General features: G+C 39.3%; 1 protein-coding gene and 1 pseudogene across 1 annotated transcript; both read right to left on the bottom strand.

Annotated features, from left to right (window-relative positions):
* Positions 1-19,044: 19,044 nt before the first annotated feature.
* On the bottom strand, positions 19,045-22,434 carry LOC130458101 (lupus La protein homolog; annotated as a pseudogene).
* Positions 22,435-29,218: 6,784 nt separating this feature from the next.
* TTR (transthyretin) lies at positions 29,219-35,455 on the bottom strand (the record flags this gene model as incomplete). The annotated part of the gene is given in 4 exon segments (NM_001032968.1): positions 29,219-29,490; positions 31,086-31,221; positions 33,652-33,788; positions 35,380-35,455. Coding segments are annotated over 4 exon segments (450 nt in total). The 3' UTR covers positions 29,219-29,382.
* Positions 35,456-72,089: the final 36,634 nt, after the last annotated feature.

Here is a 72,089-nt window from a genome sequence, read left to right as displayed (position 1 = left end):
ACAGAAGGGGAAACAGATTTGTAAACAGCAACCATGGGTCTAGAGCAATAAATCATTGGGTAAGAGTTAGTTCAAGTCATGGAAAACACAGAATCACTGAATGCAATGGTACCTGTCTTGCAAAACAATAACAATCAAGAGCCTTATGTGTGGATAAAAGTTGGGGAACAAAACTATAAAGCTTTAATTGATACTGGGGCAACAAGGTTTATTCTCAAAAATTCCAGAGAACAGCACCATAAATGGCTCTGTGAAAAATAGCTGGAGCTTCTGTGGAAATACAAAAGGTTCCAAAACTTAATCCCAAAATGGTAAAACTATGTTCCTAAACAATTGATCACACCTTCCTATGAGTACCTGGATGCCCAGATAACCTTTTGGGGAGGGATTTTTTGTGTAAAATTGGGGAAACTATTCAGTGTGAGCAATCAGGGAAAGTCAATTTGCATCTACCCAAGCAATCAGTAAAACACTATCCTCTTCTATTCTTGGGGCAATTAGATGAAACACCTGATCAGCTGCACATAGACAAACCAATGTTTGAAATCCCCAAAGATATACAGGAAGGTGTATGCAAATGATGTAGGCAGAATCAAATCTGCTACACCAGTGAAAATTGAGGTGAAAGAAGGAACACCCCGCCAAAACCTCAATATAAACTGAGCAAAGAGGCCACAGAGGGCATTGCTCCAATTATCAAGAGTTTAATAGAACAAGGCTTATTAAGACCCACTATATCAGAATATAATAGCCCAATGTTAGCAATCAAGAAGAACAAAACAACAGCTGATGGCAAAACACAATGGAGATTTGTGCAAGATCTCAGGGTGATCAATAATTTCATAAAAAGAACCTATATAATCACTCCATCCCCAAGTGCTCTAATATCAGAGATTCCTAGTTCGGCTAAATGATACACCATTATCAACTTCTCAAACACCTATTTTACAGTCCCCCTCAAAAAGGAAAGCCAAAACATCTTTTGAGTTCACATGAGGGGGCTATTAGATCTGCTAGACTCGATTGGTCCAGGGCTGTGCCAAAAGTGTATCAAGATTTTGCCAGTTATTGAAAAGGGACCTAGAATCAATAAAATTCAAACATAGCAAAATAATGCACTATGTGGACACTCTTGTGCTTGCATCTCCATCAGTAAGAATATGTATATAAGATTCAAAAGCACTGCTAATTGAACTTTACAAGAGAGGGCACAAAGTATCAAAGAAAAAACTGCAGTGGGGCTTACCAAAAGTAGAATAGCTTGGCCTCATCCTGGAGAATGGCAGTAGAAAGATCTCAAGCAAAAGGATAGCTGACATCCAAAAGCTAGGAGTGCCAAAAACAAAAAAGCAGTAAAGAGCGTTTCTTGGGGCTTGTGGGTTTTCAAGAAACTGGATGATTGGATACTCTAACATCTCTAAATGCCTGACTGACTTAAAGAATGAAGTGAAAGAACCTTTGAAACTCACAAAGGAACACTTAAATGCTCTAACACAATTGAAGCAAGCAATTTTAACTGCCCCAGCCCTTGGAATTCCAGATTACACCAAAGTATTTCATTTGTATGTCCATGAAGCAAAGAGAATAGCTTTTGGAGTCCTAGCCCAGACTCTTGCTCTACAGATGAGGCCTATTGCATACTATAGTACTATACTAGACATTGTAGCTCAAGGTGTGGTTCATTGTCTGAGGTGCATAGCAGCAGCAGCTCTAATGGTGAAAAAAAGCAAATGACCTAGTCCTGGGATATAAACTACGTGTATACTCTGCACACCAAATAGAGAAAATACTGAAAAAAGAGTAACATGCAGGCTTTTACATCTGCAGATTATCCCAGTATGAAGTCATCTTTTTAGGCAATGAAAACCTGTCCCTAAACTGCTGGGCACCATTAAATCCAGCCACTCTTATCCCTGGGTTGCCCTAGCAGGAGAACCACTGCACGAATGCATATCCTGAACTGGAGATCTTTTTATGCACATCATGGTACAAGATACACCGGAGCATCAGTAGTCACCCAAATGGACACACTCTGGCATGCCTCCCTGCATAGCCATGTCAGCACTCAGGGAGCAGAACCAAAAGTTCTTATCATGGCTCTCACCTTAGGAAAGGACAAAATAATTAACATTTTTGTGACTTGCAGTATGCATTTTCAGTTCTGCAAGGGATGGAGGATATATGGAAGAACAGAGGTTTCATAACATCTGCAGGAAAAAACATAGCATATGGAAAACTCATATCACAACTCTTACAAGCAGTTCAGTTGCCAAAATAAGTGGTCATAGACCACTGCAAGGTTCACTCCTTTGGCTAGGACAAGATATCCCAGGGGAATAACAGGGCTGATATAACAGCAAAATTTACAGCTAGGTTTGGACCCATACATGTGCTGAACTTCTCTCTAGTGGAAAAGTAAGATATTACACAAGCTTACAATGAAGGAGAGGTTCAGTCATGGAAACAACAGTTGGGAGCAAAACTAGTACCCAGGATCTAGATAGCAGAAGGAGGGAAACCCATTTTGCCTAAAACATTGTATTACCATCTCTGTAACGTCATACATTCCAAAGGACATTATGGCACTCTCACCCTGTTAGATGAGATCAGGAGATTTTGGGTGGCTCCAGGGATATCTACATATGCAATAAGAGTATGCCAGTTTAAGAGAGATAATCTTTGGCAGGATTCAGCTTCCAAGAGAAAGCACAGGGGAAGGGCAAAGGAAAAAATCCCTCAAGATTCCAGGGAGAGAACAGAAGCTGAGAGAACTCAAAACTTTGAGCTCACCATACTCCTCCAGTTGAGAACCTGAGAAGAGGACCTCTGAGGCTGAGGGGTCCCTCTGGATAACAACTGCTTCCCAGTGAACCCCTGAAATCTCTTACTCAACTCAAGACATCATAGACTGGGACTTTGAAGAAAGTTGTCTACTGAGAAACTTCTCTCCAAATATTATTTCCACTTCATTCCCCAACTTATCCTGTACTCTCTCCCTTCCCTGAGTGACCCCAAATAAAGTGTTACTACTTAGATCAGGTCTACCTAGTTCCTGTCTCTAAGAAAGGGGGCTGAAGATTTAGGGAGAACCATATGTCTCCCCAATGTAACATCTAAATTTGTTTTTCTACTAAAAGTATTATATTTTTAGAGGTTTATTAAAGATTATTAGACTTAAGAATTAAAGAAATACAAAAGAAGAAAAGCACACGTAACCTACTCACTACATTTTGCCTGCCCGGTAGAGAGAGGCGTGAGCCTAAAAGTGGAAGCAGAGAGAGAGAGAGAGAGAGAGAGAGACAGAGAGAGAGACAGAGAGAGAGAGAGAGACAGAGAGAGAGAGAGAGAGAGAGAGAGAGAGAGAGAGAGAGAGAGTGGTACAGTCAGTTTAAATACAATTTTTGTTCTTGGCTCAGGTGGGAATTCAGGTGATATTATAGGGAATTTTGGGAACTGCCAAGGATTTCTGGGGATTGAAATCTAGGATTCAAATCTCCATTTTTACACCAAAAGGGAAGATTATCTCAGGATTCTATGGATCCAAATAACTAGATCCAAAGTAGTAATTCTCTTCTCTGGGAAGAGGAATAACTTCAGATTTTTTTGGGGTGAGGAGAAGTGGCAGTTGAGGTATTTGAAAGACACAGAGACAGGAAGGTCCATCTGGTCTCCCAACCATACCTAAGACCAAGAAGGGAAGCTGCATGCCATTTACTAAAGCTCTTGCCTCTAGTTTTAATTTCTACCTCCCTAACCACTCTCCGAGGAGACATACTCTATCCCTCAAGGAGACAGAGCTAGGTTACCTTCCCCAGGGAGAAGAGAGGGGAAGATCAATCTCTTCCCTCTCTTCATTTCTCTCAACTCAATTCTTCCCCTCTCTCCAGTTCCCTAGTGTATGTGTGTGTGACCCTCTAACTGGCCATATATTACACCAGGCATGTGCTCTTTGCAAGCAATATAACCAAGGGAACTTCAAAAGCAAAACGTTAGGGGGTAGACCTTTAGCTTTCACACCCTTTGAATGCTTGCAAATCGATTATATCAACATGCCTAGTGATAGAGGCCATAAATATGCTTTAGTAATAGTGGATAGACTAACACGGTGGCCAGAAACATACCCAGCCAAGAAAAACAACACTTTGTTTTTCTTTGTAGTCAAAACACTCCTGAAAGAAATCATCCCCAGATATGGCATTCCAGAAGACATAGATTCTGATAGGGGAAACCATTTCACATCTAAAATCCTGCAAGAAGTCTATCAGAATTTGGGAATGAGTTTTGGGCAAGGTGAACATCTGAACAGAGATCTTAAGACTGCATTAGGGAAACTATGTGACCAAATACACCTTAAGTGGACAGATGTTCTCCCACTTGCACTATTCCACCTAACAACAAAGCCTCGGGGAGAAATACACATATCTCCCTATGAGCTATTATATGGACAGCCACTTTGGTAAAGAAGAACTGTAAAGCCATCTTATATTTCCATGCTAGAAAGGGAATACCAGCTACACACTTATCTAACATCCATATGAGACAGGCTGAAAGAACTACACGATTTTGGCTTAATGGTGCAAAGAGTACCATTAGACTTTGCACCATATAACATCAACCACTGAGACATGGTATATGTAAAAAACTTTGCAAAAAGACAGTGACAGATCTAAAATGGAATAGACCATACCACGTTGCACTCACAACACCTACTTCAATCAAAATCATAGAAGAGACCCATGGTATCAGGCCTCACATATTAAATGCCAAATTGCCTTGACTAGCCCAAATGGAACAAGATCAGAGAATATCCCAGACCATATACAAGATGAAATGACCCAGAGTGAAATTGACAGGAATAGGGCAACACAGGCTACTGACAGCCCAGATCAAAGTGATGCTGAGACATAAAACAATGACAGAAGCACTGATTATAATCTTAAAAAGAAAAAAAGAAACCCAACACTCTCACTCTCTCTCTCTAACAAGAAAACTAACACACACAATCAGAATCCCTAGTACAAATGGAAAAACTCTACACACATTCTCACTCGCACTAACATAATCTCAAACACTCTTATACTCCCCCCCCCCCCACTAACTTGATTGGACACAAATCTTACATACATGCATGTTCCAGTGCAAGGAGAAAGAAAGTTACAATCAAGGGGAGATGACAGTCATCCATGTTTCCTGCACAGAGGAAGAGTTCAACATAAGATCAAGAAATGAAAGAATCCTTCCAGGATCAACATAAAAATTCGAATGAACTATAATGGACAGATAAAAAACTTTAACCATGAACTTTCTGGAACACAGATCTTCATTGGACAGGTCATGTAAGATGGTGTGCCTTAAACATATTTACCGTACATTAGGGACATGCATCCAACACTCACACAACTCCAGGAAAGAATGGAGATAAACCACATCAGACAACATGTGAAGAGGACATCTATTAACATAGAATAAGTATGTACAGGTCACACAACATATTTAGCACATAACCATTAAACACACTGACTTAGGGGTCCTGTTGTAAATAAGTAGGACCCATAACAATGAAAAATGGAAAACTTGTACATAAAGTTCTTGCAGGAATCAAAGAGATGGAAAAGGACTGAAAGAACCTTTTTGTCTGATTGACTCCAAAGCAGAATGCTTGTATATATGTAATATATATGTTCCATATGTAATTTCTGTATAGGAAAGTTATATGTGCATAATGTAAATCTCAAAGCAAAAAACTTAATAACACCACATGGACTTAGGAATTAGACTAACACTCTTAACAAAACAGATCAGGGAAAGCATAGTCAGGGCTGATGAGGGAAGTTCAACTTTTAGGGATCCAGCAATAGGGAAAGAATAGGATAACATAAGATAGGAAAATTAAGAAATTAAAGAATTTGTAATAGCTAAAGAAGTTTAGAAAACACCAGATAGTATAAGGAGTTAGGAAAATGTTATCATAGTTTCAAGATCATTAAGATATTGTTATTAAGTAGTTTAAGTTGATATTGTTGTGTATTGTTCTGGGACATTGTTAGTCCAAAACATGTTATTCAATTGTATCAATTCCATATAAAGAAAACACACCTACCCTGAATCTTTTCCCAGAAACCCCGTCTTAGAATTGGCTTAGACAGTTAAGTTAGGTTAAGAGTAAGATATAGTTGAGGGAAATTTTTTTGTTTTGGGTGTGGGATATAGCATAGATAGATAGAAACATAGTGCTAAGAGAAATAACAGTAAGTAAAAAAATGCTGATTGAATTACATAAGAGGGGGCATAAAGTGTCAAAGAAAAAATTACAGTGGGTTATGCCCAAAGTAGAATACTTGGGTTTCATTCTCGAGAATGGCCCAAGAAAGATCTCAAGCAAAAGAATAGCAGATATCCAGAAACTGGGGGTGCCAAAGACAACAAAGCAATTGAGGGCTTTCCTAGGTGTCTGTGGATTTTGTAGACATTGGATTGTTGAATATAGCCATATCTCCAAATGCTTGACTGATCTAACAAAGAATGAAGTAAAAGAACCCCTAAAGTTTAAAAAAGAACACCTAAATTCTTTGGCACAGTTAAAGCAAACTATTCTCATGGCCCCAGCCCTTGGAATCCTTGATTACAAAAAAGAGTTCAACTTATATGTTCATGAAGCAAGGGGGATTGCTTCAGGGGACTTAGCCCAAATCTTGGGATAGCAAATGAGACCCATAGCATATTATAGCACCAAATTAGATCCTATGGCACAAAGAGTGGTACACTGCTTAAGATGTATAGAAGCAGCAGCCCTGATGGTACAGAAAACAAGTGATCTAGTCCTGGGATGTAAACTGAATGTATACTCAGCCCATCAAATAGAAAACATACTAAAAAAGAGTAATTTGCAAGCCTTTACATCAGCCAGATTATCCCAGTATGAAGTCATCTTGCTAAGTAATGAGAACTTGATCTTATACCACTGCTCACCATTAAATTCAGCCACATTAATTCCAGAATTACCCCTGTCAGGAGAACTACTACATGACTGCTTACAAACCATTGAGCTAGTGCAGAAATCCAGACAGGACTTAAAGGACATGCCATTGATAATTCCTGACTTGGAAATGTTTAGAGATGGATCTGCATATGTGCAGGAGGGTACTAGATACACTGGGGTGTCTGTGGTCACACAGACACTTTATGGCATGTATCTCTGCCCAGCCATGTCAGCACACAGGGAGCAGAGCTGAAAGCTCTTGCTATGGCACTCATCATTGGCAGAAACAAAAGAATCAACATTTTCTGTGATTTGTTTTATGCTTTTTCAGTTTTAAATTGTACAGGGGATATATGGAGACACATAGAGTTTATTACATCACCTGGGAAGAAGATTGCATATGGGGACCTCATATCATAGTTGTTAGAGGCAGTCCAGTTACCAAAGGAAGGAACAGTTATCCATTGTAAGGGCCACTCCTTTCATAAAGACAAGATATCCCAAGAGAACAATAGAGCAGATATAACTGCAAAATTTGCTGTGAGGTTTGGCCCCATACATGTACTAAACTTTTCTCTATTTGAAGAGCATGATATCAAATAAGCTTACAATGAAAGAGAGGTTCATTAATAGAAATAACAATTGGGGGCCAGACTTGTGCATGGAATTTGGATATCTGAAGAAGGAAAACCCATCTTGCCCAAAGCATTATACTACTATCCGTGTAATGTCATACATTCAAAAGGGCATTATGACAGTCTTGCTCTGTTAGATTCCATCTGCAGATTTTGGACTGCACCAGGGATATCAATGTATGCAATCAGAGTATGCCAGGCATGTACTAATTCAACAAAGGGAATTTCAGAAGCAAAGCCTTAGGGGGCAGACCTTTAGCTTTCACACTCTCTGAATCATTACAAATTGATTTTATCAACATGCCCAGTGACAAAGGATACAAGTATGCTTTAGTAATAGTACACAGGCTGACCAGGTGACTTGAAGTCTTTCCAGCCAAGAAAAACAACACAGCCTTTGTAGTAAAGACCCTTTTAAAAGAAGTCATCCCCCAATTTGGTATACCTGACAACATAAATTTAGACCATGGAAGCCATTTTTCTTCTAAAATTCTATAAGATATATACCGATATTTGGGAATAAAAGGGAGTTTAAACAGTGTCTATCACCCCAGAAGTGCTGGCCAAGTGGAATGGCTAAATAGAGAGGTCAAAACTGCAGTGGGAAAATTATGGGCACAAACTCATGTCAAGTGGACAGAAGTTCTCCCACTTGCATTATTCCATTTAAGAATAATGCCTTGATGAGATTTGCATATTATCTCCTTATGAAATGCTCTATGGCCAGCCTCTTTGACAAGGAAGAACAATAAAACCAGCTTATGTATTGGTGCTGGGGGGTGAATGCCAACTACACACCTATTTACAAACCCTTCAAAACAAGCTAAAGGAATTACATGAACTTGGCTTAGTTTTACAAAGGGTACCACTGGACTATTCACTTCATAATATAAGGCTTGGGGTTATGGTGTATGTCAAGAACTTTAGCAGAAAAGCAATAACAGACACAAAATGGAATGGACCACATCAAGTAGTATCTATAACCCTGACAGAAATAAAAATCTTAGGAAGAGATCCCTGGTATCATGTGCCAAATGTAAAATTTCACTCTGCCATGACAAACTTACAAATAACAAGCTCAGAAACAAATTGGGACCCAAAATATAATGAATTAGATCAAAGTGATGCTGATATTTAACTTACAAATGAATTTTAACTTAAAAACTGATAAAGAAGACTGAAAAAAGAAAACCTAATACTCTCTTTCTAAAATGCAAACTATCAAATCCACTCAAAATACCAAAAAGCAGAAAAATGCTACCCTCTCACCCACTGTCACACATGTTCACTTGAATGAAAACAAACATCTTTCACAAACATACAAGTTCCTATGCAGGAGAGGAGATTAAGAAGATGATCAGATGTACCTTCAGACAAGATGTAAGACAACAGTCAAGTTGGCATGTAGTACGGAGGAACAAATCAACAAGAAGATCATGAACTGAAGAGAAGAAATCCCTAAACAGAAAAAGAACTGCATAAGTTGACATGAATAGCTAAAACTTTATTCATGAACAATCAGGAAGAAAGATGCATCGTAAGACAAGTCATGTAAGATGGTGGCACCATGAACATATTAACTTCACACTAGGGACATACAAGCAACATGTATACAACTTCAAGAAAGAAAATTGATCACTTCAGACAATATGTAGACATGGATGTCTTGCAACATGGAGTAAGTATGCACATGCACTCACTACATAACTAGACACAAAACACAGTATGAAATGATTTTAGGGATCCTGTCGTAAATAAGCAGGATTCATGAGAAATAAAACTGCAAAATAAGCTATAAATAAAGTTCCTGCAAGGGCTCAGACAGAAAGAAAGGACTACAAAGACTTTTCTGTCTATCTGACACCAAAGGCAGAACTCTTGTATATATATATATATATATGCAATATATATATGTCATATGTCATATGTAATTATTGTACAGTGAAAATTACATGTACATAATGTAAATTACATGTACCATAATCTACTAACACCAAATAGATTTAGGAATAAGGATAGTACTAACAACACAAGATAATGCAAAGATTAGGGACAGAAAGTCAGGGAATTAAGGAAGTTGACAAACAGTGATATAGATGGAGGGAAAGAATCAGAAATAAGGATAAGACATAGAAAGCAAGATAATAAAATGTTGTATTAGCTAAGTAGATAGCAAAAAGACAAAATAGTATAAGGTTTCACAAAGTTATTATTGTTCAAAAGTTAACAGTAGAAAATGGTTGCCAAGTGACATTAGTTAATTGTTACAAATTGTTCTGGGACAATGTTTGTCCAAAAACTTTTGCGTAAATGTTTCAATTCCATATAAAACCTGAATTCATCTTTCCTAAACCCAGCTTTTCCAAGAAAACACATCTTAGACTAGTTAGTGGAGTTAGGGTAGACATGGGTTTAGAAAAGATAGATTTTTTTTTTCTTTTAGGGGTGGGATAAGTTAGAATCAAGAAGTTAAATAGTAAGTTACTTGTTTAATCTTGGCGCATTCTTTGGCTAAGAATTCCTGAAGACTAGAAGTGTGATTTGAGAAGAAGTGAGGTTTGAGAAGAGACCGTAATAGGATCCTGGAGTCTGATGGAGAGACTAGCCTGGGGGCAGGTCAGCTGAGAATTCTGGGAAAGAGAACTGATAGCTGAGAGAATTCTGAGCAATGGACTCACTTCCAGCCTTGGAAGGATACTGTGAGGAGCGATTCCTGAAAATCAGAGAAATATCTGAAACCAGAAGGACAAAGAACTTCATTTCCACCTTGTTATATGCCTGTCTCCAGCTAGAAAACGCTCTACAACTTCCTTTCACTTTTCTCCTGTCACTCAAGACTGAAAAGGAGGCAGCTGGCCTCTTTGGCCAGAGACAAACTGACCTCTCCTTTGGGCTCTCCCCATTTTACCCTCCCTTGGATAGATCACAGTAACTTTAGGTTAAGTTAGGATACTATAAAAGAATAAGAGACAGGGTGTTGGGAAAAAGGCTTGAGGCACAAGCCTCTGTCCAAAGACTGTTGATTCCCAACCACCGCAGGATATACCTACTACGTCTTCCTATCTCTCCATCCTGCTCCCTGATTTTTCTGACCCTTACTTCCCCATGTCTCAAAATAAATTTCAGTTCATGTCAGTTTAAGTTGGTTGGACTTTTTTGGTGAAATTTTAAGTTGAGGGTGTTAGGAACAAGATCAGAGGTGAAGTCTTGTTTTATCTATGACAAGCAAAGATCTAGTGTGTCACTGTGCTCTTGGGGAAGGGGCCAAAAATCAAAACTTTTCCCTTTGAAAGGACTGTCTGGGATTCAGCATCTCTCCCAGCAGTTGAGCCCCCATTTCAAGGTTCAAGGATACAGTTTGTGGTGTATCTTTGGGCAGAGAGGTAAACAGATTTCTTCTGTCTCTCCTTGAATAAGCCAAAGCTCTAAGGTCAAATAAATTTGAGGAAAGGAGAGACATAGCCTTTCCCTCAGATCTTGTTTCCCCCATATCCCTTTTCCTCCACATAGCCCTTCAATCTCTCCCTGTAGAAACACATCTATCCAGTAGGGTAAAACCTTTCACTCCCTTCCATGAGTAAGAGAGGAAAGTGTCTCCATTTTCCTCTTCTTTTACAGTACACAGGCTAGGGCTGCTGCTTACCCTGGAATGCCACGAGTGGATGCAGGCACTCCCCTTAAAGACCCCTCTGAGTCTATGCCCTAGAACTGGGCAATGGGTGAGAAATACTGCCAGATCTCACCTGTGTTAACTGGAGTGCCCTAGCATGGGTCTGAGACCTCCCTTTTCCCTGATGCATAGTCTTTCCCTGGGCTAGAGTGCTCCCCTTGGCTGTACTCCTGGCCAGTCATTGTCTCCAGTGTCTGTAGTCCATTCTTTATTCCTTATGTTGCCCAAATTGGACAAATTATCATGTTTTCTTTGATTTCCCCATCAGAATTTGCACATCAGGGGGTCACCAACTGCACACCTGCATAGCAAGAGGTCTCCTACTGAAAAACATTGATTACTTTTTCCTCTTAAATATAAAAAGTAGAAATTCATTAAAAAACCCTATCTTAACAACCCTAAGGATACTATTGATAAGAAGAGAGTCCCCATATAAACTAAAATTTTTATATTAGCACTTTTTGTGATTGAAAATAATTGGACATAAAGTAGATGGTCATTGGTTAAGGAATGGCTAAATTGTGGTATGTGAATGTAATATAATATTTCTGCACGGTAAGAAATCATATATGTAATGAATATGATATGCTATTAAATTCTGAAACTACCAAGAAAGCCCAAACACAATACCTACATGCACTAAATTCACATTCTAATGAAGGGAGACAGTCAACAAATAGCTATATATAATCTCTATATATAATATAATAAATAAGATATAATCTCAGAGAGAAGGATTAGAAGAGAGGGTGTTGGAAGAACTGGAAAGGCCTCTTACAGAAGAAGGTAAGATTTGAGCTGAGTTTAAAGAAACAGGGAGACTAGGAGGTAGAGGTGAGGACATGGGAGACAGCCACGGAAAAGGCCCAGAGGACGTGAATAGATTCTAACATGGTACCAATGAAAGTTCCTGACTTTTTGTCTTCATCAACTGTGTTAACCTTGACAAGTCACTTGTCCACTGTTTTATGTGAGCCTTGATTTCTTCTTCTGTAAGACCTACATTGAATGTGAATAATAATGTAATGGGGCATCATTAGAGAAATAGACGACCAAGAAAAGGACAAGAGAGGGTCATTTAGCAAGAAAGAGGGATGTTCTTGTAACCACGTAGAAGTCCCAGAGTTCCAATTGATTTTCTTGTTGGTTCTGGTAGGTTCCCTTATGTTCTGGGTGGTCTTTTCCTTCACTAATGCTTGATGTGACAGCTTCAGCCCACCTCACAATTGAAGTTCTCACCACTGTGAATTTTTGCTTCCAAAAGAAAGGCTAAGTGATAGACTAAGCCTTTGGATAGGATTGAATCTATTTATTAAAATGCAAATGCCATTTGTGGATTTGCTGAGTTCCTTCCCAATATACTTCTTAAGACTAGGGTATTCTCAGGGGCAATTGGGCAGCTCAGTGGATTGAGAATTAGTCCTAGAGAGGAGAGGTCCTGGGTTCAAATCTGGCCTCAGACACTTCCTAGCTGTGTGACCCTGGGCAAGTCACTTGACCTCCATTGCCTAGCCCTTACCACTCTTCTGCCTTGGAACCAATACATAGTATTAATTACAAGATGCAAGGTAAGAGTTATTAAAAAAAAAGAATAGGATATTCTCATCTATTGTATTTTTATATTAGAAGTGAACAGTTTTGTTTGAACTGTGATATTCCCTTTATAAATTTTGCAAGAAACTGTGGAAACATCAAATATATCCTCCAAATATCATATTTTACAAAACTTTGCTGTATTTTGGTCCCTGTATCTTTCTGAGAAAACAGACATTTCTTTCAAGGTCATTCTTCTTTTTAAGTAGGTACTTAATTTTTAAAAGTTTATTTTTATTATGTAAAATACATTTCCATATTGGCCCTTGTTGTAAGAGCACACTCATACAAAACCAAAATCCCCAAATAAAACCTTAAATACACTGCTATGAACGATAGTATGCTTTGATCCACATCCATCTGACTCCAATGGTTCTTTCTCTAGAGGTGGACAGCATTCCCAGTCATATGCCTTTCAGGAGAGTCCCAGAACATAGCACTGCTGAGAGTTGCCAAATTTTCACAAATAATCATCAGACAATATTACTGTTGCTCTGTACAATGTTCTCCCAGTTCTGCTTATTTCACTCTGCATCAGTTCATGCAGAACATCTTGCTTATTATTCTTTATACCACAGTAGTATTCTGTCACCAACATACACCACAATTTGTTCAGTCATTCCCCACTCGATTGACAGTCCTTCGATTTCTAATTCTTTGCCACTACAGAAAGAGCTGCTATAAATATTTTTTTACAAGTAGTTCCTTTCCCCTTCTTTATTATCTCTTTGGGATACAGATCCAGTACTGGTAGGTATTATAGGATGAAAGGGTATAGACAGTTTTATAGCCTCAAGACTTTTCTTAAGGCAATTGTTAGTATCTGCATTGGTAAGGATCCCCATCCAAGATTATTGACTATATATCATCCTTAGTGAATTTATGAGGAACTATCAAGTGCAGCCTATCCAGATAATTGTCATTATTGTCTAAGGCCACTGAGGACATATAATGTACCTCAAAGTTGCTCAAAAGACTGTCCAAAATCTTAGGCACTTGTACCCTGGTGAACCAACACTCCCTAAACCTTCAAGGCTAGATTGAATTTGAGAAATAGTAAGTAATGTCTGAAGCAAGGATTTTTTTTTCTCCAGATAAGCAAAAGTAGTAGTAGTAGTAGTCTCCCGGTGATTGAGAATGACTATTGTCTTTGTGCAGTTTCATCTACGGTGTACCCTCATGTGGCTTCGGAGTCCAAAGGCTGAGGCGCACAGTTTGTGGCACACGGGGCCTGGGACGCCAGTTGTTACAGGAGGTGCTGTTGTGGCCTGGTGTCGGCGTTCACGCGCAGCGGCAAGACGTCGACGTCGCTCATCTTCAAAGGTGGCGGCGACATGGTGAATGTGGGTTCTCCAGCTGCTTCTGACAGAGGCAGCGAGTTCTAGCTGCTTTGGTGTCATGCCAGCCCACTTCAAGTTGGACTTTAGCTGATCCTTGGATCTTTTCTTTGGTCGGCCTTGTTTCCTGAGTCCAGCTGACAGTTCACCATAGAATACCTGTCTTGGTATTCGCTGTGGGTCCATGCGGATGACGTGTCCAGACCATCGTAGCTGGGTTTTGAGGACCAGGACTTCGATGCTGGTGGAGTTGGCTCTGTCGAGGACTTCCTGATTGGTGATTCGGTCCTGCCATCGGATCCTCATGATTGACCGGAGAGAGTGTTGGTGGAATTGCTCCAGCTGTTTCATGTGCTTCCGGTACAGTGTCCATGTCTCGCAACCGTACAGGAGCGAGCTGAGGACCACTGCGTTGTACACTTTGAGCTTCGTCGCAGTGCTTACACCGCTGTGTTGGAGGACTTTGGAGCACAGCCGCCTGAGTGCCTGGCTGGCCTTTTGGATCCTGGCATTAATCTCGTGGTCTAGGGACCCGTCGTTGGCGATGGTGCTGCCCAGGTACCTGAAAGTGTTGATGTTAGAAAGCTGCGTGCCTTCGATTGTAATGCATGGCTGGTTCGTTGGCCTCCCTGGTGCAGGTTGGAACAGCACCTCTGTTTTGCTGAGGCTGATAGTCAGGCCAAACAGTTTTGTTATGGTGGAGAACCTGTCCACAATGGTTTGGAGATGATTTTCTTGGTGGGCCATGAGAGCACAGTCATCTGAGAAGAGAGCTTCCAGGATGAGTCTCTCTGTTGTCTTTGTTTTTGCAGTCAGGCGGCGAAGGTCGAATAGTGAGCCATCGAGTCGGTATTTGATGTATGTCTTCCTCTTCCCATATGCTGGTCAGCACTATGTGGAATGCCTGGAGGGCCTTTCCATTTAAGGCCTTCTACACCTCGGTTGGGATACCGCCGTTACAGGGTGCCTTGCCTGCACTCATTTGTTTAATGGCTTTTTGGACTTCATCTATTGAAGGAGGGACATCAAGTTGTTCAATGGTGCGATTTTGGGGGATCTGGTCAAGGGCGCTTTGGTCGACTGAAGAGGGTCGGTTGAGAAGCTGACTGAAGTGTTCTTTCCACCTGTTACTGATGCCTTTTTTATCTTTTATGAGAGTGTCACCATCAGAGGATAGCAAGGGAGTGGTGGTGGGTTTTAATGACCCATAGACAGTCTTGAGGGCACTGAAAAATTGTTTGTAGTTTTTTGTATTAGCAAAGCACTGGATTTCTTCTGCCTTTTTTTCCCACCATCGGTCTTGCATCTTCCCGATCTCACGCTGTGCCATGGCTTGGAGAGACTTGAATCTGTCCTTTTTAGGAGCAGAGTTTGGGTTATTTTGCCACCCCATAAAGGCTTTGTTCTTCTTGCTTAATAGGTCTTCAATATCAGTGTTGTTCTCGTTGAACCAGTCCTGGTGGTTGCGTTGTTTTGGACCTAGGACTGCCTTTGATGTTTCCTTCACTGCGTCTCTGAACTGGTTCCATTTCTCGGTTGAGCTTCCAGTGAGTGGTCCCTTGGCAGACAGCTTGTCATCCAGGCAGGACTGGAATGTTTGCAAATAAGATGGATCTCTAAGAGGACTCACATTGTAAAATGCGCAAACTGTCTGGGCTAGTTTGGGATGGTGAGGTGCAATGCGCATTTGAAAAGTCGCTCTAACCAATTGGTGGTCTGTCCAGCATTCAGCTCCTCTCATGGCTCGGGTGATCTTTACATCCTGGATGTCTCGCAGGCTTACAATGATGTAGTCAATGAGATGCCACTGTTTTGATCGTGGGTGCATCCACGTTGTTTTATATTTGTTCGCCATTCTGAACACAGTGTTCGTGATGGTGAGTTCAAACTCTGAGCATTTGCTGAGTAGCAGTAGACCGTTGTTGTTCATTTTGCCCATTCCGTGTTTGCCGAGCACTCCTTTCCATCTTTCATGGTCCTGGCCAACGCGGGCATTGAAGTCTCCCAGTAGTATCAGCTTGTCATTTGTGGGCACTGAGTGCAGGACGGCACTCAGGTCAGAGTAGAACTGCTCGATGGTCTCCTCTGTGCTGGTCAGTGTTGGGGCATATTCGCTGATGATTATGGCATACTGGTTTTTGCTGAGAGGCAAACGGATCTTCATGAGACTCTCGCTGATGCCCACAGGCAAGTCTGTCAGCTGTTTGAGCAAATTGGTCTTGATGGCCAGGCCAACACCGTGGATTGTATCTTCATTTGTGGCTCTACCTTTCCAGAAGGTGTATCCAGTGGTGGGTTTGCTGAGTGATCCCTCTTCTGGTAAGCGTGTTTCGCTTAAGGCTGCGATGTCGATGTTATATTGTGCCTGTTCTTTACCTATTAGAGCTGTTCTTCTCTCAGGTCTTGGGGTATTCTCTCTATCAAGTAATGTCCTGATGTTCCATGCTCCTAGTAGGAGTTTCTTTGTAATTTTTCTTTGATTTCGACCACTTAAAGGGATGACCTGCCAGCCGCAGTGTGCTGACTGGCAGGCAATGTTTGGGACATCTTTTCTAGTCCCCTCCCTTGATTAGGGTGAGCAGTGCTGTCCTAGAGAGGGCTGCTCAGTCGCCCAGGATGCTGCTGAACGTCCCTGCTGCCCACAGGGCCGAGCGACCACTGCTCCATGGCCCGCCTACGTGCAGGATCATGACTACAACTGCCAGTGGTCACCTCCACCTGTTGGGTCATCACTACCCCATTGCCTCAGGTCTTGAAGAGGGTGGACGGGGTTAGGATAGATGAGTGTGCACAAAGATACTCATGCGTGAAGGAGATTTAAGTGGAAAAGCCGATGCACAGAGACAGTCCCACTCTCTCAGTGTTGGAAGCCTGGGTCCATTGGCATGAAAAATTGTTACGTCTGGAGACTTCCTCAGCTGCATTGGATGGCCTTGTTGTCCTTTGTGCTCCAACACGCCCTAAGCACTCCACAGTGCTTTGCTGCGTCGCCCTCTCAGCCATTGAACCTTCTTATTGGTTTCTTCCGTCTGTTCAGCCAAAGCAGTCTTCACATGCTGGGTGAGCAAAGCCCTGGTTCACCATGGGTTGATGACCTGATGGCCACCTTCACAAGGTTTGGCCAGCCTGTCAAAGCCATTGCCCGGGGTGTGGCCGCTGCCACATGCTAGCAGCTACTGGGAGCCACAAGTGAGAGCTGGGTGTCAGGTGGGGGTCAGAGGCTGGAGAGCTGCCCTAGGAGGGCACGACAAGCCCTCCATACCAGAGATACTACCCCTCCCTGAGCACCCCATACCCCAAGCAAAGTAGGTCACTCTTAAATCATACTTTTTTGAAGATGAACTCTATCCAGAGATCAAGGCTGCTGAAGGTTCACTGCTTGTTTGCCAGATGTAATAAGAAATAAAACTTCCTCATAAGGCCAGGAAAAATAATGTAGGTAGTCATGTACCCTTTACCTTTCTCCCTTTTCTTGGGGTCTAGATGGCTGGGCAATATCCTTTAACAAATACAACTTGAATTGGTAATTGATGCACTGGGGATTCCTTTTATATATATTTTTTTAAGTAGTAGAGTAGAACCACTTTCCCCTAACCATTGATTTAGAGAGCATTAGCTGCTAAATGTTGGGAAACGAGCAGCTTAAGCCTTTGAAATCATCCTCTTAAACTCAGGATGCCCCTGGTTGTTGGGTGGATCAACTATGAAGGATTCATTGGAGCAAATTGAGAAGAATCAATCCAAATGAGTTATATAAGAGGTGTGACCTGCAGCTTCAGAATAAGTACTTCTATTAATGAGATCCATTAAAATGAATTTCAAAGTGTTATTGCATTATACTTTATTTTTTGCCTTTTATAAAGAATACATGTTATTTAGTGGTATTTCCAACCACTGGTGGCATAGTAGATAGAGTGCCTAGACTAGAGTCAGGAAAACATCTGGCCTCAGAAGTATGTTCCCTAGGCAAGTCATTTAAACCTATTTGCCTAGTTTCCTCATCTGTAAAATGAACTGGAAGAGAAACTACTTCAGTATTTTCACCAAGAAAACTCCAAATGGAGGCATGAAGAATTGGATGTAATTGAATGACAACAAATTTCCTCCAGTGCCAAGTTTCACTGAAAGAAATTTTCTTTTGATGTTCCAATTGATGTATGAAATGCCAGCATTTGATATCCTGAAAAAAAAAACTCTATGTTTAAAAAAAACCCATCCAGATTGAGTAAGGATGCCTGGACAATGAAAAAAGTTAAACAAAAATAGTCTTCCCTTTGTAAAAATTAAAATCAATGTCTCAATAATAAAATGTCATATTTTAGGAGATTTATTAATGATTGTTAGAAATCAAGGAATAAAGAGGATACAAAATAAAGACCATGTGCCCATGACTGATTAGCCATTTCAAAATCCACACTCACCACTGTCACCATGCTTGCTGCATGTCCAAGAGTGAGAGCAGGACCACCCACTCAATATTTATCCCCTCTCTATAGGAAGTATGTAATGACAGGAAGTCAGTGGGCTCCCGGGAAATGTAGTTCTTTTTTGGGAGTAACAGATTTTCAGTTATATACCTTCTATTATAAATAGACATTGAAGTGGATTCATGTCAGCTTTCTTTTTAAAGACTTCCCACCCCAAATTTGAAACTGCTTAAAACATTTAAAATGAATAAACATTTTTGAATCAAGATACTGTTCTCCATCTCCATTTTAATTTTCAGTTATTTTAGTGCAGGTTCTTTTTTTCAGATTCTTCTCATTTCCTTTTAAGGGATCTTCCAGAAACACCATTTTCTTGTTCTTTATCTCTATGAATTTTTTTTTTGTCCTCGTATTGTATTTTTCTTTACTGAGTGTACTATAGGCAACTTCATCTCTTCTTTTTCCTTTAAATTTTCAACCTTTCAAATTTAACTTATTTAGGGATTCTTGTGAATCCTCAGTGACTTAAAAAACCCCAACAACAACCATTGCTGTGTATTGGTTGTAAGGCAGAAGAGTGGGAGTTAAGTGCCTTGCCCTGGGTCACAAAGCTATGGCATATTTCAGTTCACATTTGAACCCAGGACCTTCCATCTCTGGTCCTAGCTCTCAATCCACTAAATCCTTCAGTGATTTTTTTTTAAAGTCCCTTTTCCCACCTCTTCTTCTAATAATACCAGTGTTACATCTTTGTTTCTTAATTTTAAATTTCCATTAACTGCTTGATTAGTTTTTCTTTGTGCTTCTTATGTCTTTTCTTTAAATAGGATTATTCTCTCTTTTGTTCCTCTGATGAAGTCTATCTACTTTATTTCTCCATAATTAGAGAAAAACAGGTAAAGATTTTTTCTACAGGTTTGATCATCTAAGTCAGCAGAGAATTTCAGCAGACATACAATCTTTTCATCCAGGGATTTCAACTCAGTGTCTTCTGCTTTTCTTCTTGCACATGTTTAGCTTTTGCTTCAGCTTTTGCTTGTGTGTGTGTGTGTGTGCGTGTGTGTGTGTGTGTGTGTGTGTGTGTGTTAGAGAAAGAGAGAGAATTATCTTTCTTAAAGAGTATCAGAAACTTTGTATCTTTATATTTTTCTCCAGAGGGAGGTTTCTACAAACTTTCCAGCAGATTCAACACCATCAAATATAGTAAGTATTGTTTCCTTATATGCTTTATGTTCTAACCATTCTCTTACATCATTGAGAATTGCATCTGTTGAAAAGCCTTTAACATAGATGGATTGGATTTATTTTTTTTACTTCATTTTTATACTCATCTGTTACTTCAGAGAAGGATTTGCTTGGAGATCTTCTGATTATAGTTTTATTCTCACTAATTTCTATGAGTTCTGCCTTTGATTTCTTTAGAGTATTTTTTCTTTGTTTCTTTCCTTCTTTCTTTGTTTCTTCCCTTACCTTCCTCTTAGAATCAATGTTGTGTATTGGTTCCAAAGCAGAAGAGCAGTAAGAATTAGGAATGGGGGTTAAGTGCCTTACTTATAATCACACAGCTAGAAAGCATCTGAGGTCAAATTTGAACCCAGAACCTCCTGTCTCTAGGCCTAGCTCTCAATCCACTGGACCACCTAGATGCCCCATAGAGACCTTCTCTCATTACAGTCTTTTGTCAGTTTGTTAAATCTGTTGGATTTGATCATTACTTCCAATCAACCATTGTCTATTTTGATCTATTTTTTAAAAAAATGTTTTCTCCAGGGAAAAGCTAGGTGGCTCAGTGGATTGATAGCCAGGCCTAGAGATGGGAGGTCCTGGGTTCAACTGTGGCCTCAGACACTTCCTAGCTGTGTGACTCTGGGCAAGTCACTTAACTCCCATTGCTTAGCCCTTACTGTTCTTCTGTCTTAGAACCCATATTTAGTATAAATTCTAAAACAGAAGGTGAGAGATTTAAAAAATTTGTCTCCTAGAAAATTAGAGTACCCCAAATAGAATTTGATTTGCTTATAATTTTGGATTCCAGATTGACCTTTTTTTTTTGCTATCCTCACTGCCAATAATTGTGGGAACTGTAGAACATTGTATCAGTGGTTGGAAGCCCAGGAGCTCCAGCCTCCTGGCCTCTTACTCCTACCCAGAGGCTTTCATGCCCATAGACTCAGGGCTCCCACCACCAGCCCTTTGGCCTCATCCCAAGCCACAGGTAGAGAGAAAAGAAGATTGGGTACTCAGGAAGAAGGGGGAAATCTGTGGATGGAGGAGTGAAGGGGATATGGTTAGGCTTTGCCCTTATGAGCCCTATTGCAGAGAATTTCCTTCCCAAGAAGAAGCCAAAGCTGCCGCACCCAGCCCTGAACATGAGAGGAGCTCTGGGGTTCAAGTCATGCTCTTACACAGTGCTTCAGTCAAATATTACCAAAAACCATTAAAAGATCTGAAGTGATTTTTTTCCAACCTTCTTCCTTAGTATCCATTCTGAGGCAGAAGATCAGCAAGGGCACGGGAATTGAGGTGAGGTGACTTGCCTAAAGTCACACAGTTAGTAAATTTCTGAGGTCACATTTGAACCCAGGACCAACTTACTCTAGGTCAGGCACTCTATTGTGCTATGTAGCTTTCCTTTTCAAAGTGATTTTGAGTCCCATTATTTATATTGTTATTATTTTAGGTTAACTATATGCTAATTTTTAAATGAAGAGAGAGCTGGTGAAAAGCTTTCTCTCTCCAGTTTGAGAAGTTATCACTGGAGATACCTTTACTGAGTACATATGTTCCTCACTTAAAGAAAATCAACTTGTCAAAATCCAAACTTCTAAAGTAGATAAATTGGAAGGTACTTATTTACATTATAAAAGGATTCATCAGGGAGTCTTAAAATAGGAGCTAAATTTGAGTTTTTATTTATAGATCATTTGACATCTTTAGAACTATCATTAGGAGCTACAGTCAGTGATAGGCCAATCAAAAATTAAGATAAACATTTTATAAATGAGAGTAAAAATTAGAAATGAAATAGAATAAATTTAGATAAGATTTAGACAAACTAAATCACATGGAATGCCATGTTAAAAATATATAGGTTTATATTTATTCTGTCAATGGAAAGAAGAGGACAGATACAAGAAACACTGAAGAGGTAAAAGCAATGAGACATGGTGGGCGATTGATTGACTTATGAGGTATGATGGAGAGAGAAGAGCTAAGAATGATTCCAGGTTTACAAATGTGGAAAGGAGACTGAGAGAAGAAAAGAGGAATTTTAATGGGTCGGCATGCTGAGTACAATTCTTGGTATAGTTGGTGCTTAATAAATGCTACTTGACAGTTGACTGAAATATTGAGTTTGAGATGCTTATGGGACAACCAAGAGAAGATGGTCCAGGTGATAGTCCAGGAGGATAACTGATGAAGTAAACCTGGTGTTCAGGAGCAATTATAACTTGCTATATCAAGATAAGTAAACAATCCAGTTCTGTGGAATGTAACTGACTCACAACATGCTTAGACTCAGGTTAACGTTTTAGAAACATAATACTAGATACATCAAAAGCAAAACAAAACAATGCTCTTTCTGCTTCATTTTCTCCCTAATGAAACATTCCATATTTCGTTAAGAAGTGCTTTAATCAGGTAATAATGCTGTATATAACTTAGCAACTAATTTCTACCTCTAGATGCACACATTTCAAATGCTGAGTGGCTCAACTTTCTACATCCTTTCCACAGCATCTTCCACATCATATAATGTAATAGAAATTTCACTGGCGAACATTATATGCATGATGGACTTAATGATAAACTAAACTTCATGGGATCCAAACACCATGAACCTTGAACAGAACGATAACCTAGTCTTGGTTTTGACTTTTTTAGCATTATGTAGTGTTATAGCTCCACTCCATCTCTTCCTGGAGACATTTCTTGAAATAAGGTGAAATGTAAAGAAATTCCTTCTTCCTTATTGTCTGAATCTGGAATGGTGAATAATAAGCAAGAGAATTGTAAGAGCATAATATTTTTTGGAGACATTCATATGTTTTCAAGAGCAATTTAAGGGATTTAATGAGGTACTGACAGGAAGGAGGAACAAAATCAGGAGTTGAGGAAGCTATTGCACTAGTCTTTTGAATATAAATCAGGCAATAGTGGGATTTAGAATCAGGGATAAGGTAGAGAGAATAAGAGGAGAGGATGCTAAAGTATTCCATAAAATGAAGAAAATAACAAAATAGATTTAAATAGGGCTTCATTAAAAATATTCTTCCTAGATACCAGTTCATATTACTAGAACTTAATACTTAGAAATATAGCAGTTGAACAACGTTTAATAAAACCCCCCAAACCTCATTATCCTTTAAAAGACTGTCTCTAAGATATTTTACACACAGAATATTGTTTGTGAAGAAAATAATTCAGAAATGCAAAAGCATCAACTTGGTGCACTGAAAAGAGTTTTGGATTTGGAATAGAAGGCCCTGGGTTCTAATTTCATTTTGCTTTTCACTCTCTCCAAAATCTAATTTTGGCTAAATCCTTTAATCTCTTTAGTTCTCAATTTATTCTTCTGTAAAATAAGAGATTTGGACTAGATGACATGTAAGATTCCTTCAGATTCTAATTATTATAACACCTAATTCATAAAGAAACTGGTCTCTCCAAAAGATGTTCAGAAAGAAGATAAACATATTTTGAAGGCTGAATAGAATAATTTATAGAAAGTCAGAGGCAATGTTGTATAGAGGGGAGAGTTCTATTTAACTTCCTTCTCAGAAACTTATTAGCTGGGTGACCATGAGCATTTAATCTTTATAAGGTTCAGTTTCCTCATTAGTTAAAAAAGGAATTATAAGAACTGGATTCCCTACTTCGTAGAGATGTTATGAGTGTCGAGACCAATGTACATTTATCCTTTCTATACAGCTAGATAGCTCAGTGGATAGATTCAGGAAGATGAGTTTAAATCCAGATCTAGGTGCTTACAAGCTATGTGCACCCAGTCAAGTCACTTAACCCTGTTTGCCTCAGTTTCCTCATCTGCAAAATGAGCAAGAGAAGTAAATGGCAAACTATTCCAGTATCTTTGCTAAGAACTCCAAATGGAGTTAAGAAATTTCAGATATGACTCTACATCAACGACCTCAGAAAGGAAGCCCCAAGAACAAGAATTATGCCCTTTTTTTCATCTTTATGTCACCAGAAAAGACTATTACACACAGGAGACACTTAAAGATGTTTGTAATTTTGTTGCTCAAATTGAATTGCAGTTGTCTTCTGATGCTCTTGTCAGTTTTACAATGACAACAATTTTCTTCTTGTTGCTCAGAATCAAACCAAGAATAGCAGTTCCTTTATTCCTCCCTTCACCTTCTGGAGTATAAAATTACCAGCAAGTCAAGATAACAATTTCTACTACTTTTAGTTGAGAAAAAACACCCTGTGCAGGTGTGAAATTCTTTCATCACTGCTATATCTTTATGTCCTTTTAAGCTTAATCATCCGCTTCTAAATTTTGTCATCCATCTTTTTCCTTCTTACCAGGCAATCAGAAATGAACTCCCTCCACCATTTTGGTTAGGCTTTACCCTCGGTGGATTGCCATTGCAGTGTTCTCTACTATTCTTTCCTTTTCTGGCTCATGGTATTTCTGCACAGGAATATCACTTCTTGATATGCCATGCTACTTTATCACTACCTTCATCTAATCAGGAATTGATTAGAATGAGAATAACATAGACATTTGCATTCCTTCATTCCAGTCATGAGTCACACACCATTAAGTCTCAGTGATACAAATATAAAATTTATTGCATGAAGATCTCCAGTTCAGTTGTGCTAGTACCCAGACTTTGCATTTTTGTGTATAGACACTTGAACATATAAATGCTGCCCTTTGTAGTGGTTATTATCTCCTTTGAATTTCTTGGTGTCTCTGTTACTTTTCTTCTCTTTATACTGTGCTTTCAACTTTCTAGCTTAGCATTTATTTATGAGCAGTCCCCACTCCCCAATTTTTGGTTTAAAGCTGTTTTGATTAGTTTTGCAAGGTTCCTGGAAAAATGTATTTTTACCAGTTAGGTGGTACAAGTGGATAGAGCACTGGGCCTGAAGTCAGGAAGACTTGAATTCAAATTCAGCCTCAGACACAATATCTATGTCCCTGGCCAAGTCACTTAACTTTAACCCTATTCCCTCATCTGTAAAATGAGCTGTGTAATAGTTAAAGGGATTGTAAAGGATTGAAGAGGTACAGAAAGCAACGACAAATTATTCCACTATCCTTGTCAAGTAAGCACCAAATGGAGTCATGAAGAATCAGACACAACCAAACTGCCTGAACAACAGGAATAATTTGTTGTACTCCATCCTTGGCCAAAAGTCTATAATTATTTTAATTCATGGCCTAGAAAACCTGGTATTCTATCCACTGTGCCACCTAGATGCCCTCACAACTCGTTCTTAATGGATCTTGTTCCCACATGCCTGGAATATTCTCCATCCTTCCTTATTTTCCTGGATTCCACAGTTTTCCCCAACTTTTGCAGAAGGTCTTTCCTCTCTCTCTCTCTCTCTCTCTCTCTCTCTCTCTCTCTCTCTCTCTCTCTCTCTCTCTCTCTCTCTCACCTCCAGTGAGGGAGCTTTTCCCTCTTATATTGCTAATTGGCTACTCTATATAAATCTCGTACACCTATTTATTTACTTGTAATCTCTTCCACTGTGATAGAGGAATGATCCAGAGACTTTGAAGGGCAGAGACTGGAGGACATGGAAAGGTTTGCATCCACAGCAGGGGATGGTGGATGAGGTTTGCAATCTTGAGGGAAGAGAGATTCTAGGTGGGAGACAGTTGATCTTTCTCTTGAGAAAAGCCAGGGGTGACAGACTGATCAGAAATTTCTCTCCTGAGTCATACAAAATCCCTCATTTATCCTAACCACCATTTCCCCCAAAATACCAAGAATTATGACAGAACCTGAGAAGAAGAAGAAGAGCATCAGATCTCACACAGCTCCTGTGATACCCTGAGTCTGGACATTGGCTCTGCTGTGACAAAGACCAGGGGTCACCAAACTCTGAACCCCTCAGAGACCAGACTGACAAGCCTGGGTCTCTCAACTTGGAGAGTAGGGAGAAGCATATTTTTTGACAGACAGGGACTTTCCTTACCCTCTTTTCTATAAATCCCAACCTGCAGACATCTTGTTTATCTTACCCCTAACCATCATTTGTTAGAATAAAGTCAGTTATCTTAAAATTGACTTCCTTGTCATATTGAAGGGGGAGAGAGATGATTTTCTCTCTTTCCCCAAGGGAAAAGGTTCACCCATTAAATCACTTTTTAGAGGGGAGTAAAGGCAGGATTATCGGAGAGACATATTTGAAGAAGACTAAAGGGGGGAATCCATCTCACCCTCCTACTTTCTGGGATCATGTACTCTTTCTCCGTTATACCCAAACCACCCCTCTAATACACCACCCAACAATTAGAATTAAAAAGACAACCCAAAAGAACAGTAGAACTGAAGTCAAATACAAGAAACAATGCTGATATACCATCAGAATTTGAGCTCACAGCCTTCCTTTCTGTTAATAAGATAAACAACAAACCAATCATTAACTGACAAAAATGGAAAATGATGTGCTACCAGCCCCAAACATACAATTTGTCAATTTGGGTTAACTGTTTTCCTGGAATGTACTTTGCTGGCAGTTTGAGAATTTTCTGGGAAATGTTTTATAACAAACAAAATATATTAACAGAATTTAAAAAAAATGAATGAGACAGTAATAGAGCTTAGCAGTAGACAGCTACTTCTGTCCTCTCCCACTGTCCCCCTGCCCTCTTATCATGATTATTTTAAAAAGCTCTTACTTGATGTCTTGGGATTGATACTAAGTATTGATTGATTCCAAGACAGAACAGTGGTAAGAGCTAGGCAATTGGCGTTAAATGACTTGCCCAGAGTGTCAGCATCTGAGCCCACATTTGAACCCAGGTCCCTGATTCTAGGACCGGCACTCTATCCATTGAACCACCTAGCTGCCCCTTCCATATCCTCTTAACCTAGGAAATAACAGAATGTTTTTGGTATACATGGAATCTGCCAGTAAAGCTCATGCTGGCAGAACTATGTAATGGAAAATCAGAATAGCTGCTTTGTCATAATGCCATCCTTTTGACTCTATTCCACCCAGAAAATGATTTGTTTCATGAATCTGATAAGGCCTCACCTAGACTTCATCAGAAACAGGATTAAATGCATTTCCAAGGAAACAGGCCCATACCTAGCAACATCGAGGGCTAAATACGAGCAGGTCTTTGACTGTAGGTAGCTTCTCAGCAGGGTGGTCTGGACTGGGAAATTGGATTGTGCCTCTTCAGAGACTCAAGTGACCTACTCTCTGAACCCTTTTTGTTTAGATTTGGATGAAAAGAGGCCCTTTTTTCTTTTAGAATACTTAGCCCCTGGCAGAAGGGAATGTTTTCCTGGATCCTTGAAAGACATTTTTAATAGATTGTTTCTATTTTTAAAAATTCACAGTAAACAAGTACTTGACTCTTATCCAAGGATGCAGAATCTGGGACTCAGTATTTAGATTCAGTCTCTTCTGGACAAATGATACTAGTATTACTCTGTTTCCTGACTAACAATCTGGATGATTCAATATATTTTTGGAGGGCCATTTTCACAAAGCTCCATGGGAAATATCATTTAGCAAAGCTCAGATAGTCCGTAGTTTGTGAAGGACATTGATAAACTGAACAGTGTCCAGAGGAGGGCAACTGGTATGATGAAGGACCTCAAGTTTATGTGACCTTTGGTTGAAGGAACAGGAGATGTATGTAGTTTGATGGAAGAACAGGGCAGAACCTGAAAACCATCTTTGAGTATTTGTAGGCTTTCATCTGAAGGAGGGGGCAAACTTGTTCTGCTTTTTGCCCGAGGGAAGAATCTGGAGAGGTAGAAGATGAGAAGAGATAAATTTAGTCTTGATGTCAGAAAAATTTTTCTTAAAATTAGAATTGGCCCAGACTGGGATGAGCTGTTGTGGGTTCCCCCCTCATTAGAGACCTTGAAGCAGATGCTTGATGATCACTTGTTAGGCATGATGTATTAAGGATTCTTTCTTCAGATGTATATTGGAGCAGGTGGTCACAGAGTTCCCCTTTAATTCTGAAATGCTATAGTTCAGAGACCATCCTTGCTATTACAGAAAACTAGAGAGTGAAATGAACCTATAATCTGAATTAGTTAAAGTAAGTGAGCTTAACCCTTACCCCCCCCCCCCATTAGAATATAAGCTCATTTCAAATAAGGATTGTTTCATTCTTTTGTACATGCATTCCCAGCTTCTAGCACAGTGACTTCTATATAGCAGGCACTTAAGAAATACTTGTTAATTGCTTAATTGACAGGAGTTAGGGGTCCCTGACCTCTATTGAAGATGCTAGAATCACAGGGGAGGCCTCCTTAGTCCCACCACTGCTATAAGAGGAGCTGGAGCTCGGACTTCCTCAGTAGTTCCTTTCTCTTGGCATTTGGGAACCACTTGCAAGCGGAAAGCCTTGGCTGAGAGAAAACAGTCATCCTAAGGGCTACTGATCAACTGGGCAGTGGTTTGGTGCTGAGACAATTGACCTGCTATACAAAAAGTTTGTCCAGCAACATTGGTGAAGCCTAGTGGTAGATGAAAGCATTATCTAAAGACAGTAAGATAGAAGTAGATAAAGGAATAATGGTTTCTGTTGCTGTTCAGTTGTTTCCAATAATTTCTGACTCTGTTACTTTATTTGGGGTTTTCTTGGCAGAGAAACAGGAGAGATTTGCCCATTTCCTTCTTCAACAACAGATGAGAAAATGGAGGCAAACAGGATAAAGTGACTTGCCCAGAGTCACACAGTTAGAACATGTCTGCAGATGGTGTTAAATTCAGGTTTTCCTGAATTGAGACCAGGTGCTACTGTGCCATCTAGCTGCCCACAACAATGACTTAGGCTACCTTAAAGAAGACTCATCTAGTACTAGTTTTCCTAACAACTTGTGGAAAATTGGTAGTTTCAACTCTTGATTTATTACTGTGAGTTTACAGATGACTGTAAAAACAAATTGAGACAGAAGTGGAAAGGGGTTGAGTGGTCACTTCAGACTCCCGCACCCCATTTTAAATGTCCTGGAAAATGCTGGTAATTTGGGATTTTCCCCAAAGCTCCAGCCAGGAAATGTCCACATTTCCTTTGCTTTTCTATAACAATGATAATGACTACTCACATTTTTATTGTAATCCAAAATTTAAGTAAGCATTTTTTTCACCAGAACCCCTTAAAGTAGATCATGTGAGTGTTGGTCTCCCTCCTTGAACACATGAAGATACTGTGGACCAGAAGAGAGAAGAAATCTGCCCAAGATCATGGGCTAAAAGGAGACAAAATTCAAATTCAAGACCCTGAATTCTAGTACCAAGCTCAGTTCTCTTTACTCTCCAAAACACTGCCTCCTCCATTCAGGATTCTTTAGGGGAACTACTTGGGGTACAGGAAAAGGAATCAAGATGCAGGAAACATGAAATGCTTTAGCATGAATGGTTTATTGATTTTGCCCAAGTTAATAAGAAAGTGAAAATACTGCTTTGTGGAAAAATGCAACACTATTAGCTCCATAAAAGGTGGTCCTTTCTCTTCTCTCCTTCCAACCTATTTATTGCTGTTGCCACAGATAAAAATGATATTTGTTTAGTCCTTTGGGTTGCTGACTACAGCCGTAGTCGAATAGGAGTATGGACTCAGGAGGGCAGCAATGGTGTAATGACGATGGCCAGCATCATTGGCCTTGAACACCACCTAAAAGGGAAAGCAATCATCATTAGAATTAGTGAGTGGGGAGTGAATAATATGGAGGATCAGTTCAAAGTCTAAGTGGCAGAAGTTTTCATGCTCTCCCCCCATAATTTGCTGACCTTTTCACAATATAAGGAATTTTCCTAACAAGAAGAGCGATGAGAAAATAAAATAAAGTAGTGAAGGTCCTAGAGACAGAATTTGTGGAGAAAGTTGGAGGAAAAACATGCTGGAAGTTATAAATTCATGTTGCAAGTATAAGCTGGATGATGGTGCTTCTACCATCCTTTTTAACTCTGATATTCTGTAACTGAGAGATTGCTGAGAGAATAATGGGCCATTAATTTATTGTCTATTAGCCTAGTCAATAAATTTATTATTCATCCTGGAGCCCAGTCTCTTGGCATTTTATTAGTTACAGATTTACAATTAAATGACCTGGGGGACTCAGAGAATAGAGAGCCCAACCTGGAGTTTGTAGGACTTAGGTTCAAATATGACCTCAGACACTTCCTAAATGTGTGATACTGGTCATTTAATTCCATTGGTCTAGTCTGTGTCTTTCTGTCTTAGAATTATTACTAAGACAGAAAGAAAGGATTCAAAAGATGAAAATTGAGTATCTCCCTGCACATATTTAGTAATCTAGGAACTCCGGATGAAGTCTATGGAGATGGCAGAAGGCAAACCAGGCTTTTATTTCTAGTCTGACAATAAACTGTATAAAGCTAAAATCTAGTTATAATCTTACGTATGCCTATGCTAGAGAGATATTAGTTATATTTGACTTACTTAATCTGTAAATTTTCTTAGATAATCTTCCTTGGACAGCCAGGTGCCTACTTTATATGGCATGGATACCTCTGAATGGGGACAAAAAGATGAACTAGATAACCTTTTCAGGTTCCTCTCTGTCCTGTCCATGATACTATGTTGATTCTGATGCCAGAGACATTGGATTTGAAGAAGTTTGGGGTTCCATCCTGACTCTGCCACATTATAGCTGTGTGCAAGTCATTTCCCTACCCTTAGACTGTGTATTTCCTTATCTGTAAAAACAAGAGGGTGGATTAGATGGTCTTGAGTATCCTTTCCTGCTCTAAATCATCTCATGACGCCATAAACATTTAGACCACTGGCTACTAAATCTTGTTCCTTTTGGCTGAATTATGTATAGACTTTAAAAAACATTTTGCTTTTTTCCATCACAAGAAAGTGGTTTTGACTATCTATAGGGTGAACTTGGTTCTTTTGAGATATCCTTTTTTCCTTTTCTTTTGTTTGTATTGATTTTACTCAATAGTATCACTTCTAAGGCAGAAGAAGTAAGGGCTAGGTAATTGGGATCAAAAGACTTGCCCAGGGTCACAGAGCAAGGAAGTGTCTGAGGTCAAATTTGAACTGAGGGCCTTAGGACTGCAGGCCTGGAGCTCTATCAACAGTGCTACCTAAGCCATCTCTCTTTGAAAGAGAATCTCAAATGGACTCTTGTGTTTTTCTTTCCTAGATGAACATAGGAATATTAGTGTATACATAGTTTTTTTTACCCAAGTGTTGTCCATATTAAACAGAGAAATTCAGCATCTCATTATACTCACATCTGCATACTCATGGAATGGGGAAACACCAAGGGCGTTCCAATAGGAGAAGGTGTCAAATTCCACCTTGTATAAACCCTCTCCAAATTTTTCATCATTTGTGAGTTCATGGATCTCTCCATAATCGTTGGTTTTCCTAGACAATGTAAAAGTGAATGTTAAATAGTGTATGGCTCTGCAGGCAACAAGGAAATAATTAGCAAGATGACATTAACACTGGTAAAATATAATCATGTACATAATATAACCCAAACTACATGTCTGCCATTTATTTTCAGTCACTTCACTGGGGTTTTTTCAATAAGGGCACCAGATGTTTATGAGGCGTATAAGGGAAAAGAAGTCATTATTTCTGGTCTAGAATATTATTTTCCTTTCTGTGGGTAGGTGGAGAAAATATTCATGCATATTCATGCAGGAGTCCCCATTGCCTTGCAGGGAGTAAGTGTTTAATCAATGTTTGTTGAATAGAATTACATAAAGTGAGGGGGTTGGATTAGATGATCTCTTCGGTCCCTTCTAGCTCTAAATCCTGTGAGATGAATTGAATAATCTAATTTCCTAATGCAATTCTCTCACAGATTTGCATTCTCCTCTCACATGGCATGAGTTATGTGTAGTTCAGAGAGATTTGGATGTGCAAGGAGACACCTCAGTTATGAAAAAGAACATAAAGCTGACCCCTTTACTTAACCTTTCAGTTAGCCCTTTTCCAGTCATATCCATCTCTTTGTGACTCTATTTGGGGTTTTCTTGGCAGACATATTGGAATACTTTGCCATTTCCTTCTCCAGCTCATTATATCTACTATACCACCTAGCTGCTCCAATCTCCCCATTTATTGACTTACAAACGGAATTTGTTTGGTTTTTGTTGTTTCCAAGAGGTTAAGTACAGGACCAAACATTACGTGATCAAGAGGTTCAGAGGTTACAAGAAACAGATGGTCATGGAAAGTGGCCAGGTTCTTGAAAGCGTTGTACCTTTTCTTTAGTCTTTTCTTTGCTTTAATTTTGCCCTTTTTTGGAAAGAATCACGCAAGTTGGTTATATTATTTTCTATCCCTTGATAAGTCATTTTCATATCAAGCATCTGAATTCTCTGTTAGAATGGCAATACCTGTGTAGAATAATCCATTGGGCTACTTTTCAAGTTCTCCTTGGTATTTTGTGTAGACATAAATGAATAAATACAAATTCAGTTAAAATCCCCTCAAGACAATAGACTTCCTAATGATGGGTGAAGAATCAAAATGTGGTTATTACAGATTCAATTAAGCCACAAAAGTGCCCTTTTCAAGGGATATAAATACTAAGCACCTTATATTCTTCCATTCTGTTCTGTATGACTTAGTTGGCTGCTCTGTCTTTAGGTTAGCCCATTGGGGTTTACAAAGAGGGGCAGCCATTCCTCTGAAAAAGCTTCAAGGGTAGGGATGCCTAGGTGAGCAGGACTGAGAACTCATTTATATGGAATGGTAGATGTCATTGGGAAGGGGGTCAAAGAATCATTGATCCAGAGTTGGCAGGGATCCTCAAGGTCATTAATAAGTAAACTGAAGCCCAGAGAGATTAAGTGATTTGCCCAATAAGAGGTCTCAGACAGGATTTGAGCCTCTGTCCAAAGCAAGCATTTGAGGTGTCTAATTGAGGACTAGTCCAAGGCTCAGGTGTTTACTACTAACAGGATGAGCTTGAATAAGAATTTTTATCTTTCTGGGTCTTATCTGCAAAATGAGGATTAAAAACATTTAGACAACCTACCTACAAATGTGGCTATGAAGAACAAAAAGGATAAAGTCTATAAAGCTGTTTTTAAAGTATAAAAAGCTAGTTTTCTTTAAAGTATTTGGGTTTTCATGTGTGTGGATTCTCCTTCCTTTGATTTAAATCACAACTCTTCTATGTCTGAGCAGATGGACTTCATGAGATGTTTGTGCTCAATTAAAATTTTTTTTATTTTTTAAATAAAATTTTAAAAAATATTTTTTCCATGGTTACATAATTCACGTTCTTTCCCTTCCCTCTTCCTCCCCTACTCTGGGAGCTGATAAGAACTTTGTGGTCAATTTTTTGATGATTTATCTGTATAGAATATATAATTTTTGAGGGCAGGGATTGTTTAATCTGTGTGGCCCCAGTGCCTAGTATATTTGGTAGACTAGATGCTTGATAAATATTTGTTGATTGATTATTTGATCGCACCCATCTGACATGACTTAGGCTGGTCCTCACATGACTGACATCACTGGGCTTAAACTAATGCTCGCTCCCCAGCTTGGTGAGATCTGTGGGAACTTTGTCTCTAGAGACCTATGATTAGGGATCCCAGGACTGACTTCATATTAAAAAAAAATATGAGCAAGCATTCATTTTGAAGGGATGCCTTTGGCCCCTTTACAAATGTTTGCAATTAGCTGCATGGAATGATACCATTTTCTTTCCCCACTTGAATATCTCATTCTCTGACAAATGGTGGAAGGCAATGGGAAGAACTATCACCAACTAATAACCATTTATTTGATGGATGTAAATCGTCTTGCAAAGGGCAGGCACTGGATACTTACCCAGTTGCAAAGGGCTCCCATGTTTGCTCCTCAGATTTTTTGAACACTTTCACATTCACGTTGACCGCAGGGCTTCCTCGGACTGCATCAAGAACTTTAACCATCAGAGGGCATTTGGAATCTTCAGCTCCATGGATCTGTGGAAGGCAACAGAAAAGCTCAGGGGGTGTTGGACATCTGAAGTGAGACAGGCATGAGTAAACTTTCCAGATGCTTAATATTCTTTAAAATGAGTTTGGGCTCCCACTGGAAGGCTCTTTCTCATGTGTGACTATTTTTTCTTTTGATCCAGGGCATCTTGCTGCTGCAGCTCCTACAAAACCCTTAGAGATGCTAAATAAATGGAGCCCATTTTTATTTGGAAAGGATTCCTAGACAGATGTATCAGGAAGGGCCCCTGGACTCTTCAAACCTGTGCTAGGAGTTGCTCCAGAAAGTATTAGATTCTTGAGTTATTGAATGAGGCAGATGAGTGGTATAATGGAGAAATAACTGAACTTGAAGCAGGGAAATTCAGAATTTGAATCTCATCTCAAACATGTGGCCTTGGACAAGTCATTTAACTGCTCTCAGCCTCAATTTCCTCTTTTGTACAATTGGCATCATAATGGTACTTAACCTCACAGGATTGTTGTAAGGATCAAATGAGATAACATAAACAAAAAGCTGTGTGAGCCATCTAGGTGCTAGATATTGATGATAATGCTGCTTATAGTAGCTATAGAGTCAATGGCAAACACTTTAAAAATGCTGGATAAAGGTAGTTAGCTAACACTTCTATTGGAAGTGTGCAGAGTGTTTTACCTATATCATCTCACCAGATCCTCACAACAACCCATAAAATAGATGATATAGTTATCTCCAGCTTACAGATAAGGAAATAGAGGCCAAATGAGGTTAAGTGACTTACCCAGGCTCACACAGCTAGGGTCTGAGGCAGAATATGAACTCGGCTCTTTACTTCATTAAATTCAGTATGCAATCCTTCTCAGGCTAATTTTACAGCAGGTGAGAGAATTAGGTAAACGTGAAATTGAAATTTTGTCTTTTCTGCACCAAGAATCTCCAAATTTTAGTTAGTATATCCCAGAATCACAAAATCTCAGAGTTGGGAGGGGCCTCAGAGATCATGAAGTGCAACCTGCACTTGAATAAGTATCCCATTTACAACATACAAGGGTCATCCAGGATATGCCTGAAGACCTCCAGTGAGAGGGAATCCCCTCCAGCCCCAAACCACTTTGTCCACTCTGGGACAGCTTTCCATTTTTGGAATCAAAAGCATTTCCCTTACATTTATCTCTTTACAAAGTTCATCTACTGCCTTCCTGTGCCAGGGAGACAAGTTACAGAGCTGAAAGACTGTGGTAGACTCTTATCTTTATTTGTTTTCCATGTAGAAACTTCACAAAGGCTAAATTCCCTGGAAAACAAGCCTTCATTCCATTCCTATTTCTTTCTTTCTCTACAATTGCCGAGGTACCAACAGCCCCAAAGAAGCGGTCAGAACACAGTGAAGAATATTAACTCCCTGCTCAATTAAGTTGACCTTTGACAGAACTTACTCCTCTCTGGGGTTCACTTCAAATAAATTACATTTGAAAAGAGATTCATTCATTTTAAATTTTAAAAAGTAACCTAACCAGAAAAAAAAAATTCCCCCTTGTCTGCTAGGGATATATATGAGAGTCAACCACAAAAGAATGACTTTTCAGGAACCAAACTCACCACAGGAGCAGCATCAGACACAAACAGCAGGCTGGCAAGGCCCAGGAGGAGCAGGGAATGAAAAGCCATTTTGCTGGTAATGAGCAAATCTCTGGGCCAGCCTTTCCCAGGTTGGGGCTTTTATATCCCAGGCCTGTGAGTTAGGCTGCTTATCCTCACCCAAAGGACCTCAAACCTGCTGATTCTGATTATTTACCTAGTCAACAGTAAGAGAATAAGTAACTCACTCAAATATGAACCTTGTCTGCAGAGATTAGGCTGTCAGAACATTCTCTCCATGGAAAATTGCTAGGATTCATTAGCTTAGAATAAAAGAATTCATTTTCTTTGGAATGTCTTTGGATATTGGATTATATCAGAATTATTGGATTATATTGGCATACCATTGAATCAATATCATTGGATATATTTGCATAGATTATCATTCTTAGCAGATTAAAAGATTTAAAGAGTTTAGAGCTGGACGGGAATCTATAGGTTATTAAATCTAGTGTTTTTTTCCACTTAACAGATTAGGAAACTGAGGTCAGTGGAGGCTTGCCCAAGGTCATCCAGGGAACAAGTAGAATAGCTACTAACCCTGACTCTAACAGGGGATTCAAACCCAAGATGTTTGAGATATGTGAGCTGTGTACCCTGGGCAAGTTGATGAACTTTTCTGTGACTCTGTTTCTTCATCTGTAAGATGTTGGGTCTGGACTCCATAACTTCTTAGTTTCTTTCATCCTTAACTCTGTGACCTCTAATGTCAGATTCAAGACTCCTGCCCCTATAGTATGGACTCAGCTTATTCCTTTTACAGCTCCCTGCCTATTTCCATATTCTCTCGCTCTGTTCATTGAAGCAGGAAGAAGGAAACTACAGATGAATTATTTTTTCCCTTCAACCACAGCATTCATCTCTCTCTCTGTGAAAATGGACTACATTAAAACCCATTACATCCCTTGATAGATGATGATGAGCCTGCAGAGGAACCCACCTCCCTTCCCAAGACAGCTTTTGAATGTAAAAAGGTTTGCTTTTAGCCAAATGAATTCACTAGGATGCACTGTAGCATCAGCATTTTCTCTCCTGATTTTTTTTTTGCCCTTCTCCCACAGAGACTCCCTAAGTCCAAGGTAAAAGGTCTCCTGCCTAATGAGAATGGTTAAGAATGAGCAGCGGAGGCGAAGAGAGCAGAAGTGGCCATCCTGAATCTTCCCTCCCCTGGCACATCCAGCTGCCTTCTGTCAGAAGCAGAACTTCAGGGGTATGATCAGAGACAGCTGTTAGAACTGGAGGCAGTGATTACCATAACATTCTATTCATCCTGACAGCCTGCAAGCCCAGGAACTGAAATCATCTGAGAGCATTTATCAAGTGCCAACCCAAGTGTGATGCTGTTCTAAGTGTTATCCTGGGCAACTGAGACAGACCTTGCCCCTGTTGGAGACATAGGCAAATATTGTAGAGGCCATAGAGCAGATGAAAATGACTAAACAAATATTTGCCAGGGGATGGACAATTTGGAGCCAGCCCATTGTTAAATTTTTCAATGTGAACATTTATACCCTCAGATCGTGGCAAGAGCTCGATTTATTATTAAACTTTAGAAAGTGTTATCGATGTACATCCAACTTTTAGATTCACAAAGTTCTTTATATTCATTATCTCATGAGTCTTATGATACCCCTTCATGAGTCATCAGAAGCTCTTTGTCCAACAAGTGATGGGCTGGGGGAAGTTAACGTCTTTTCTTTTGACAACACATGAAGACTTACCCTAAAACTGGAGGCAGAAGGGACCTCAGAGGTATTATTTAAATTCAATCACCTAGTTTTATTCCTTTATTCCATAAAGGAGGAAACTGAGCCTCACAGTAGCCCCAAGGGCAGGCAGGACATAACAGAGCTACTGTTCAAAACTATGTCCTTTGGTTGATGAGTATATGATTGGGGATGTGGACTCTAAGCAATCACCCTAATATAAATATTAATAATATGGAAATAAGTCTGGATCAATGACACATGAAAAGCCCAGTGGAATTGCTCATTGGCTACGGGAGGCAGGGTGGGAGGGGAGGGAAAGAATATGAATCATGTAACCATGGAAAAATATTCTAAATTAAGCAATTAAATAAAACTTTTCAAATACAAAAAAGAAAAACAAAAATCTAAGTCCTTTACCTTGAAATCCATCATACTAGAAAGAGTTAAAGAGCAGGAGAGCTCAGCAATTCTACCATCTTTGTGTTTAGTTTGGGCAGATGATACTATATTCGCTTTCAGATGGTTTAGAGATGGAGTGAGTGTTCTTATTTATTTTTTTAATATAATTTGATTTTTAAAATATTTTCCCATGGTTACCTGATTCATGTTGTCTCCCTCCTTTCTTCCCTCCACACTCCCAGACAAGCAATTCCACTGGGTTATATATGTATTATCATGGAGTGTTCTTTAAGATTCGATCAATAGACATTTCAGAGGCAGATAAATAAATTTGCCTGTTATCAGCATATGCCTAACAAAATTCATAGGATTGTGGTAGCAGCTGTGGAAATGGTGATGGAGGTGGGGTCAGAGGCCTCCATTTGCCAGGAGGACTAGAGACTGCCCTTGTGAATAGGAGCAACCCTAATGAGGCATCCAGATTCAGGAAGCATTTAAGGGGGCAGAGAGCAAAACAGTGCTTTATTTTATTTTGATTTTTTAATGGAAAATTTTCATTTAATTAATTGATTTAGAATATTTTTCCATGGTTACATGATTCATATTCTTTCCCTCCCCTCCTCCCACCCCCTGTCCTGTAGCCAACAAATAGCTCCACTGGGTTTTACATATATCATTGATTGAGACTTATTACCATATTATTAATATTTGCATTAAGGGGGGGCAGCTGGGTAGCTCAGTGGATTGAGAGCTAGGCCTAGAGTTGGAAGGTCCTAGGTTCAAATCTGGCCTCAGACATTTCCCAGCTGTGTGACCCTGGGCAAGTCACTTAACCCTCATTGCCTAGCCCTTACCACTCTTCTGCCCTGGAACCAATACACAGCATTGACTCCAAGACAGAAGGTAAGGGTTTAAAAAAAATATTTGCATTAAGGTGATCATTTAGAATCTACATCCCCAATCATATCTCCATCAAACCATGTGATCAAGCAGTTGTTTTTCTTCTGTGTTTCTACTCCCACAGTTCTTTCTCTGGACATGAATAGCATTCGTATCCCTCAGAATTGTCCTGGGTCATTGCATTGCTGCTAGTAGAGAAGTCCATTACATTTGATTGTGCTATAATATATTAGTCTCTGTGTATGATGCAAAATAGTGTTTTAAAATCTAATTTTCTTTCTTTTTCCAGCTATGTGTCACTGGCTTCTAATTCTGAAGGTACGCCTGCTGATAGGAATCAGTCTGGGGAGCTGAGATGAAAAAGACCATTCAGACTTCAGGAGTTCTCTCATTATTCCAGTTGATCTGTTGATTAGTTAGTGTTGCTGGAATATTCAGCTGTTTGGGTATTCATCCAACCCTCTGACTCATAATAGGTTTATTTCTTGTCAAAGAGAAACTTAAATGCCTAAATTGTAAGAACAATTAGTTGGCATAGTAGAGTACATACACTGGGTAGGATGACATGAGTTTCAGTCCTGTCTTAGCCACTTCTTGTCAATATGATGCTGGGCAAATTACTTGACCTCTTTTGACATCAGTTACTCTGTCTTTAAAATGAGGATAATAAAAGTACCCCAGGCAGTGAGGTGACACAATGGATAGAACGCCAGACCTGGTCAGGAAGACTAAACTTCCTAAGTTTAAATCTAGCCTCACACTAACTGTGTGAACTCAGACAAGTCACTTAGCCATCTTTACCTCAATTTTTCATCAGCAAAATGAGCTGGAGAAAGAGATGGCAACTCACTCCAGTATCCCTGCCAAGAAAATCCCAACTTCGGTGATGGAGAGTTGGACATGATCTGAAAAATGACTTAACCAAAAATAGCACCTACCTCGGGGTTATTGAGGATCAAATGAGATAAAATATGCAAAGCACTTCACATATCCTGAAGCATCATATAAATTCTAGCTATTATTATGAGAATGAATATTATGAGAATGACCAACTTTTGGTCATGCACTGGCCACCATTAATGCCTTCTTTCCCCATTGTTGGAGGTCGGCTGGTGAGAGCCAGAGAGGTCAATTGTTCACTTAGATTAGAGTGTCAGACACCAGGGAGTGTGTGTCAGAGGTGGCAGTTGAAGGTGTTCCTGACTCTGGCTTTTTATCCATTCCATCGTACTGCCTGAAAAAAAATGTAATCTTAGGCTGTGTGATGTCCACAATAAGGGAGAGAAGAGTTTCTCTGTCTGCATTTGTTAAATCAAATCTGGAGTACCCTGTCCAATCTGGATGCTATATTTGAGGAAGGCCATTAACAAACTGGTCTGCAGCTATAGGAGGGCAACCAGGATGACAAGAGAATTGGAGGCCAATGACACCAGCTGAGAATTGGATGATGGAATTGGAGGTGTTTCATTTGGAGACTACTAATGCAATTGATAGCTCTCTTTTAAGTGTTTGAAAAGCTATCATGTGGTAGAGGCATAAGACTTTTTCTGCTATACCCCAGAGGGCAGAACAAATAACAGTGTGGGGAAATTGCAGAAAATGAGATTTCACTTTGAAGTAAGGAAAATTTTCTTGGCAATTAGAATTGCCCAGAAAAGGAATGACTGTAGCAAGAGGTGGTGGGATCCTTGTCACAAGAAGTCTTTAAGCAAAGGCCGAATGGATACTTTAAGGGATGTCATAGAGGGTATTCTTGGATTTAGGTTGGAGTAGATGATATCTGAAATCCATGCTAACTCTGAGATTTTGTTATTCTATGCATATAGGATTGAAAACAGATTTCTAAAATACTCTTTTCCCATCTTCCACTCACATCTTTTGTGGAGGAAGCCTGAGTGCTTTGGACTCCATTTGCATCAACAAATGTGTTAAATCTTTTTTTTTTCTGAATTAAAGCATTTTATTTAAATTATCTCAAGGCAGTAGATAGAACCACTTGACAATCAACTGATCAAACAATCAATCAATATGCATTTATTAATCACCCACTATGTACCACACACTGTGGCATGCATTTATGAAGGACCTATTTTATACCTGGCACTGCTCTATAGAAAGATCTGAGAATGTTGAAGGGAAAAAATAATTCTTGCCCTCAAGGGACTTACAGTCTTATGAATGGACCTATATACATGATGATTTCATAAGGCATTCTACTGGGGAAGGCAATAGCAGTTACGAAGATCAGGAAGTGCTTCTTGAATTTTTTTTTCTCTTCCTCCTTATTTTATTTTATTTTATATTATTTTATTTTATTTTTAAACATTATTTCATTTGGTCGTTTTCATACATTATTCACTGGAAACAAAGATCATTTTCTTTTCCTCCCTCCCCTTACCCCCCCCCCCCGCCTTTCCCTCTCCCATAGCCGACACATGATTCCACTGGTTATCACATGTGTTCTTGACTCGAACCCATTTCCCTGTTGTTGGAATTTGCATTATAGTGTTCATTTAGAGTCTCTCCTCCGTCTTATCTCCTCCAACCCTGTAGTCAAGCAGTTGCTTTTCATCGGTGTTTTTACTCCCACAGTTTATCCTCTGCTTGTGGGTAGTATTTTTTTTTAGATCCCTGCAGATTTTTCAGGGACATTGCATTGCCACTAATGGATAAGTCCATCACCTTCGATTGTACCACAATGTATCAGTCTCTGTGTATAATGTTTTCCTGGTTCTGCTCCTTTCGCTCTGCATCACTTCCTGGAGGTTGTTCCAGTCTCCATGGAATTCCTCCACTTTATTATTCCTTTTAGCACAATAGTATTCCATCACCAACATATACCACAATTTGTTCAGCCATTCTCCAATTGAAGGGCATCCCCTCATTTTCCAATTTTTGGCCACCACAAAGAGCGCAGCTATGAATATTCTTGTACAAGTCTTTTTGTCCATTATCTCTTTGGGGTACAAGCCCAGCAGTGCTATGGCTGGATCAAAGGGCAGACATTCTTTTATCGCCCTTTGGGCATAGTTCCAAATTGCCCTCCAGAATGGTTGGATCAATTCACAACTCCACAAGCAATGAATTAATGTCCCCTCTTTGCCACATCCCCTCCAGCATTCATTACTTTCCATAGCTGTCATGTTAGCCAATCTGCTAGGGGTGAGGTGATACCTCAGAGTTGTTTTGATTTGCATCTCTCTGATTATAAGAGATGTGGAGCACTTCTTCATGTGCTTATTAATAGTTTTGATTTCTTTGGCTGAGAACTGCCTGTTCATGTCCCTTGCCCATTTGTCAATTGGAGAATGGCTTGATTTTTTGTACAATTGATTTAGTTCTTTATAAATTTGAGTAATTAAACCTTTGTCAGAGGTTTTTATGAAGATTGTTTCCCAATTTGTTGCTACCCTTCTGATTTTGGTTATATTGGTTTTGTTTGTACAAAAACATTTTAATTTGATGTAATCCAGATTATTTATTTTGCATTTTGTAACTTTCTAATACTTGCTTGGTTTTGAAGTATTTCCCTTCCCAAAGGTCTGACATGTATACAATTCTGTGTTCGCCTAATTTTCTTATAGTTTCCTTCTTTATGTTCAAGTCATTCACCCATTTTGAATTTATCTTGGTGTAGGGTGTGAGGTGTTGATCTAAGCCTAATCTTTCCCACACTGTCCTCCAATTTTCCCAGCAGTTTTTATGAAATAGTGGATTTTTGTCCCAAAAGCTGGGATCTTTGGGTTTGTCATATACTGTCTTGCTGAGGTTGCTTGCCCCCAGTCTATTCCACTGATCTTCCTTTCTGTCTCTTAGCCAGTACCAAATTATTTTGATGACCACTTCTTTGTAATATAGTCTGAGATCTGGGACTGCAAGACCCCCTTCCTTTGTATTTTTTTTTTCATTATTTCCCTGGATATCCTTGATCTTTTGTTCTTCCAAATGAACTTTGTTATGGTTTTTTCTAAATCAGTAAAAAAAATTTTTGGAAGTTCCATGGGTATGGCACTAAATAGATAGATGAGTTTGGGTAGGATGTTCATTTTTATTATATTGGCTCGTCCTACCCATGAGCAGTTAATGTTCTTCCAATTGTTCAAGTCTAGTTTTAGTTGTGTGGAAAGTGTTTTGTAGTTGTGTTCATATAGATCCTGTGTTTGTCTCGGGAGATAGATTCCTAAGTATTTTATTTTGTCTAGGGTAATTTTGAATGGGATTTCTCTTTCTAGTTCTTGCTGCTGAGCTGTGTTGGAATTATATAGAAATGCTGATGACTTATGTGGGTTTATTTTGTATCCTGCAACTTTGCTAAAGTTGTTGATTATTTCGATTAGCTTTTTGGTTGAATCTCTAGGATTCTTTAAGTAGACCATCATGTCATCTGCAAAGAGTGATAACTTGGTCTCCTCCTTGCCTATTTTGATGCCTTCAATTTCTTTTTCTTCTCTAATTGCTACTGCTAGTGTTTCTAATACAATGTCAAATAATAGAGGTGATAATGGGCATCCTTGTTTCACTCCTGATCTTAATGGGAATGGATTTAGTTTATCCCCATTGCAGATGATATTAGCTGATGGTTTTAGATATATACTGTTTATTATTTTTAGGAATGACCCTTCTATTCCTATGCTTTCTAGTGTTTTTAGTAGGAATGGGTGTTGTATTTTATCAAAGGCTTTTTCTGCATCTATTGAGATAATCTTGTGGTTCTTGTTGGTTTGCTTGTTGATGTGGTCAATTATGTGGATAGTTTTCCTAATGTTGAACCAGCCCTGCATCCCTGGTATAAATCCTACTTGATCATGGTGGATGACCCTTCTAATCAATTGCTGGAGTCTTTTTGCTAGTATCCTATTTAAGATTTTTGCATCTATATTCATTAGGGAGATTGGTCTATAATTTTCTTTCTCTGTTTTTGGCCTGCCTGGTTTTGGAATCAGTACCATGCTTGTGTCATAAAAGGAGTTTGGTAGAACTCCCTCTTTGCTTATTATGTCAAATAGTTTGTATAGTATTGGGATTAACTGTTCTCTGAATGTTTGATAGAATTCACTGGGTGAATCCATCAGACCCTGGGGATTTTTTCTTAGGAAGTTCTTTGATGGCCTGTTGGATTTCTTTGTCTGATATGGGATTATTTAAGAAAACTATTTCTTCTTCTGTTAGTCTAGACAATTTATATTTTTGTAAATATTCATCCATATCACCTAGGTTGGTATATTTATTGCCATATAGTTGGGCAAAGTAGTTTTTAATGATTGCCTTAATTTCCTCTTCATTGGAGGTGAGATTCCCCTTTTCATCCTTGATGCTGTTAATTTGCCTTTCTTCTTTCCTTTTTTTAATTGGATTAACCAGTACTTTGTCTATTTTGTCTGTTTTTTCAAAGTACCAGCTTCTAGTCTTGTTTATTAGCTTAATAGTTCTGTCACTTTCTATTTTATTAATTTCTCCCTTAATTTTTAGGATCTCTAGTATGGTTTTCTTCTGGGGGGTTTTAATTTGTTCATTCTCAAGTTTTTTGATTTGCATTTCCAATTCCTTGGTCTCTGTCCTCCCTAATTTGTTAATATATGCACTCAGGGATATGAATTTTCCTCTAAGTACTGCCTTGGCTGCATCCCATAAGGTTTGAAAGGATGTTTCGCCATTGTCATTTTCTTCAACGAAATTGTTAATTGTTTCTATGATTTCTTCTCTAACTATCTGATTTTGGAGTATCATGTTATCTAATTTCCAATTAATTTTTGATTTGGGTCTCCATGTACCCTTGCCGATCAATATTTTAATTGCCTTGTGATCTGAAAAGGCTGCAGTTAATATTTCTGCTTTTCTGCATTTGAGTGCCATGTTTCTATGACCTAGTGTATGATCTATTTTTGTGAATGTGCCATGTGGTGCTGAAAAGAAGGTGTATTCTTTTTTGTCCCTATTTATTTTTCTCCATATGTCTATTAACTCTAATTTTTCTAAGATTTCATTCACCTCTTTTACCTCTTTCTTGTTTATTTTTTGGTTTGATTTATCTAAATTTGATAGTGGTTGGTTCAAGTCTCCCACTAATATGGTTTTACTGTCTATTTCCTCCTTCAGTTCTCCTAGTTTCTCCATTAAAAATTTGGATGCTATACCATTTGGTGCATACATGTTGATTAGTGATATTTCCTCATTGTCTATACTCCCTTTTAGCAGAATATATTTACCTTCCCTATCCCTTTTGATCAGGTCTATTTGTGCTTTGGCTTTGTCAGATATCATGATTGCAACTCCTGCCTTCTTTCTATCAGTTGAGGCCCCAAAGGTCTTACTCCAACCTTTAATTCTAACCTTGTGAGTGTCAACCCGTCTCATATGTGTTTCTTGAAGACAACATATGGTAGGGTTTTGGGTTCTAATCCAATCTGCTATTTGTCTGCGTTTTATGGGTGAGTTCATCCCATTCACGTTCAAAGTTATGATTGTTATTTGTGGATTCACTGGCATTTTGATATCTTCCCCTAGTTCTGACCTTTCTTCTTTAGCTTTCTCCTTTTGAACCAGTGATTTACTTTAGGTCAGTCCCCCTAGTCCCCTCCCTTGAGATGCTTCCCTTTCTAGCCCCTCCCTTTTTATGCTCCCTTCCCCTCCCCCCTCTCCTTCCCTCCCTTTTTGTACTCCCTCCCCTCTCCCCCTCCTTAATTTTCCTTTCTTTCTTGCCCTAATGGATAAGGTAGAATTCAGGATCCCACTGGATCTAGATGTTCTTCCCTCTCAGATTTGATTTCACTGAGAGTAAGGTTTAAGTAATTCCACTTCATGCTCTCTTCCTCTCCTTCTCATATGAGAGTTCTTCCCCTCCCCTTCCCATGTGTATCTTTATATGGGAAAGATTATTCTATTGATTCCCCCCCTATTTCTTGAAGTTAATCTTAGTATTATCGCTGTTTCCCCCTCCCTTTTCCTTTCTTTGTCCCCACTTTCCCCAAATCTTCTTAATGCCCCAATCTTTCCCTATGCATGTTTCTTCTAACTACTCTTATGATGATACAATTTATGAGAGTTACACAAAACATTTTCCCCACATATTAATATATATAATTTGATGTAAATGTAGTCCTTATAGAAGAGAGTTTGACTTAAAGAAAAAGATAAGATTTATCTCCTTTTCCCTTTCTTTCATATTTACCTTTTCATGTTTCTCTTGCTTTCTGTGCTTGGATATGGAACTTTCCACAGAGCTCTGGTCTTTTCTTAGCAAATGCTTGGAAATCTTCTATTTTGTTGAATGCCCATACTTTCCCCTGGAAGTATATAGTCAGTTTTGCTGGGTAGTTGATTCTTGGTTGGAGACCCAGCTCTCTTGCCTTTCTAAATATCGTGTTCCATGCTTTGCGGTCTCTTAGTGTGTTAGCTGCTAAGTCGTGTGTGATCCTTATGGGAGCCCCCTTACATCTGAAGCTCTTCTTCTTGGCTTCTTGTAGGATTTTCTCCTTTACTTGGAAGCTCTTGAATTTGGCAATTACATTCCTAGGGGTTGTCTTTTGGGGATTTAGTATAGAAGATGTTCTATGAATCCTTTCTATTTCTATTTTGCCCCCTTGCTCCAGAACGTGAGGGTAATTTTCTTTTATAATCTCCTGTAGAATAATATCAAGTTTATTGTTTATCTCTGGTTTTTCTGGGAGACCGATAATTCGGAGATTTTCTCGTCTCCCTCTGTTTTCCAGATCTGTGACCTTCTCAGTGAGATATTTTATGTTTTCTTCTAATTCATTAATTTTTTGGGTTTGCTTTATTGATTCTTGCTGTTTTATCATCTCGCTTTCTTCGAGGTGCTTAATTCTAGTCGTTAGGGACTGGTTTTGCTTTTCAGCCTTGTCTGCCCTTCTATTGGATGCTTCGAGATCTTTTTCCAATTGAGCATTCTTATCTGTCAGACAGCTGATCTCTTTCTCCCATTTTTCTTTCCAGGTTTCCATCTTTTGGATAAGTTCCAGTTTGAGATCTTCCAGAGCTTGTTGATAGTTTCCATTTTGGGAGGTGTGTTCTGAATTTTTTTGGATTTCCTCCTCATTCTCCTCTTTTCCTTGGGTACTTCCACCATAAAAGTTTTCAATAGTCACTTTTTCCCTTTCTTCCTGGAGGCTTGATTTTGGGCCATGTGAGCCATCCCTTTGGTGGTTTTATTCCCCTTTCCTTTTTGGTCTGGGATCTGGGTTATATGGGTGGTTTTTCTGTGAATTTAGGTTGCTTCAGACTAGTTCTTCCCAGCCTCCAAGGTTTCTTAGAGCTCTGGGTCCCTGGTCACAGCCACACTGCCCAGATGTTCAGCTCCGCCCAGATAATCAGTGTGTGGTCCGCCCCTGGTGTTTAGCTCCGTGGAGATGTTCAGCGCAACCGCCCCAAGTACAGCTCCGCTGAAGCGCTGGATTCTCCAGTGAAACCGCCCTGAGACGCTTTTTCCTGGCAGTCCCCAGATCCCAAGGACCCTGGAGTGCCCCCCCCCAGACAGAGACGTTACCCACTCACTCGCTGTCCAGGTGAGAGCTCAGGTAGCTCACTCTGGTTTGGTGGGGGAGGTGGGGTGGGGGAAGAGCGGCTCAGTTCACTTTTCTGTGCAAGCTTTTCCTCCTTATTATAGTGTGGAAATGTTCAAGCCCCATGTACCTTCGCCTCTGTGGAGTACTGGGAGTACTGGGGTGTCCTTCTGTTCCTCCAAAGGTGATTTTTATGCTCCTTTGATGTAGTCTATTTCGTTTGGTGCCGGGGAGAGGAAGCGTGTGGCGTCTAGATTGCAGCCATGGTTACCCGGAAAAATCGCTTCTTGAATTTTTAAGAAAGTTTAGAATTCGTTCTTTGGAAGACCACCAGAGGCCACTCTTTGGTTCTTTGGGTCTGTCAGTTTAAGGGAATTCTTCAAAAAAGGAAACGTCCTGGTACCACTGGTTTCCTGTTCACAAGAGCAAAGGACAATTCTGTCCTCAAAAACACCACGGAAGGCTTGATGAGATGTTGTCCAAATCTGAATGACATCTTTTCTTGTAGCTCAGGTGTGACCAAAATGGAGAAACAGTTTCAGGGGCCTCCACCTCCAGCTTCCTTCAGAGCAAGCTTCTCAGAGCACCTCTCCAACCACTCAGAGCCAAAACTCTCCAACCAACCCAAATGTGTTAAATCTAAAATCTTTGTACATCAATCATTCATCAAACTTCCTTGAGAAAGAGAACATTTATCTCTGACCCACAACAAATAGCCAGCATTGTTGTTTCTTGATCTCCTAATGTCTACCTATAGAAAAGCACCAGTGAAACCCCTCAAGGTGTATCTAAAAATTTGTGAATAGAACTTAAATCATGTATATAATCAATGAAGTTCATATAGGAGAAAGAATAACTAAGTGGAACTGCCCCTTCAGAAATCTCACCTGAAAAGAATTTGATATACAATCCTCCGTGTGTTTAGAACCCTTGGCTGTGTGAAGACCCAGGATTCACTCAGCAGAACAATATGTCCATGGCATGACTGCCTCCATCTGCCTCCATGACTTAATCTTGGAGCTTCTTCATCACATATAGAATCACTTAACAGCAAGTAAATTTGTCATTCTAATATGTTGGCAGATTATGAACTTTTAATTGAAATTTGTGTGCAATGTGTCTTTTTGGATATACTATAATTTATAATAATTAACGAGAGCTAGCATTTATGATCTTTAGGGTTCACAAAGCCCATATGAAATATTTATTTTCTTCTCACAATAATTTTGCAAGGAAGATGCTAATATTATCCCCATTTTACAGTTGGGAAAACTGAAGCAAATGGCATTTAAGTGACTTACCTAATATCACATATGTAGATAGTATCTGAGGCAGATTTTGAACTTGGGCTTTCCTGATCCAGTATTCTATCCCCTGAGGTCTTCTTTCATCCAGGAACATGAAATGGTGACTAGGTTTGGTCTGTTGGACAGTGGGAAGCTAAGTACTGCCATGGACTCAAGAATAATTGTATAATAAAGAGCTTTGTCCCATTGTAAAGAAATTTCAGGCAAGTGGGGAAGATTTTTAGGGGTTCCTAAGATGGAAGGACCTTCGCTTTGTTGCCAATGAAATCAGACTAAACTTACTCACAAGACCTGCCTTCATTGTAGGTCATTTCCTTTTCTTTAGAGTTCTCATTCTCTTTCCTTAAATGTCTCCCTAAGAAGAACCAGTGAAGGTTGGTCTGGCAATGGCTGCTCCATGAGCTTCTGAAAGGGACAGCATGTTCTGTCATCCTTGCTTGCTTCCAGCTAAAATCCCTGGAACTTGGCGCTTACTCTTTGCTTCTGCCTCATCTGGCCCCTCCCTTTTCAACCTTTTCTTGCCTTCTTTCCTGCTTGAAAATAGGTTATATTGTCTCTTACTCAACTGGAATTTCCTCCTTGTTCTCCTCAAATTGCAAGGCATCCAAATGCCATGAATCTAGAGTTCAATCTCCCTCTGCTCAGCTATCACTCCTGCTGTGGATCTTTGCCTTCCAACTGTTACCTGAAGCTTCAAGATTTGGAATTCTGTCACCTTATACTCTTTGGTACCTGGGGCTTAGAAGGAAAATGAGACAGTTGGGGCATTGTTGAAGAGGAAGCATGATAGTCATATGAACTCTACATCTATCAGTGGAAAAAGTTTTTGCCTTGGAGTCAGGAGGAATACAGGTTTTGCCTCAGTTACTCATTAGCTATGTAACTCTGGGCAAGTCATAGAACCTTTCTGTGTGTCATTTTCTTTTTCTGTCACTTGCTAGCACATGCCGGTCGTAGGCCTTCCTCCCTGACACCTAATCCTTAAGTGGGGGTGTACATATTCCTAAAGACTAAGCAGGGCTGAGTAAAAGTAAAATTCACAGCAGTATATGGCTTCCATGAGGTGGTTGTGGGAGAAGTGGCTGAAAATTTTTTTAACTCTAAAATGTATTCCTTATTTTTGGAAAGGTTGAGAAATACTAGTGCAGCAAAAAGAGCACAGAATTGTGAATTGCTGTACAATGCTAGGTTGTAGAAATGCTATAGTAATCAGAGGGTGGGGTCTTGGAGTCAGGAAGACCCAGGTTCAAATTGTGCCTGTTACACTTATTAATCATGTGGCCCTGGACAAATTACTTAGATTCTTTGTGATTCAAGAAAATCCCTCTGACACCAATCAAATCATAGAGAGGCCAGGATCTGCCCTGGTACATAGAAAGCTCTCTATTCCAGGTACAGGTAACCAGGGGTATGCCATTTAGTCTCTTCTTCCATAGTTGGTTGCTAAGGGAAATTACAAGTGTTTTCAAATTTATTAATCAATTAATCAGCAAATATGTATTGAGCACCCATCTTGTGGAAGGCATTGTGCTAGGGCATACAGGCAGAAGTGCGAAACAAAACCTGTCCCCTGAAATTTATTTGAATCTATCTGAAAACATGAGGCATTCTACACATGAAATAAAAAACAGTAGAAGTCACTTGTAAATTTTGTGAATGGTACAAACAGTTTTGAAGGTGAAGGAATCAATGTATCATAATGATCAGTTAGAGAAGGCCTGGGGATAGTTTAAGAAAAATCTAGAAGGGGAGGCTGGAACCAGATTGTGAAGGATTTGGAATACTAGTCAACTTGGGTATTTCCAATAGATAAATGGAAGATTTTGATCCAGGGAAAGTTTTGAACAGGAGTGAACAAGGTGAAAGCTAACTCTGGCAATGGTATTCAAGAGGGATTGGAGGAAGAAGAGACTGGAGGTAGAAAGCCTGGCTAGTAGGTCATGACAGTAGACTAGACCAAAAATAGTGATTAAAATTTGGTCTTGTGGCAATGGGAGTAGAAAGCAAGGAAAAGGTGTGGGGAAATGAGCAAAACTTAGGGGACTGATTAGCTAAGGAAAGTGACAGGCAAAGGCAATGGATGGAATCTAATAAGATAAAAAAAAAAAGATAAAGCCTTGTACTTGAGTTAAAAACCCAACTTCACAAATATAAGCTGGACATGACAAGACAACAATTGCCTGAAAAATATGTGAGGCCATTATGGAGCTGCAAGCTTGATATGAGTCAATAGTGGGATCTGGCAACAACAACAACAACAACAACAAAACCAACCAAAATGACTTCAGGCTACAGGAGAAACCCAGCATTCAGAAACCTAGAGATCATGGATCATCCTAAGGGCTTTTTGTGTTTGGTTTTGGATGCCATGTTTTGGGAAGGACATTAATAAGCTGAATGGTATCCAATGGAATGAAATTCCATTGTGAAGGACTTCTAGATCATATAAAACTCATCGCCTTCCCTAATGTAAAATGTAACTTGGAAATGTTTAACAAAATAAATTACAATACAACATAGATAATACAAATTTGTGGTTTTCTTCAGTTTGTCACCACTGCTATAGAATGCTTGTTTGTAACAACTAAGGATATTTAGCCTGTAAAAAAAGAAAAAAATAATTGTATATGATAGCAAGCTTTTAAAATATTTTGGAGGGTTACTATGAAGAAGAGGGAGTAGACTTATTCCCATTGGTCCCAGAGGGAAGAATTGGGATCAGTCAATGAATGAATAAGCTTTTATTAAGTACTAAGTGCCAGTTACCATGTGAGGCACTGGGGATTTTGCTCTTCCTAAAGCCTATGTCTAACAGTATCCCTCCCCTATCTCTTCAATAAAGTCTAGTGGCTCCCTTTCACCTTTAAGATCACATATAAAATTCTCTTTTTGGATTTTAAAGGCGAAAGGGAGCCACTAGATATGAGTCAATAGTGGGATCTGGCACTTCCAGATAACTTGGCCCCTTCCAATATCTCCAGTCTTCTTATAATGTATTCCTTTCTACATACTATAAAATCCAGTGACACTGGCCTCCTTGCAGTTCCTCATAGATGACTCTCCATCTCCCAACTCTGGGCATTTTCATGACTGAAATGTTCTCTCTCCTCCTCTTCACCTTTTAGCCCTGGCTTCCTCTTATCTTCCCCAAGAAGCCTCTTTTAGTTCCTCTCAATATAAGTAGTGCCTTTCTTTGGAGAAAACCCCAATCTGTCTTGTTTATATATTTGAATATTTGAAATGAATTGTCTGCATGTGTTTTCTCCATTAGCACAGGAGCTCCTTGAGACCAATAACTGATTTTTTGCTTTTCTTTATATTTTTAGCATAGTGCCTGTTACCCAGTATACTTTAATAAATTTATTTAATAAATGCTAGTTATGATATGAAGATTAAAAAACAAGATCATTCCTGCCCTCCAGGAGCTTACATTCTATTGGCTGGAAAACACAGAGAGGCAGATTCCCAAAACTTGATGCCAGGAAAAAAAGCAGAGCTCTCCAAAAGTCAAATGGGCTCTCCTTGCAGATAGTAGGTTACTCCTTATTGGAGGTTCTTGAGCAAAAGATTGGGAGATGTTGCAAAGGCTTCTCCTGTGAAAATAAGCTTTAGTCTTCTGATGTCCTTCTGATTGGGATTCTGTGAATATGGAAAGTGAAAACTTGCCCTGTCCATTCATATGTTTCCTCATATTTAGCAGGATGGATAAGGATGTAAGAATGAGAAACAACTTTAAGTGCTATGTGAATGGGAACCATTATTCTTTTGTTTCTTTCTGAATGGAACTGGCTCACAGAAACTGGATTAGTCCACTTCCATAAGGAAAATTTCACAGGGCAGTAGATTTGTGATCTCGTCAATGTCACTATCCCTTTCACTGACAGAGATTTCAATTTGTCCATTCTCCCTCATTCTGTATGATTTTTTGACCATGCCTTTCCACAAATCCTTTAGAGACAGATGGCCCCGTCTAATGTACTAGAACTGCTCCCCCCTACGACTTTGGTTCTTTGAATATTTCACAGACCTCAGGCCAGCAAGCATTCATATCTTCATAGTTTCTCTTTGATCCTTGTAATATCTACATTTTTTGTCTCATACATCTTTGACTAAAGCTTTTACATAGGCAAATCTGGTTAATGCCTGTGCTCAAGTTTCTGGGAGACAGCATCCTCAAAGGGTGAAATAAACACATCCCTGTCATAGATGTCTATTTCCTATTGGGGTCCAGCTGGGCCCAGTACTGTGTTCCACTGACCAAAGAGGTGGCTAGTGTCTATTTGAAAATAGCCCTGAGTAGTCCGGGACTCACCTGAATAAGCAAAAGTCTGTTATCTCTTTTAAAGAGTGCAGGATGAACTATTTGTTGATATCAGTGGTTTAGAAAGCACTGGGTACGAGCAGTAACCAGGCTAGAGGCCAAAAGCAAATGGAAGGATCCAAATCCAGCTTAGTACAACAGCAGTGCTTCAGTTGCTTAGGAATCCAGTGGAGGTTCCCATTTGCTGATCTCTGTTTGAAGAGCTTAGCCTGTAAGGTCACTGGGCAAAAGAGGCCCATTTCTTCCAGGGAGCCTGGCCATGTCATTAGCAGCTGGTACCACTAATGGATTCCCTTGGAACAAAACTTCTGTTCTTTCCCTTAATACATATTCAAGCCAACCAGCTAATCCTTCAGGCTAGAAAATGACTGCATGAGAAACAAAATTAATTTCTCCATAACTTTAATTGAATCACACACAAGCCCAGCTGGTGTCCTCCCCTCTGTATGGCTTTGAGAATTGCTCTAAAGTTGTCATGAAGCTAAGTGATTTTGTTGACCCACTTAGATTAGCTGTTTGCCTCCTGGCAGGTGGAGGTCACACAGGGGGATTTACATTCTTTTATCCTCTACTCAGGGGAGGTATGGAAGCTCTTGCAACTTCTAGAAAAATGCAAGCCCTTTTCTCCTTGTGTAATCCATTTAGAAGAATGTTATATAGAACTCCAGTTCTAACCTGGAGTTAAGGGGTTTGCAAATAGATTTGGGGGATACGAACTAGGATGGTACAAAAATTACATCCTTTATTTTCAACAACTCCAATTGAAATTTAGCATTTCCTTCGATTACTGACAAATATTACTCAAAGGAGTTCATCAGACTCCCAAAGGGTTCCATGAAATATATAGAAAAGTTAAGAACTTCTGGGGTATTGGGAAGAATTCTGGATCTGGAGTCTGAGTAAATCTGGAACCAGGAAAATCTGGACTCTGGCACTTCGTAGGTGTGACCATTGTTCAGATTGCTTAACTTCTCTGAACCTTAATCTCCTTACCTATAAAATGGGTAAAATAATACCTCCTTGGACTGCTGTATGGTTCAAATGAGCAAATGTCTATAAAGCACCATCTACACGTCATTATGATTTCTGGAGCTTATGCCTTTCATACAACTAGAAACTGGAATTCTGAGAAGTACATGTAACACCAAAGCTCAGCTTAATTTTTTTTAAAAGGAAAGAAAGCAAAACTGTGAAAGTGACCTATGAAAACACTCACATGTAATAAGAACTACATCTCTGAATATTGAAATCTTTGCTTTTGCAGAGCCAGGTTGAGGGTATAATGACTGAGAGAGACATGCTGCAGACACACCATTGGAGAAATAGATTCTGTGATATGTCTTCTCCTTTATATCTACCTCACGGTGCCTTGAGATACAAAGACATAAAAACACAGGCTTAGTTCTCAGATGGGAGAAGACTATTACCTCTGATGGGAGGACTTGTCCGAGCCCTTTTGGGGTCTGCTTTTCTCTTTAGATGTCCACCTGCCACCCAGCTCTCACCTGTGGTCCCAAGAAGCTCTAGTACACAGAATGGTTATAATCTAGTGAAACCATTTTGGCAGATGGGCTAAACCAAGTTGAAGGCTACCAAAAGACCTCCAACCCATTGGTGAGTGAGGGGGTGTCTACCCCAGGCCTGGGAAGACTTTCTCCAGAGGAAGGGACTGATGAGAACAATTTGTTCCAATGGTCATAAAGGCAGCAGAAGCAGATGCTGTGGAGAGCTTTAGAATTTGGTTGCACACTGAAGAAGCCAAGGTCATCCACTGCATTCTTGGCCATCACTGAACATCTTGCCTTTTGTCTTGCTACTAGACTCCAGATGAGAGAGGCTGACAACTTAGTGCAGCTTAGTGCCTCACTTAAATCCAATTTATGCACAAGTCAAAAGACACTACCCCTAGTGATGTCATTCTAGTCTTTTTTTGAGTATGCAGGACAATAACCAGCCAACCAACCAACCAACCAACAGCTCAAGCACTATATAATCTAAAGGAGAGAAGAGAAAATTATGCTTTAAAGGCAGTTGTGATAAAGTCAATAAGGGCAGGTCTTTGAGTCAGGGTGAGCTGGGTTCAAATCCTGCCTCCTATACATGAGCACTGTGTCCAAGGCAACTCTGTTTATGAATTTCAGCAGAACTATTGATCTGTATAGGTAGAGGGATTTTATCACCTGGGAGTTCCCTACACATCATGAAATTCTAGGTCCAGACTTAAAAAAATTTGCCTACACACTCATACACACAAAATAATTACAAAGAATAGTGTGATGAGTGCAAAGGAGAGGCCCAGACAAAGTTCTAAGTGAAATATGAGTTAGGAGAGATACTTTTTAGATCAGGAGAAAGTGGAGGACAGTTAGGGGAAGAGTTTTGCAAAAGATACAGCAGCTGAGAAATTCCTCCCTTGAAGGATAAAGGAGCTTCAGTGAGAGAGATGGAAGAGAAGAGGAGAATTATGTTCTAAATATAGCTGGCATGTGAGCAAAAGGTTTAGAGATGAGAGTAAAGGATATATAAAGGAGTGCCACGTGATCAAATTAGACGGAATGTAGTTTGTTAGAGGGAATAGAGTGAGATAAGTCTGCAAAGGAGGGTTGGAAGCTGATCACTGAAGGCTTTGATTGTCAGAATCAGGAGATGATAATGCACTTAGCATCTGTTTGCCACCTTCTACAAGGTCTTTCCTGCTCCTCCTAGTTACCAGAGATCTCTCTCTGTCTGTCTCTCTGTTTTCCTTCAGATTCTCTAATTTACCTCATCTCTTTTTTTCCTTGTTGTACTTATCTCCCAATAGGATATTAATTTCTTGAGGGCAGAGGACATTTTTTTCTTTTTTTTTCTCCTGAGTACAACCCTTGTACTAGGAAGAGAAGGTAAAAGGAATAAAAAGCTTACTCCATGCCAGTCACAGAAAACTAAATGCTTTACGAGTATTATCTCATTTGATCCTCTTAAAAATCCTGGGAGGTAGATGATATTATTTCCCCCATTTTATAGTTGAGGAAACTGAGGCAACCAGAGAAGTGATTTACCAGGATCATATAGCTTGTTAAGTATTTGAGACAGGATGTGAACTTAGGTCTTCCTCACTCCAGGATGGTACTCACTTGATAAATCTTTATTGAATTAGCTGAATTGCAAAAGATAGTATCCGAAAGATTTTGAGTAGAGGTCCAACATCAGAAGAGCATATTACTTGGGAAATTGTGTGAAGATGGATTAGAAGAGAGATAGATTGGAAGCAGGCAGACCAGTTTTTAGGGTAATGCAATAGCCTAGCTGAGAAGATATAATTAGCAAGTCAATAAACATCTGTGTTCCAGGCATTGTGCCAAGTGCAAATCCAGAAAAGGGGCAAAAGATAGTCCCTACTCTCAAGAAGCTCAAAATCTAATGGGAGAGACAACAAGCAAACAAATATGTTCTAGTAAGCTATATATGGAAAAAAAAATTAAGAGAGGGAAGGCACTAGAATGAAGAGGTATAGGGGAATTTTAGAACAGGGTCTTAGCTGGAACTTGAAAGAAGCTTAAACAAGAACGTGAGTAGAGATGTTGCAGTTAGTATGGAGAAGGGGATGGATGAGAGTCAGTGTAGGACTAGAATGGTCAGGATTTAACTGACTTTTAGGCAACATCTTCCAAAGCACTTTACATATGCTATCTCATTTAATATTTATAACAACCTTATGAGATAGGTAGTGTAGATGTTATTATCCCTAATTTATAGGCAACTGACTAGCCCGAGGTAATGTAAATAGAGTCAGAACAGAATCTTGAAAGCAGGTGTCCTGGCTTTGAATCCAATGCCCTGCCACATACAGTACAACTACCTCCTAGAGCAACTTAGACATGAGAAGTTAGGGATGGGGAACCGTCAATTAGGGCTCTGATCTTCAGTGACTGGGATGATGATGGTGTGATGAACAGAAATAAGAAAGTTATAGGGGTAGGAGGAAGACCAAGTCATAGAGTTGATAAGTCCAGTTTTGGACGAGTTTGAGGGGCTGGAAGGACATTCAGACAAAGATCCAGGAGGCAGGTGGAAATAGGAATAGAGCTCTACAGAGAGGTTTGAGAATCATCTCCTTAAAGGCCATTTTTGAAATCATGGCAATGGATGAATTCATCAAGGAAGAAAGTGTAAAGAGAGAAGGGGAACATTCAAGTTTAGGGGGATGAGGAATCTGAAAAGGAGATAAGATAAAAGAATGATCAGGGAGGAAGAAGGAAAACTATAAGAGTACATTGCCATATCAGTCAGATAAGGGGGAGAGGCTATTAAAAGGGCTAGGTCATTAGCATCAGAGGCTGCAGTCAGTTTTAGGCATAGGAGTGTGTGTGTGTGTGTGTGTGGAAATGTCACTGTATTTGTCCATAAGGGGTCAGCAGTTGGAGAGGATAATTTCACTAGTAAGGGGGAAGGAATGGAAGCAAAGCATCAAGGAGGGAGTGGATGGTAACTGTCAACTTCATGTGGGCAGGGATTTGGGGTTAATTATTTTTTTTATCTCTTCTAACATGTATAATAGAAAATGGTAATCTGTGTGACTATTGTTGATGTAACTGGTGTAACTGGCTGTAAATGGCTTGAGACTAGAAAGAGCTGCTAGTATAGGACACTTGCTACAAAGATAGAAAGAGATGCTGCCACAGGGGAATGCTCTGGTGTTTGCCTACTGATCACTATTGGCTGATAGATCAATCTATTTCCTAACCTCTTCCTCCCTTCACTCCCTCACTTCTCCAACCCTCTCCCTCCCAGTTTCTTCTTGAAGCCTTTGGCTTTCTCCCCCACCCCTCAGTGGAATATGATATTTATGAGGAAAAACTTCTTCCTTCTTTTTCTCAGGTAAGGGGTTTATTGGAATAACAGGACAAGGAAACTGATGAAAGAGGGATAAGGGTTTCCCTAATCTATTTGAGAATTTGAGGGTTTGGGGAAATCAGTCCAGTCACAACTATGACAGGGGGGACAGTTAGAGAGATGGAGGACAACAGTTAAAATCTTCTTTCTTCTTCACAAAGCCACCAAGGTCTCTTAGCCTAATTTCAGAAGCCCCCCTTAAGGGTTCTTCAACCTGGGACAAAAGCTAACAATATTAGGTCTCAGCTTCTTCCCTCTACATCTAGATTTGCCTCCTTTCTTGGTCAGTTAAACCCTCAGAGAGAGAGACAGAATCAGATCCTCTGGTCAGATAGCCCAAAGCCCAGCCAGCCCCACCAAGGGTCCTTCAGCCAGCTTCAACTGCCTCTCCTCCTGGGAACATTCCGTTTGGAACCTTCTTCTTGATTGACAGACAGGTCCCCAGCCTTGGTTCTTGCATCTTGGCTTGTCCTGCAAAACCTCTCTCTCTTCAAGTCTCTATCACACATGCCACACAATATTTTGTTTGTAGTGAACCCATAATTCATTGTTGAATGAGTTAAATGGATGAATAAATGAATATTTGCTGAATGAATTTCTTCAATGATATGGCTTCTGTTCTGTGGAGTCTTTCAGGGATGACTAGAACTCCCAACTTCATGCTTGTCCTTACATTTTACAATAAGGTTTTTTGGGAAAAGAGGATATGATTTCTTCTCAACTAGTTAATAAAGACAAAAGCCAGAAGAGGAGAGGTGATAATCCTGTGAGCCACATTTGTCACTACTATGTCTACTTGTGACCGATCACCTGTGACTCATGTCACACTAAATGCCTACTTGTTGCCAGTCTTGGCTCTGCCTGATTAATTTTGGATACTCTGTATAGAAATTGCAGGCCTCACCCTTCCTAGTCAGGTGTGTGCTTTGCTCAGTTCCCTGCCGTTTTGTATAGCAAATTGACTAGTCATACATTTCCCTTTAGGGTCAGTTTAAAATCCATTGCATTTTACTCTGAATGCTAATTCTGTTATAGGAAAATACCTAGTGTGGGGACAAAATTTAAATGGATGATTTTCTTTCCCTTGATCGGTTTCTGCTTCCCAGGATAAAGTACTGAGTTGAGTAAATTCTCATGTCATCCTGCTAGAGTTCTCATTGATTTTTTGTGGTATTCACTTTGCAGAATGTCAATAATGCAGTGAACTGTTTAGTAGAAACAATGGTGGTACTGTGAGCCAAGGAGCAAAAACAGCCCTTGTGTTACTATTAATACTGTGGTGATGTGTCATGAGACTACATGGAAAATCTGCAGTGGGAGACTGAACTTCTAAACCTCATTACTGGCAACATTCTAGAAGATTTTAAAGATGTTAAATGTTTTGTCTTGCCAAAACCCTAGGAGGTAGAAAGTAGAGGTCTCATTGCTTAGGAAGCATCAGAACTATGACCCAAACCAGGTCTCTTGACTCCAGGGCTCACCCTCCACCTCCCTTCCCTTATACCAAGCCATATGAGCACTGGTCCGTGAATGATCCTACCCAAATGAAGCATCAGATATCAACGTTACTAGCTTTTTAAGAAAACGTGTGTGTGTGTGTGTGTGTGTGTGTGTGTGTGTGTGTGTGTGTTTTCTATTGTCTCTGTAAATGCTTGACACTTTGTCTATCCAAACATTTCTTAAAACTCTAGTATCTAGCAAATTTGCCAGGGTTAATGGTTTGTTCATCAATCACAAGGAGCAGCTAACCTTTGCCCCAAGCTCTAGGCATTTACAGATCCAAAAGTTGTTCCTGTGATGAGTTAAATGCCAGAATAGAGAGAATTGATTTTTGTCTTGTTTGGAGTTCATGACAAGGGCGCTTGGTCACACTGCACCACAGTTACCCAGGCAACAAGAAAAATTCATATTTCTATGGGATATTCAGGCTTCAGAAAGCCTCACAATAATCTATGAGGCAATAGAAATATTAGCATCCCTATTTTAGAGATGATGAAACCAGGGCTCAGGGCACACAGACATTAAGTGTGAGAGCTGGGATTTGAACCTAGGCCACTTGACTCCTAGTTAAGCATACTTTCCATCATCCATTAAGTTAGAATATTAGCTTTACAAACTCTGTGGAGACCTCTCATTTCTATATTAGGATCTTAGATCTAAAGCTGAAAGGGAACATAGAGACCATGTAGTTAATTTCCCTTAGTTTGCAGATGGGGAAACTGAGGCTCAGGGACAGTAAGCCACTTGTCCAGGTTGGTATCAGAATCAGGATTCAAAAGCAAGCCTTCTGTCTCAAGAACGAGTACTGTTTCCATTTGGCAATTTACCGGCCTTGTGACAGGGCAGAGCACGATGTAGCCCAGGCAATTGAAATTATTCCACTTAATTGAACTAACAGTTGAATGTCTACTTTATGGAAGGTTCCTTCCTGGGTGCTGGAATACAGACCCTTCCCTCAAGGAACTTGCAGACCAACATTAGATGAAACAGATACATAAACACTCCAGTGCAAGAGAGAATGGGACTATGGGCAAAGGAGAAGTCCAAGCAAAATGCTCTGAGAAGTTTCTGCAGGTGCAGGGAGAGATATCTTCAAGCCCAGGAGAGTGGGGTTGGAGGTGGTGGTGGTATGAGATTAGGAAGAGCTCTATGAAGGAGTCATCATCTGACCTGGGCTCTAAAGGAAAGGAGGAATTTCAAAGATGAAGTAGGAAAGAGGGAAGAGTTCACTCAAGGCACGTAGGATAGCTGGAGTGATGGCCAAGGCACAGGAGACAGAAGCATGAGAATGGAGAATGGCATGTGGTCCAGTTTGGATGGAACATAGACTATGGGATGGTGAGCTCTTTGAAAGATGGGACTGATTTTTGTTTTTTGGCCTTTATATTTCCAGTGCTTTGCACTGTGCCTGGCACATAGTAGATGCTTAATAAACATTTTTTGACTAACTGATGTAAGGGGATACAATGTGAATAGTTTGGGAAAGGTAAAAGATAAAGAGTATGGATGTATTGCAAGTTCATCAATCGACTTTCACCTCATTTTATTTTTATGTATTTATTTTTATAAAAAACTCTTCCTTTTTGCCTTAGGCAGAAAAGCAGCAAGGGCTAGGCACCTGGGGTTAAATGGACTTGCCTAGGGTCACACAACTAGGAAGTGTTTGAGGACCTCCTATCTCCAGGCCTGACTCTCTATCCACTGAACTACCTAGCTGCCCCCTTGCTTCATTCTTAATAATGTAAATATATTTTTAAATGGGAATCTTAGTTTTTACATAGCCTCATTTTGAATATATCCATTCTCTTAACCAGTGATCCATCCCTTGTAACAAAGGCTAAAAGGCAAAACTCACCAATATGCCAATCTAATTTGACAGTATGTGCAATGTTCCACACTCATAATCTTCCATCTCTGGCATTGAAGGAGAAAAGTAATTATTCTCATCTCTTGTTGGGGTCCACAATTTTTACTTTAAAAAGATATATATATATATATATATATATATGTATGTATGTATGTATAAGACAGAGGCAAAGACGTGACAGACTTGTAAGAATATTGTCAGGACCATAGGCCTGAGAAAGAGATGACGCTGTTGATGAATGACTGTCAAAGATTGCTGGTTGAGTGTGGGGTAAAGGTACTGGGCAAGAGACAGAAGGGGAAGCAAATGCAGTTAAACTTTCATATGAGAAGCAAAGCTGTGCAGTATAAAAATGATTAGGCCTGGAGTCAGGAGAGAACCATGATTGACTTGATGCTGACACTCAGTAATATATAACCATGGGGGCATTGGTTCCTCATCTCTAAAATAAGGATAACAATATCTATACTTACCTCATAGGGTTGTCATGTGGCTCATGTGTCAGCAAAACATGATTAAAGAACCATTTTTCTCTCCTGATTTCTCTATCAGAGAGAATGAACATCAGATTAGTAAGAAGAAGGAAGGAAAATAACCAGGAGTTGACAGCAAAGATAAATGATGAATTGATAAGGAAGCACCTACTTGCCCTCATTGAGTTGAAGCCAGCACACCCCAGTGAATGACATCCCAGAGTCCTGAAAGAAATAGTAGTTTTGGTTGTTGAACAACTGCTAATTGATCTTGAAAAAGTCATAAAGAACAAGAGAAGCTGCAGGACTGGAGATGGGGAAAGAAAGGTCTTGATTTGCAAAATGGAAAAAGGGCAAAGTCTTCCAGTTATAGGTTTGTGAACTAAATTTCGATTCCTGGCAAAATTCTGCAATGTATTATTAAAAGAATGCCTTGGGAGTAATTAGAAAGGAAGAGCATTTATTAATAAGAGCCAGTATGACTTCACTGAGAGCAACTCATGCCAGGTTCATGTTGTTTCCTTTTCTGAAATAGATTACTAGACTGAGAAGGTGACTAGACTGGTAGATGAGGAGTCTACAAAGGAAGTATATTTGGATTCCACCCAAGCAACTGGCAAAGTCTTTCATGCCACCCCTGTAAACAAGAGAAAGATATGTAGACTAGATGATATTATAAACTATGCATTTTAAACTGGTCAATGAATGAAACTAGAAAAGTCACTAATAAATGAATGTTAACCTGAAAAGCTTCATGGAATTTCCCTTGACTTTTTTTTTAAATCCTTACCTTGCATTTTAGAATCAGTACTATGTATGCATTGATTCTGAGGCAGAATAGTAGTTAGGGTAGACAATTGAGGCTAAGTGACTTGCCCAGGGTCACATAGCTAGGAAGTCTCTGAGGTCAGATTTGAACCCATGTCCTCTCAACTCCAGGCATGGCTGTCTGTCCATTGAGCCATCTATCCACTCCATCTCCCAACAATCCTTTGACTTTGCTACAGTCTGTCTAGTTCTGGAGAGGGAAAATGAGACAATCAGTTTTCCTATACTTTTCCCCTTCATCTCAAATCCACAGAAAAGGAATAGATAGAAGGAAGAGTGATGCAAGTTTTACATGAGAACTGGAATATATTGAAACAGAAGTTTTAAAGTAAAGCCTCAAATAAGGTTGAGGAATTTCCTATGGATTTCTGTGAACCTTGTCTTCCATTAGCAAAAAAAGAAAGAAAAGAAAAGAAAAGAAAAAAGAGAAAATCTAAATCTTATTGCATAACAATTGCCAGTTCCATCTTTTGCCTAGCCTGAGAAGGCTCATTTTCTGTTAGGCTGGGTGGCAATGGATGGAGTACTGATCCAAGAGGCAGGAAGATCTGAATTCAAATTCTTCCTCAGACACTTAGAAGCTTAATGATTCTGGAAAATTGCTTAATTTAGTTTAGCCTCAGATAATAATAGCACTTAAGGGATCAGGTTGCTGTGAGAATCTAGGTTGCCTGTCTTTTCTATAGATGAACTAGGCTTCCCAGTGTTCCAATTCTACCCTTACTCAGATTCCTGAAAAACAACTCTATTTTTGACTCTAGTCTAAAATAGTCTAGTCTTCTCCTTCCCCAGAAGAGAAACAAAGTAGAAGAAACTAAAAAAGGTGTCCATAGAACAAAATGAATAAGGAATTGATCAGACTTTTATTTCCACATAGAAAGGCAACAGAAAGCAAAGAAGACTCAATCTGTGATTTTAATCAGTAGAGAGGTTAATAGGCAAGTCTCTTGTTTGCTACTGTTTTGGGCAGTGAGATTCCTGGAGGGAAGATGGAGCTAGGGAGTGTGGAAGAGGCATGAAGGAAGAGAGAATTCATGCTTGCAAGACAGAGAATAAAGGACCTTAGATGTCAATCAAGAAAGAACATTTCAAATAGAATGTTCCCAGGAAAGCCAGTTGGAGAGTCAAGCCAGGTTGAAGAGGGAAGAAGCTGGGAACAGGCCCCTGTTAGCTTCTGTCCTAGGCTGAAGGGTCTTGGTTTTGGAGAGGGGAGGCAAGAAGGAGGTTTTGTGTGGCAGATGGTGGTAGTTGAACCTGAAGAACTGATTGTATATTTGAGATCTGAGTTTGAGGAAAGAAGAGAGAAGATTAATCAGTTGTCCTCCATCTCCTTGACAGACTTTGAGTCACAGCTTTGACAGGACTGACATTTCCCAAAATCCTTCTAACCCTCCTTATAAACTAGGAACAACCTTATCCCTCTCACCTCATCTTACCTCAGTCCTCCATCCTGTTGTTCCCAATAAATCCCCTTACTTGAGAAAGGAAGAGAAAAGAGTGTTTCCTCATAAACCTCAGAGTCCACTCAGGGGGGAGGGGTGAATCCAAAGACTTCAGAAGAGGGTGATGAAGGGAATGAGGGAGGAGGAGGGTAGGAAAAATATTAATCAATTATCCATCAGTAGTGATCAATAGGCAACCCCAGAATATTCCCTCTAATAGCATCTCTCTATCTCTCAGAAGTATTTCTATCTCCATTACAACTAGGCACTCATAGGTTTCCCCTAGTATCTCTCTAGTCACAAGCCAGAGTATATCCATTTATTTCAACTAGAAATATATCCACGGATTATCTTTTCTATTACAATTGGCACCTTGAAATTTGACTGTACCCCACAATCCTTATACAGGCAAAGTAGAATGAGAAAGAAACAATGTTTAGGCAAGTTATTTGTGGAACTGTGATTGTGGCTATCATCGCTTGTTTCTGGGTCTACAACATATTGTACATCAGAATGACCCATATGATCGTGGAAACTATTGATTACAACATTACAATGTTTGTTTTGCAGTTGCCATTCCAAACAGACCCTATACTCTGGCAGGTCCTGGCTCAAGTGTATGTGCTCTTTATGACCGTCCTTCAAACTCTAACCCAAGTGAAGATCTTTAGATTTGTGATTCCCCTTAAGGCAGAAAAGATATTGGCTATTGATAACAACCTGGAAAGCATGAATAAGGTTGTGTTTGAGCAATTAATTAAAGGAAAAGGGCTAGATCAGGTTATGGTCAAGGACAATGGGCAAACAGAGAGTACACCTAAGGAAAATGAAGGTGACAATGAGAACAAGCCTGACTGTGGACCTGAAAAAATCTGTCCACTAAAAGAGGTCACCAAATTGTCCAATAATGCTGGTATGCTACACTCCAAAACCCACAGACAATTTGCCGCACAAGAACTTGAATCCATAAAGAGACGTTTCCCAAAAATTTGTAGAAAATCCTATCAAATCTCAAAAGGAGTTGAAAGGTGCTTTCAGGATCTTTGATCCTGGTTTTGAAGATGTCGAGTTCCTACTTTCAGAGTTATTTAGCCCTCATGAACAGAGACAATTCTTGGAAAAGACAAGATCTGATAGCAATTTGACTAGCTGGCCAACTATAGAACAAAGGGTAGATATGGACTTTGCTAACCCTACTTGCATGTCCTACCAAAGAAAATGCAGGGAGCATTTGCTTCAGGCCATAAAATTATTCTGTTCAAAACCTAATGCATTGGCTAGGTTTGACAAGATCATGCAGAATAAAGGGGAACATCCTGCCACATACATAGATCGTCTGTTAGAGATGGCAGATTCAATCTTAAGTCTAGAAGCTGATAGTGAAGAGTCTGCTAGCCATGTCCATAGACAATTGCTAAGGGGTTGCATACCTAATTAAAATATTTTTTTTCAAACACTATTTTCCCAAGTATGACTCGATTGGCCTGATAGAATTGCATGAGGCAGCAATTTACTTACATGATAGTAATTCAGAACCAATTAAACAAGTCTAGGAACTAAAAGAAAAACTGAAAATGACAGAGAAAAATTTGAAGGAAAAGGAAATTGAAAAAGTCAAGAGGCTAAACACGGTTAAGACATACACAACATTTAGTTACAAGAAACTTAGTTACAAGAAAAAACCAGTGCAGAGAGAGTCTAGGGAATGTTTCTTTTGTCACAAAAGGTCACCTGATTAGAAATTGTTTTTTTAAAGAAGAAACATGAGATTAACAATGAGAACACACAAAATTCACAAACTAGGTACAAGAAGTCCACTTGTTGTTCACATTGCTCGTTAAAGTCCTAAAAGCAAGCTCCAGACTTGCATGAAATGCAACAGGCTATAAAAACTGGAGCAAAACCTAAGTACTTTGATATGGTTAGGAAAGAGTTATGAAGCCAGGCCCATAAGATATGTAGTGTGACAAATGGAGATAGAAGAATTAGTGAGAATGAGACTGCAGTTAAATATAATAGAAAAAAAATTGGGAAATGGTGAAAATCCAGTGCAAGAAAGTGAATCTGTGAGTGATAGCCATTGCAATAAAGCAAGAGAAAGGCAGAGACAGATTAAAGAAATTGATGTAGAAATAAAAGAAATTACATTACAAATTGCAAATGAGATAAGAGACTTACAGAAAAGCTGCATAGTAACCAAACAGGTAAAGAATGTAGAAGAAATCAAATCTGTACTAGAGAACTTTTTCCAGTGTAGAGTGGATAATGGGATTGAATTATGCAAAAGAAAAAGAATGGAAAAGTCACAAGAACTCAAGCAAAAGTTTGTGACTGATACAGAGACACATAATTTCAATTCCCTAGAGGTTACTGTTGCTAAAGAAGAAAATATAAAGGCTTTGAAACCATTCACAGATTTGCATCATAAAATCCCACGAAACTTAGTTAATTCTGTAAATAGCTACATAGCAAAGATACCTATAGAAAATACATCTAATTTGAATCCAGAAGCTGATGCCTTCCATTCAGCAATGAATGATATAGATGAGGAAAAATTAACTGAAAATGAAGTTGAAATTACTTTTGAAAACACTAGTCCTATTCAAAGTAAACACGGTTTACTTAAACACGGTTAACATAACAGTTAAATTTGAATATAAGGATGGAATGGCAGTCTTAGTTACAACTGAGGATTCAGTTGGTGCCAATGTTCTAAGTGGCAGAGGGGTATCTGGCCAAAGCAACAGCTGTGATTTAGGTTCACGTTCCTATGTAGTAGAGAATACAACCTCAAATGTAAACTTCATAGGAAATGAATCAAATCAAGAAGAATTAGCTGAGCTACACATCCAACTGGTGGAGGGTAGCAAAGACATGGACAATGATTTAGTTGCTATGAACACCTTAGCTACAAAACCAGAAACATGTGTATGTTCTGTGGGACATAATGAAGGCACACATCCTACTGATGATGCAGGGGGACATGCAAACTTTTTCCCAGAAGACAATAATAAAATAGAGAGAAAGATTCCTATCTTTATCTTTTTTTATCATTTGACTATGAGAATGAAGATAAACATAAACCTCAGCCTAGTGGTAGAGTAGGATCTATGATTTTTAACAGTATAGAAGATATGCAAGAAGAAGCTAACCTCATACCATCAAGTTTACCAATTCTAAATAAAATTATAAAGCTTAATAATGACACACTACCTGAAACTGATTTGAGAAACACTGTAGCTGGTGACATAGACAAATGCAAAGCCAGAGCTGCTGACATGTGACAAAAGTTTACTGAACACTGAGCAAAATCCAAAGAACATAGTGATTGGAGTCAGTGATTCAGATTCAGACACAGGATCAGAAGGAATACCAGAAGGTGTAATAATAATGGGAAGATGATTTAGAACAAATGCCTTATCAATTTTATAAGCTTTATGAAGAGGTAGATGAAGAAGAGGATGTGTGGGACACTAGTGAGAAGATTGAGTACCTGGAACCAGTGCAAAAAAAATCTTATCAAGACTATGATGAGGAGTTATTCTTTGGGCACAGAACAAGTTGCATACGATTAGAAGAAATTTATGCAAGATTAGGGATTGATAATGAAGATGATTTTATAGAGAAGTTGAATTTCATGGCTTATACAGATACAGATTTTGAATGGGAAGGAGAATATCAAGGAACATATTGAGAACTGGAGGAGGAGAGATATATATACACAATTTCACTTCTATTCTCTAACTTCAAAAACAAGACAAGTACCATTCATGCTGTAACAGCGAAACCAAGATTTTTTGGAGTTCCATAGGGTAACATACTACACAAAACCTCATGAGAATGAAGACTACTCTTGGGGTAGCAAAGAAAATAAGCTATTCCAGCTAAAGAAGAACAAGTAATTCAACAACAAGAATACTCCTAAGCTTGTAGCATAAAACTCCAACTTCATAACTAGGACAGACACAAACATCTTGAATGCTATGGAAGCATGAATTTACATTGGTTGAATTTGTTAATAAAGACTTTAACAGCGAGTTATAGATGAGACCTGGAAAAGGTTATCCATATCTCTCAACCTTCATCCTAAAACAATCTCTACCAGGGGAAGGAAGAGAGAGAGGGTATACCATGAAGATATTACTTCATATTTTCAGACACCTCACTAGACACAACAATGTGATTGTGTCATCAGTAAAGATACATACAAATGGCATCTGGGAAAAAAAAAAAAGTCCTGGTCATGAACTGCAACATGAATAGTCCAAGAAGAAAAAAAAAAGTCCTAAACAGCCTTGTGAATGAAAGCCTATGAAAGAAAAGGAAAGCACATGAGAGTACTTGCCACCAGAATACAGATAAGAGAGCCCTGCACATGTTATATTGATAACAGGAAAGCACCCCTGAAGCATATAGAACAGTTTCTGAAAGAAAAGTCAGTAAAACAAAAAGAAATATTCCTCTAAAGAGTAGCAGCCACAATATATACTTTTATATGAAGTCTTTGCCAGCCACACAATAACTGAACAGACAGAAACAATGTTATTGCAAATGAATACATAATTCTTTAATTCTATCTCCAAGAAATAAGTACAGTAACTATCCAAGAAATGATTACAATAACCATATAATAATGTAAATAGTCACACAGCAAAAGATTAGAACAAATTCAAATCACTATTCTTAAAATCTTGAGAATTTATGCATAATGCTCACACTTACCCATGAAAAACACATGTACAGCTTACTTGCATTCATGAATATGTACACATGCAAATCTTACTCTCATGCATGAAGAACACACAGGTAATCCTTACTTTCACACATGAAGATTGATAAATTCTGACAAATATTCATGAAGATTTCAACTTACTTTCATGCACATGTAAATTTTACTCTTACATGCATGCACACATAAAAACCTAACACACATACATGTTCCCGTGTGTTCCTGGTTCTTGATTATTCCAGATGGATCCTGATTTGAAGAACATAAGTCTTCAATCAAAAGTGAAAGAAGACAGAAGAGTGGCATGCTGACCAGAGAGGCAGAAAGAGTTTCTACATGCAACATAAAAGAACATGGAAGGACTTTGGAATTTTGAAATTTTGGAACTTTTGATCATGAAGATATATAAGAATGCATCATACATGTTGACATCACATATATGCATGCACATGCTACATGGAATTACACTTCAGGAAGATATCTCATGGAATGTGTAAATATACAACATACATAATTGCATAACAAAAAGACACTGATAGAAGTTTCTGTGAAAATTCAAACAGATAAAGATATTTATTATCTGCATGAGTTTGTATAGAAATCTAGAAGGATATATATATGTAAAGTTGTATAGACCTTATGTACACATCTAAATACTAATTGACTAACAAGCTAACTTTATTGGAATAATTTATTAATATATTCTAATGACTAACAATAGTGACTGCCTAGTGAATTTGTTCAAGTCTTAAGGACAGTAGAGACAGACATAGAAGTTCTTAAGAAGAGAAGTTAGATTACATTGTTATTGTAAGTTAGTATTTGTTAGTGGTAGGAATTTTCTTGGTTAAATTTCTAGATATTAGGAAATGGGAAAATTTCATATTCTGAATGTTAGTGAAATTGTTGGAATGATTTGAAATATTGTTACAGGATTTGTTATGTAAAAACAATGTTCATGTAACTACCTTACCTAAACCATTTTTCCTATATCATTCTTAGCATAGATCTAGGTAGACAGAATAGCTAAGATAAGTTAGGATTCTGTTATTTTTTGGGGGGTGCAAGGTGCATTTTTTTTAAAGAAAAAAGGGGGGACTGTGGAAGAGGCATGAAAGAAGAGAGAATTTCATGCATGCAAGACAGAGAGTAAAGGACCTCAGATATCAATCAAGAAAGAACATTTCAAACAGAATGTTCCCAGGAAAGTCAATTGGAGCTGTGAATTTCAAAACTACTCCACCCTATTCAGACCATTCTTTAGAAGATGGGATTTAGCTATTTCCTGATCAATAACAATAGAGATACTTGGAATAACAGAATGGAATCAGGTCTTGGAAACTACAATCTCCATACTACTCAGGGTAACAAGATTAGGAAGGGCTGCAGCAAAACTCAAAATTTAATTATTTGAGAATATGACCTTCAACAGACATGTGCAAAAAGGACAGACCTCTGGTCAGTCCTCGGTCAAGCTAGAGCCACCATTGGCACATGTGAGACACAGGAAGTGAGGTAGAGAACAGCCTCTGGAGTTCTCGTGACTTCCTATGAGGAGGGCGAGAGGCAGTTGGAGGCTGGTGCTTGGAGTTGGAGGAGCCTGCAGACTGCTTTTCTCCAGATTGGTCACGTGAGTGATAGGGACTGATCTCTTTCCTTGCCTTGACTATCCAGGGCCAAAGCCTGAGCAGAGTGGGTATTTAAAACCTTTTTTCTTCTCTCCCCTTTCCCCCCCCCCCCCCTCTCTCTCTCTCTCTCTCTCTCTCTCTCTCTCTCTCTCTCTCTCTCTCTCTCTCTCTCTCTCTCTCTCTCTCTCTGTCTGTCTCTCTCTCCCACTCTCTCTCTATCTCTCTGTCTATCTCTGTCTCTCTGTCTCTGTCTCTCTGTCTCTCTGTCTCTTTGTCTCTCTCTCTCTCCCTCTAATACTTTCTTCCTCCTGTTTGTAATTAAAACACCATAAAAAAATTGGCAGCTGACTTGAGTGTTTCATTTAGGAATTACATAGCTGAATTCCTTGGTGACCTTAAATTAATATATATCAGTCTTTTAAAGTTATTTCAATATCACAGAGCCTGGCCAGGAGATGAACTAGGAGATGGCCTTGGCTTCTGACTAAGGGAGAGACTGTCTTGGCTTATGACCAAGGAGGAGATAGCCTTGGTTTCTTACCAAGGGAGAGACTGGCTTTTTCCTGACCTAGGCTGAGGCTTTGGTGTATGGTGAATGGGTTTGGTGGAGGTGGCATGAGGTAAGAGCTAGGAGACTAGTGCTCATGTGGTCTTAATTTTGTTAAATAATTCGTTTTTTTTTTACTTCTATTTCCTTTTATTCCTTCTACTTCAAGAGATTGCTAATGTAGGTAAAAGTTAAATGTGTGTGAGTTTGCAGACTGACAGCAAAAGGGCAGAGTTCTGGAATTCTGAGAGAGCAGTTGCTGTTGGTGAGAGAGACAGATAAGTATAAGAACTGTAACTTTTTACCTCTGGGTGGTCCTGAGGAGAATTAGCTTTTCCCTGTGGATTTGACTGCTTGTTCATCACATTTATTGTTGTTTGGATTATCCTGTACCTGTTTGCCTTTTGACACCTACTGAGTTCCTGTACTCTGACAACTGATAGCTGATCATGATGGGTGGGCCCTATCCGACTTGTATACAGACCTTTTACCTTTAGATTATCCAAGGGGTGTTTAGCATTAGCTTAGTTAAGGTTAGTAGTTTGGGGGTATATAGTGAGTATAGGGAATAGAAGAGGGAACCACTCAGAAGCAATCTCTCTGTGGAGAGATCTGTAGATAGATCTGGGGAGGTATAGATATTTATAATAGAGTAAGATATAACTAAATCCCTTCCAACCTATCCTTATTGTATTAAGACCCTAGGGGTCTGTGTGTGTGTGTGTGTGTGTGTGTGTGTGTGTGTGTGTGGTCTCAGGGTCTGGCTCTGCCTGCTCTGGGCTTGAATAGCCTCCCCAAACCAGGTTACTGGCCTAAAATACCATCCAAAGCCATCCCCTGAAACCCAACAGTTATATCACTAATAAACTTTAAAAAACACAATTCTTGGAGTGTTGGATATTAATTTAAATCCTACAGTACCTCTGTGAAGAACAGAGAGGTGGATTCTTATATCTCTTATGGAAGTGGCAGTGGAGTTGTAGCAATAAAGTCACCAGTACACACTATGGGGACACAAGCTATGTTGGAGCAGATTCTGTTTTTGCTGATTTCACTAGAAATCACTAGATTCTAGAAAGCACCAGAGGGACAGACCTATGACTGGTGACTGACTCCTCCTTACCCTCTCTACTGTCACTCTCTTCTTGGGAGAGCATCTGTATGTTCCTGAACCTTTTCTTTCTTTTAAGTTTATTTACCTTCCTTTTTGCCTTATCTTTAATACTAGATATAAAACAAATGGGTTTAACCATTGTATGACTTATCTCATACTTAAATGCAGTAAGTAAAAACAAGGTGGATGAGATCTGGGACTGGAGAAAAATAGATTTCATAACACTTATATGTAAACATATGTAGGAAACTGCAAAAATGCAGATGTGTACATATAATTTATATGTATGCATATGTATATATAGACATAAATGTATGTATATATATATATATATATACACTCACATATACATCTATATATACACATACAGACAACATATAAGTGTGTATTTGTCAGAGCAGTTTTTCTTGCTGGGGGCTCAGGGTTATAGAAAAAAGATTTATTGATTCAATTTCACAATTCCCCAAAGCAAAGGGAGAAACTTGGATCTGTATCTTTCTAAGTAATAAGTCA

This window comes from Monodelphis domestica, chromosome 3 (genome assembly GCF_027887165.1).
Source record: "Monodelphis domestica isolate mMonDom1 chromosome 3, mMonDom1.pri, whole genome shotgun sequence".
Taxonomy (NCBI): domain Eukaryota; kingdom Metazoa; phylum Chordata; class Mammalia; order Didelphimorphia; family Didelphidae; genus Monodelphis; species Monodelphis domestica.
This window is presented reverse-complemented; position numbering and strand designations above follow the sequence as displayed.